At 36.5% G+C, this 62,176-nt stretch overlaps 4 protein-coding genes and 3 pseudogenes across 4 annotated transcripts; 4 read left to right on the forward strand and 3 right to left on the reverse strand.

The window, feature by feature from the left end:
- The first annotated feature begins 5,002 nt into the window (after positions 1-5,002).
- On the forward strand, positions 5,003-6,244 carry LOC125867189 (ras-related protein RABA4d-like; annotated as a pseudogene).
- A 15-nt stretch (positions 6,245-6,259) lies between these two features.
- On the reverse strand, positions 6,260-11,516 carry LOC125867190 (probable disease resistance protein At1g61300). The gene is made up of 4 exons (XM_049547618.1): positions 9,057-11,516; positions 7,074-7,568; positions 6,864-6,912; positions 6,260-6,441 (listed from the first exon to the last, which is right to left on the reverse strand). Exons 1-4 carry the CDS (start codon positions 11,514-11,516, stop codon positions 6,260-6,262), a joined length of 3,186 nt encoding a protein of 1,061 aa, XP_049403575.1.
- Positions 11,517-24,435: 12,919 nt separating this feature from the next.
- LOC125869436 (uncharacterized) lies at positions 24,436-25,812 on the reverse strand (the record flags this gene model as incomplete). The annotated part of the gene is made up of 3 exons (XM_049550019.1): positions 25,522-25,812; positions 25,051-25,239; positions 24,436-24,945 (listed from the first exon to the last, which is right to left on the reverse strand). Coding segments are annotated over exons 1-3 (990 nt in total), but the record flags the coding sequence as incomplete, so codon positions are not given.
- A 2,236-nt stretch (positions 25,813-28,048) lies between these two features.
- LOC125867191 (ras-related protein RABA4d-like) lies at positions 28,049-32,735 on the forward strand (annotated as a pseudogene).
- A 13,643-nt stretch (positions 32,736-46,378) lies between these two features.
- Positions 46,379-48,072, forward strand: LOC125867192 (uncharacterized). Its single transcript, XM_049547620.1, has 3 exons — positions 46,379-46,604; positions 46,805-47,298; positions 47,395-48,072. Exons 1-3 carry the CDS (start codon positions 46,379-46,381, stop codon positions 48,070-48,072), a joined length of 1,398 nt encoding a protein of 465 aa, XP_049403577.1.
- Positions 48,073-50,128: 2,056 nt separating this feature from the next.
- LOC125867193 (F-box protein At5g07610-like) lies at positions 50,129-51,996 on the reverse strand (annotated as a pseudogene).
- An 881-nt stretch (positions 51,997-52,877) lies between these two features.
- On the forward strand, positions 52,878-53,720 carry LOC125867194 (F-box protein At5g07610-like). Its single transcript, XM_049547621.1, has one exon. The coding sequence runs from the start codon at positions 52,878-52,880 to the stop codon at positions 53,718-53,720; it is 843 nt and encodes a 280-aa protein (XP_049403578.1).
- The last annotated feature ends 8,456 nt before the right edge of the window (positions 53,721-62,176 follow it).

Raw genomic sequence — 62,176 nt, forward strand, 5'->3', positions numbered from 1 at the left:
GGAGTCTAAATTACCTTACTATTACTCGGCCTGATATTTCTTTTGCAGTTCAACAAGTTAGTCAATTTATGCAAGCTCCCCGTCATCTCCACTTGGTGGCTGTTCGTCGCATCATTCGGTACCTTCTAGGAACATCTACTCGTGGATTGTTCTTTCCAAGTGGTTCTCCTATTCGTCTTAATGCTTTTAGTGATTCTGATTGGGCGGGATGTCGTGATGCTCGTCGTTCAGTCTCTGGTTGGTGCATGTTTCTTGGAGAGTCATTGATATCTTGGAAGAGTAAAAAGCAAGATCGGGTGTCAAAATCTTCAACAGAGGCTGAATATCGATCCATGTCTATTGCTTTCTCCGAGGTTGTATGGCTTCGTGGATTACTTGCTGAGATTGGATTTCCCCAATCTCATCCTACTCCTCTCCACGCTGACAATACAAGTGCTATTCAGATTGCTACTAATCCAGTTTTTCATGAGAGGACCAAACACATCGAAGTGGATTGTCATTATATACGAGAAGCTGTAGATAAAGGTGTCATTACTCTTCCACATGTGTCCAGTGATCTTCAAATAGCTGATGCGTTTACAAAATCCATGGCACGGCAACGCCATCAGTTTCTAGTAGGCAAATTGATGCTTCTTGATCCACCAACATCAATTTGAGGGGGGATGTTAGCATGATAGACAACTAAATGATTGTACATATTAATGTAATTATATAGTGATATAAATTAGCATGATCATATACATTTGTTGTAGAATCATATGAATAAATATTGTGATAGAATAGCTGATTTGGAGGGATAGCAAGGCAGATTTAGAGGGATTCAATGGCAGATTTGTATAGATAGAATAGCTGATCTTTAGGGATAGGAATGGCGGATCTTTAGGGATGTGTAATCTTTATTTTCTCTATATAATGGAAAGACTGTCACTTTGAGAGGCATTCAGCTGAAAATTGACAAGTACAATATTTACTTGAAAGAAAATGAGGAGTATCTCAAAAGTGACTTACCATAAAAATATGCTTGCACTCAGAAGCAATATATATAGCCACGTCAAGGACCACATCAGGCATTTTGACATAATTTCTGTTTCAACCTTGGGATAACAAGAAGCGATCTTTCAAAGTTTCTAACAGAAGACGCATTCTATTTCTTGCATGTTCAAAATTTTCAATTTCTGAAAAGATGCCAACCCCCATTCCTTTTCTAAGTAATTGTTCAGGCAAAATATCAGTATCTTCCTCGAAGAAGGAACAAAGCAAAAAGAGGTACTTGGCTTCATCACTTTCTAAGTGATTATAGCATACCTTCAGAGGTTGATACACATTTTCAATCACTCACGGAATATTTCTTGGTGCAGTTCTTTGTAATTCATCGATGGTACTTCAAGTTTGGACTAGCAACGATAGAAACAGCCTCTTTCAACCTCAACTCTACGTCGTAATGTAGTAGCCACATCTGCAGTAGTGGTATCAACACTAGTTAACCAAGCCTCAACACTGGGAGAAATGACTTGTATGTTTATTTCTCCGTGCAGCCTCCGCTTCTTGCTGCACCTCATTTCTGATTATCTCCAGCTTATCAGATTCTTTATCCAGAGATTTGATCATGAAATTTGAGCATTTTTCCACAACTATAGATAGGAAATTCATAGCTATGATCTCCTTTGTTACCAGTTGAGCACCTTTTCTCTACTCTGAACTCTGCTACTTGTTTTTATTAGTAACTGGGAAGTAAAGTGAAAGTTTAAAAAGGATATGTGTTGGTGAATTTGGTGTGAAAATGAAAGCTGAAAGAGCAGCAATGTAGATATTGATATGTATATTCACTTAGATTTATAAGCAGTGCATTTAGGTTTAAGAATAAGAAGAGTGGNGCAGCAATGTAGATTTTGATATGTAAATGAAAGATGCAATGGAGAATTTGGTTGTTTTGTTCTAAGTAGTATATTCACTTAGATTTATAAGTTGTGCATTTAGGGTTAAGAATAAGAAGAGTGGGGTCAAAATGATAGCATTTTAAAGTCTTAAAGTAGTGAAGCTCTCATAATTCCATATACTATTATTCTTCTTTGACAGTGTAAAAAGGGAAAAGTAATTGTTGCTTTTTTATCTTTCCTATGAATGTACGAAGCAAATTCTAAATTCCACACATAATTTCAAATTTATGAGAAATTGATCTTGCTCATTTCCATATTTACTAGGGATCTTGATTTATTTGTATCTTTTCCAATACAAATTTCGATCAACACATACCTAATTCTCAACCACTACAAGAAAAGTGTAAATTACATGGAGATTTTCCTGGGGATTAGTATGAAAATCCATGGGAAACTTATTTTCCTGCAAATTTTCATACTAATCTCCAAGAAAATCCCCATGTAATTCACATTTTTCTTGTAGTGAACCATATGCTAAAATCCGGAGATTTGGAAGATACATTCATACAAATTTTGGGTTGAAGGGGAAATTTTTCGGGTTATAGTGTCTTCGAATTTGTATGCAGATCATTATAATCAAAAGATTGATTATGTTTTTAAGATTGTTTTAATTGGAGATTCCGCAGTTGGTAAATCTCAATTATTGGCTAGATTTGCAAGAAGTGAATTTAGTTTAGATTCAAAGGCTACAATTAGGGTTGAGTTTCAAACAAAAACTTTGCTTGTTGATAACAAAACCGTAAAGGCACAAAGTTGGGATACTGCGGGACAAGAAAGGTCAGTTTAATTTTTCAATTTTTCTATGTTTGTTTTTTTTTTCCTCGAATTTTGTCTTTCTTTTTCATTTTTTCGTGCAATCCATGCAAATTTAGCGAAAAAATTGTGTAGGTAATATTAATTAGTTTGGAATTATGTGTTCGGCATGTTAATACGTTTACTTTAGGTCCTATGTTTTTCTGGAAGTCGTTTGGTTATAAGAATATAGAGAATTTCTGGTACTTTTTATTTTTGTGTAATATTGGTTTGAGATGAGCCTAAATGGAATGACCTGGTTAGTGAAGATTTAGATAGCCGACCCTAACTTGCATGGGATTGAGGCGTTCTAGGAGTTAGTACATTTACTATTTCTTCGAATCGTTTAGTTTTGTCAGAGGTATAAAAAAATATAGAGAAATCTTAGTGCTTTTTATATTTTATTTTGTGTTGTATTGGTCCGAGATGAGCCTAAATGAAACAGCATGGTTATTAGTTAGAATTCATATTGCTGATCCCAACTTGTTTGAGATATTTGAGACGACGTTCTTGTTTTTGTGATAAATCTTCTTAAAGAGTAGTTTAAGTCGCGATTTAGACTTCCATATGTATGTTTATTTCTGAGTTTTTGTTTCTATCATTGTACAAGTTAGATACCTGTCTTACAATTCATCTCTTTTGAGTCGAGGGTCTGTTGGAAACAACCTCTCTACCCCACAAAGGTAGGGATAAGGTCTGCATATATCTTACCCTTCCCAGATCCATTTTTGTCGGTAAACATTTACCTTCTGTTAAGCTATGGTGCTCGGACTCTTGAGAAATATGTTGCAGGGATCCTCCAAAATGCTCTACTTTTGAAGGATCCACTTTTGAAGAGTCAGGACAACATAGCGAATTTGATAATTGTTGTAACTCAATGAATCACCTCTAATATCTCTCTCAGGTATAGAGCAGTAACAAGTGCATATTATCAAGGTGCAGTTGGCGTGATGCTAGTCTATGACTTAACAAAACACCAATCATTCGATCATATGGCTAGATGGCTGGAGGAACTAAGAGGTCACGCGGACAAGAACATAGTTATAATGCTCATCGCGAACAAATGTGATCTAGGAAGTCTTTGAGCTGTACCAGTTGAAGATGCTCAAGAATTCGCAGAAAGGGAAAATCTCTTCTGTATGGAAACATCAGCTCTTCTATCTACAAACGTCGAGGGTGCATTCATGACAGTTTTAACAGAAATTTATAAAATCATTAGCAAGAATATGCTCATTGCAGCTCTGGGAGCTGATTATGGGAAGTCACAATCTTTAAAGGGAACCAGGATCATTATTCCTGGCCAGGACTTGGATTCTGGTGGGAATAGTGGTGGTTGCTGCATGTCGTCATGATTTTTTATCGAGGAGGTCTTTTTATTTATCCGAAATCATAATATAACTGGGAATGATTTATGTTTTATGTAGAATAGGAAATTGTTGTTGATGATGAAGTTGATTTAGATAGTTTGTTTAGCTATTTGTGTATACAGTTCATTAAGTTGTTCACTGGGCATCAGGGGCGGAGCTACAACCCTGTCTATGGAATCTGACATGTATTTGTGTTTAAAAATTCACTTAATATGTATAAACAATTTATCCAGAATCTACTATGCTTGCTTTCTAGAATTCAACACTCATAAACTCAAAATTTTAGCTTCGCTAAAGTTAGAAACACACTAGTATGGTGAACGGGAATGATAAAAAGAGACATTATCCGCCAGGGTCAAGGTCTAGGGAGCTCGAGCACATTGATGGTTGATAATAAAATTAGATGGGTGCGATTGTACACCCTGGAAGTAAACAACGTTGAAGGTAATTAGTTACTACGTTATATAATTCGAATACAGAAATTTATACAAGGTAAAAATATATGCAATTATGCCTAACCAACAGAAGAAAGGCAACAGAGTTTTCATTTCAAGANATGCATAACAACTAATTAGGCACTTGCCTTTTAAAAGATTTCTTATTAGCTAATGAAAAAATGATTCTTGAATAATTAAAGCCATGCCCTTCTGGAAATTGAAATTTAAGTCCTTAAAAGATTCTTTTGTTCATATTAGCTTTTCTCCTCCAATGAAATATTCCTTTTGTTTTTGACAAAAAGTCCTTATGGCTAGTTGATCTCAACTACCAATTCAGATATTGAATCAAAAGATTATACACTTTTTCATCAATACTGATGGAAAAAAAGAAGGTAAGAGAATTCTGAGTAGCACAAATTCGAGGTGTAGTTGTTAGAAAAATAATAGGAATTATGAATTGAAGAAGAAGATGGCTTTGAGGCGTGCAATCACTTTCTTTAAAGAGATATTGCCCATATACATATTGGGGTAAATACAAACAATTCTCTTCAATGATGCAACAAAGCCCTTGGATATACTTGCAGAATTTTCTTAGGCTACTTCTAGAGTCTTTATATTTATAGAACTTAAAAGAGAGTCATGTTCTTTCATGAACATATGACTTTTCATAACAGTCATGTATTTTCATGAACAACTGTGTCTGTTCAATATAAGACCTTTATATATTACAAAGTATCCAACAGTAGTCTCCCATTAGTATTCGCGCTTTAGACTTCTACCTTATAAAAGGCCATTTTTCTGTCTGTGTGATGAGTATGATGATGAGAAATCTGAAACTGCGAAACATGTACAAATAGAAGAAGAGAGATGGTGCTTAGTTCATGTGCTCATGCAAGTGTGTTTAGCATTTAAATGGCGAATTCTACATAGGACTTTTACGACTATGTAGTGATTATGTCAAACGGAATATCTCGTCTATTTTATGATGTATCTTGAAACTCGCCTCTTACTTTTGGAGACAATACACGTGATCAATTATATGCAACTCTTGCTGAATTTCAGTTTCAAGTATGCAAACATGTACTCTTCCAACCGGACATTTACCTTCTGTTAAGCTATGTTGCTCGGACTCTTGAGAAAAATGTTGCCAGTATCCTCCAAAATGCTCTACTTCTGATGGGTCTGCTTTTGAAGAGTTAAGAGCAACATAGCCAATTTGATAATTGTTGTAACTCAATGAATCATCTCTCATTTCTCTCTCAGGTATAGAGCAGTAACAAGTGCATATTATCGAGGTGCAGTTGGCGCGATGCTAGTCTATGACTTAACAAAACGCCAATCATTCGATCATATGGCTAGATGGCTGGAGGAACTAAGAGGTCATGTAGACAAGAACATAGTTATAATGCTCATCGCGAACAAATGTGATCTAGGAAGTCTACGAGCTGTACCAGTTGAAGATGCTCAAGAATTTGCAGAAAGGGAGAATCTTTTCTTTATGGAAACATCAGCTTTTCAATCCACAAACGTCAAGGGTGCATTCATGACAGCTTTAACAGAAATTTATAAAATCATTAGCAAGAATATGCTTATTGCAGCTCCGGGAGCTGATTATGGGAAGACACAATCTTTAAAGGGAACCAGGATAATTGCTCCTGGAGAGGACACAGATTCTGGTGGGAATAGTGGTGGCTGATGCATATCCTTTTAAGTACTCGATGCTTATTCAAAAGCTCGAACAGAAATTAGATTGGTTCAATTTTCCTTTCTCCACTGGCACCTCCTCTAACTGAGAATCTCTGATGCAGAGAATTTCCAAATTGACAAGTTTGCCAATAATGGATATGTCATCCAACCATAAATTACTCAGACATAGCGTCCTCGGATTTGACAACCTCTGAATGGATACTGGAAAAGGCGGAATGGTTTACTCGTTCCAACAAAAAAATACTCATGTGATGTGATCAATCTTTCAAAACAACGTAGAATAGAAGACGACATGAGAAAATAAATCTACATATTAGCGGTTAAATATAATGAAAGATGAACTTAGAATCACAGGCGAATCCAAATTTATAGTTTACAGAATTCTGCTGTGAGCCTGTGACCTCAAGTTTATATCACAATCAACTAATTTTTAGATATTACTAATACATATACAAGATCTATGGGCAATAGCTAGTAGGTTGACATGAACTAATAGGTTACAAGAATGTAGATCCGCCTCTGCTTGTTAATTACCTCCATCATGAGCATAGGTATCAGGTGATGTTCAAGGTTTTACTTGCATTGTGTGAAGAATGTAGATCCGCCTCTGCTTGTTAATTAACTTCTGGCATGACTAGATTCAGCTTCGTCGCCATCACTAGCTTTTTTTTTCTGCAGGAAACAGAGAATGCAAAGGAAGAGAGAGAGATGACTAGCTTATTAAGTAAAAGAAAGTTGATGAACTTAAATAAGTATCTAAAACGGAAAGAGAGCAGTAGAGCCTAATTAGAATATGTAGCAATCAGTTATATAACTAGCGGAATAAGACATACCTTGTTATTGAACCTCTGTTGTATCCATTTATTCAGATCATCTACTTTCACCTTTTCATAATTGAAGTTCACCCATTCTAGACTCGGTGTACTCACAAATATTCCCTGTTGGACAAACGTCTTCATTTCAGGGCATCCACGAATAGACACAACTCTGAGTAATGGAAATTCAAGAGCATGCCTTGTCAGAAAGAAATGCCCCAGCTTAGGCAGGTCCCAAAGCTTCAACTCTTGCAATCGGGGAAATAAGGTCATGATTCCTTCTCCTTTTGTGATCACTTCTTCCATTGATTCACAATTTTGTATTCTTAGTTCTCGGAGATTCAAAAGACCTCTGGCCACTGATGGTGACATCAAGTTTCTCAATTTTCCACAATGCAATACTTGCAATGTTTGAAGTTTGGTGAAGTAGTCAGTTGGAAGTTGGTGAGAGCATAAAGCACTTATGCTGTTAGGCCCATAAATATCTAACACTTCCAGGTTGGGACAAGAAACCTGCGAGCTTTGAAGTATCAAACATTGTTGCTGATAGAGTTGGAGCAATTAGAACAAAACTAGGTTACACACATTTATTTATACTAGTCCTTGGAATGTGCGTTGCACACTTGCACGTTTGTCCCCTAATTGACATTAGAAAAGTTAATTAATTTATACAAGTAAATATATCATAGTGGAGTGTACATATATTCATCGCTAAGTTCAAAGCTAAGTCTAAGTTTCTTGAACTATATATTAAAGGATTTGTATATAAAAAATTGAATATGAATTCTAATACAATAAAATTCAATGTAACATTTGCACTAATTTTTACTATACATTATTTTTTATTTTATTTTTACTTGTGCACTAATTTTTGTATCTCTCTATAATAGTTAAGTACATGGATTTTATAAACATTTGAGATTACATATAAAAATGAAAAAGTACAAACATGTTTTAAAAAGATAAATGATTATCAACCAACTAAAAATACATAACTATAAATCTTTATCAAAGACTTACTCTTTTACGGGTCTAGTTGTGAAAATATTATGTGGGATTTAACATGCTTACCCTCAAAACAATTAATTATAAATATAAATTAGGATTACCTTGATTATAAGGATAGAAGAAATGAAGAATATAAAAATATAGTAATCAATTACGAAATTATATTTAAAAACTCAAAAAGATGGAGATATGAAAAATAAAAATTCACTTACAACTTCATATTGGAGGATATTCATCTTGTAACTATGATAATTTACATATTTCTCAACAAAAAGAAGATGAATATGCATGAAATTTTAAAGAATACAAATAAATGAATCAGTAAGAATTCTTACAATTACAAATTAGTAATGAAAATTTTACAAATGATGTAGACTAACCTAATGTAGAATGAAAGATGAGCACAAATTTGGATGAAAGAAGGAAATATAAATAATGTTGTGTGAGTGTCTTTGATAGACTCTTCATTACCCCACTTATCTTACAAATTAAAATTGAAGGTTATTAGACTCTTCATTACCCACATTTAAGATCTTGCATTAAGTCGAGGTACATGAATATATGATTGCATTAAGATCTTGGTTGATGCATGAATTTAAATATAACTATTACTTAATATTTAATTAAATAAATAGATATTAATATTAAATTCATTTTAGGGGTAAGATAAGGGCAAAATGGTAATCCAACTATGAGGTTAAGAGTTTCAGACTAAAAACTGAAATAAGAATATGAAACTCAAATAATGATAAGATAATAGATTTATAAGGGAGATATTTAAAACTTAAATTAACTGCTGAATAAATGAATTCGCAAAAAATCACATCAAATATAGCCTTATATGGATTTTTTAAATAACAAATTATAAAAATTAATTTAAAATTATTTTTTCACTTGTTAGACAAAAAGGATATATCTGAGCAATAGACTTTGTTTAAGTAAATATCTTTAATGCTCAAGTAAAAGATAACATTTTGATGATAAGAAGCTAACCTTTTCATGGAAAAGAGGATTTGAGTCTGTGATGGAGTTGTTTGCCGTAGGACACAAATTTTGCAACTGATGTAACCCAGTGAAGATCATTCTTTTTAACCGAGGGAACTCAATGCCCTCAACAGTGTCACTGCAAAAGTGAGTCAGGCAATCCAGAAATTGAAGCTCCAACTCATATAAATTGGGGAACTTGATTACTTCATGTGTACTCTTCAATAAATGTGTCACTAAATCACATTCAGAGAGGCAGAGACATATCACATTCTGAAATTCATTCAGCTGCAGCGCAGTCAACACATTATTAGAGCCCTTTCCGGTTGACCGCACGACCTCACTCTGCTTCAGCAGGTGGCAGATCCAATCACCCAATGGGGCAGTCTCCGTGACCTCTAACGCAATACTCTTGTCGTAATCATCAGTGTAAATTGCATTCACTTTAAGTGTGTACCGTTTCAACTTGGAGGGAAGGCCAAGGTTACTGTAGATCACATTACTCCAATCTTTTACTCCCACCATATGTAGTTCCTCCAATTGAGCTAGTAATTTTGATAACACCCCTGCTGAAATCCTTTTAAGTGCTCTATACTCATTCCAAAACTCTAACCTAATTAGCTTGGTCAATTTTGCTATCTTCTTTGGTAGCTCATCTAACTCACAATCTCTTATGCTGAGAATTTTTAATTCAACAAGATCCCCAATAAAGAATATGTCACCCAACCTTAAATTACTCAGACACAGCGTCCTCAGACTTGACAACCTCCTAATGGATACTGGAAAACGCAGAATGGAGTCCTCAAATCTGTGTCCCCTCAGGCTCAAGACATTGAGGCTACTCATTTCATAAAAAAACTTGTCCTGTAGTTTGAATGGATCTTCAAAACGGAGTTTCAACATTAAAAGCTTCAGTTTTTTGCAAATTATTCGTCTAGGATGCTTATCAAATTTATTTGCAACAATTGACATGTGACTGAAATGCTCATAAGAAGTTCTACTTGGGAACTGTTCCGAGTTAACATCGTGACTTACCATAAAGTTATGCTCTCCCTCAGACGCAATACTTATAGCCACATCACGGACCACATCATGCATTTTCACATGATTTTTGTCTGAACCTTGGGATAACAAGAAACAATCTGTCAATATTTTTAACAGAAAACACACCCTTTTTCTTGCATCTTCTAAATTTTCGATTCCCGAAAAGATGCGAAGCCCCATTCCATAATTAAGCAATTCTTCAATCCAAATATCACTATCTTCCTGGAACAAAGAACAAAGCAAAAACAGATACTTGACTTCATCACTTCCCAAGTAATTATAGCTTAGCCTCAGAGGTTCATACACCTTTTCGTGCACTCCAGGGATATTTCTTGTTTCTGCACGACGTAATTGTTTAAGGGCATCCTCCCATGAAGGCTTGTCTTTACCCTTTAGTGCTGCAGCAACTGTAATAATTGCAAGTGGCAACCCCTTGCATTCTTCGACTACCTCTTTTGCTATGACAATCAGAGAAGGATCGGTGCCAAAATCACCAACTTTCTGACTGAAAAGGAACCATGCTTCCTCTTCAGATAAGGTTCTGACTTCCATGATCCTCTGAGCTTCCATGTCTGCACAAACATTTCGGAATCGCGTCGTCAATATCACTTTGCACCGATGGCTACCGCTGGGAATTCCATGTGTGTCTAGATCATGAATAGACTCCCAAACATCATCCAAGATTATAAGGTTGCGGCTGTTCTGATCCATTAACCTTGTACGCAGCCGATCTCCACGACTCCACAAATTATCCCCTTGTAATTTCAGCTTGAGTTCTTCTGCGATATCACCCTGAAGTTTTTTCCAGTCTGGTTGTTGACTGACAGTTACCATGACAACATCTTTGAAGAACCCTTGTTGTTTCGCCTTTTGTCTGATTTTCTCAGTGAGTGTTGTTTTGCCAACACCACCCAGACCACATATCCCAATCACAGTAACCTCTTCATCTCTCAAAGCTGCCATGACCTCTTCCTCTTGCGATTTTCTGGAGGCCAACACCTCACCAGTGTTATTATATATAGTTTCAACTTCAGCAGGTAATACAGGATAATCTTTGGCTTCAGTTTGAAGACCAATCACATCCATTACAATTTCCTTAGATCTCTTGCTCAGCAAGTAACGTGACTTCAAGTTTGAACACCAACCATAGAAACCTCTTTCAGCCTCATCTCTACGTCGCAACATAGTATCCACCTCAGCAATAGTGGCATCAGCACGAGTTGACCAGCCCTGGATGTTGGGAGAACTGACTTGTAAGTTTCTCCCAGCAGCCATCACTCCTCGCTGCACTCCACTTTTGATATTCTGCAGCCTCACAAATTCATTATCCAAAGATATGATGTTGCTCTCATAAGTAAACAAATACCAAATTTCATTGATCAAATAATCTTTAACTTTGTTCGCAACTTCAGATAAGCAATTCATAGCTTTAGTAAGTAGCAGTGTTGGAAAATTTGGGATGGAATGAAAGCTGAAAGAGAAAAGAAATGTAAGGAAAATTGAAAACTGATAAACAACTTACAACATGTATATATGCCTTTCACACTAATAATTGTAGTATTCCATTATAACTCTCACCCACCCCCTCCCACAAACTTTTTTTCACAACACATGAAAACACAAATACATCTTTTAATTTGGCTTTAACAAACATTTATGCCCTCCAACCACGTAAGACAAATGTGTTTATTTATTTAATTTTATACAAGTTTAAATATCTACTTGTACACACCCAAAAATTGCAAAAACATATATGTCAGCTAAAGCCTGAAACCAATTAATTGAAGGACATGCTTATGTATTCAAAGTTACTAGTAAAATGGGAGGCCTTATTACTAAAAGTTGTGGTAGAATGGTAATTACTACTTCTTTAACCAATAATATTTCGTGTTTCATTAACATGCCATTAGTAGGAAATATTTTACCCCAAAGTGGAATGTGTGAATTCAAATATCGAATATCAAGCCTGAAACCCAAAAAATATTTACATATCTTTGAGGTACTACTATTAATTAGTTTAAAAAAAAATGACCTATTTCTTTTTTTGGAAACACTTTAATTTCAGTTTTCCACGTGGCATGTTTAAGGCCACAAGATTAAAGGGAAATTTTGTACATTTGATATAACTTTAATTTAGGGCCACAAGATTCAAAAGTCTTCTTTATTTCCTTAAACTCCGTGTCAAGTCAAACTAGGTCATTTTTTTTAAACAAAGAAAGTAATTTAATATTATATACAAAAAATAAGTAATTTTTTGGAAACATTTTCAATAGATTTTTTAGTTACAAGGAAGCAAATATAGAATGAAAATAGGTTGAGAGTAAATGAATAGAAGAGAGAAAGTTGAAAGTTGATAATTGCACGGCTTTGAGTTAGGTACTACTATTAATTCTACCTCACATGGACTAAACAATTTACACATAATAGTACTATTCCATAATAACTCTTACCCACCCCAAATATTTTTTTTTGATGAAAAAATAAAGGTATAATATATAAATATATCATTTTATTTGATTTCAGTAAACTTTTATGTCATTCAATTTTGGATGTGCATAAACAAATATTTAAATTTGTAGTTTCTACATAAAATTAGTTATTTTTTTTCTGATACATTTTTTTTAAAAATTGGTATAATATTATATACGAATGATATTGTTATAAGAAGACTAAATAAAATATTTGGTTGGATGTTGATTATTTAAGTAAAAGATTAGGGATTAATTTCCACTTACTATACTTTTTTTTCTTATTTTTTATTTTAGTGGTGTACTCGTGTTTTAAAATGAAACATCTAGGAACAGGTCTGTCATCAATTGTTGACTTGATTTTTTTTAAAATAGATGATAAAAATAAAAGTTGTAGTAAATCGATATTACTTTTTTTTCTTTAATAAAATGTCTCGAGTTCAAGTAAATTACCTTTGATAGGAAGTGTTTTACCCCTAAAGTGGGACACACAATTTAAATATCGAACATCATGTGTGAAAAAAAATAAAAATATGATGGAGCTTATAAACTGGTTGATGTATCAATCTCTAAGTTGTTGCAACAATCTTTGAACAAAATTATAACCATGTGAATTAACAACAGTTAGTTATTAAATTATAATTTTTTAGCTAACAACGTATAGTTCTTTTTAAAGTAAGACAATTTTAACAATTAAGTTGGCAACTATGTAAGACAAATCTCTAAAGATGAATACGTAATATATACAACCACAAACTTATATAATATATGTTTTTAAAAATATATTATCGGTGTATTTTACTAGCAAGTATAAATCAATGCTACTAGATTTAGTTACAAGTTATTTTAAGGTGCGAAAGTTTTTTTTTACATTGTCAATGTAGAAAAGTTTATGGTTATTGAAGTGAGTTGATAATACTGAAGTATTAGGTTTAAATTTCTTTGAACAAAAGAAATTAATTATGTGATTTCTTTTCATATATTCAAACATTCCATCAACATAATTATTGTACTACTCTCCATTTATTACTCTCAACCATACCCACAACTGTTTTTCAGAACAAATGAAAGAAGAAGATGAAGATACTAGTAGAAGGGGCCAGTAGGCCTTATCACCAAAGGTAGTAGTTGAATGTTAAGTTCTCATTCTTTAACCAGATGTCTCGTGTTCGAGTAAGTTGTCTTTGGCAAAGAAGGGGAGATCCTATCATCAAAATTTTTGATGAAATGATAAGTAGAAGTTCTCACTTTCTTTAATCAGATGTTTAGAGTTCAAGTAAGTTCCCTTTAGTAGGAAGTGTTTTACGCGCCCCAAATTGGAATGCGCAAATTCAAATACATATTCTGGTGCACACATACATATATTGCTACCAGCAATTAAAGGAATTAATAAAAACTTTAAACCTAATGTTATCAAGTTTCTGCTATTAAACAGAGAAAACTGTAGAGCACTTGATGTTCACAACAACCTAAACAAAGTTTATGTCCTTGTTTTGATCAACAACTATGATGTTTTATGGTGATTTAGTATCTACTATTGGCACTAGTGTTTATGCATCTTCTGCATATTAATCAAACACACAAAAGCCAACAAATTCCAGAATAAGAGAACTCGTAAACTGAAGGAAATGATAGAATCTCACACGTCTGTGCGTCATTTCAAATAAGAATTTAACTTGTATATACCGACAGTGTAAACAACTCCTACATTATTAGTGTCTTTTATTGTCAAGTACAAATCAATGCTATTGATATAGTAATGTGGATGCTTAACACTCTCCGCACGCCAAAAGTTTGGCATCTCAAGCATTGGTAACACAACATCGTATCCCTATTATGTTTTTATCTCAATATTAAAGAGCTTCCGGACTCAATATTGAGCCAAAATACAATATAACATTCGCATCACAAGCAATAAGATAACTTTTATAGGCTTTCTTCTGATGGTATATCTATGCTTTGATTAAATATGGATGAACAAGCATCTACAAAAAAGTGTTCATTAAAATCTTTCAGAACGACAAAGAATGCAAGACGTCATGAGAAAATAAAGCTACATATTAGCTATTAAATAGGGAGAATGCATAAGTACCCCCAGCCTATGCCCAAAATCCCTGAGACACACCTAACCTTTACTAAGGTCCTATTACCCCCCCAAAATTATTTTATATATAATTTTCTACCCCTTTTTGGCCTACGTGGCACTATCTGGGGGACACTTATGCATTTTCCCGTATTAAATAAAATGAAAGAAGAATTTAGAACCACTTGTGGATTCAAAAAATTTACTGTTTATAGAATCCTACAGTGGCCTTAAGTCTATATATAATTATCATAAGTGTGTTCACAATCAACTATTTTCTAGAAATTACTAATACATATACAAAGTCTCTTGGAAAAAATTGTTATTACCTCCATCACGAGCATCTTACTCTAATGGGGCACTAGTGCTTGACTAATAAGATATCAAAGGGGCCTGACGACATGTAATACGCTGCTACTCTCGGCTCCCGCCCCTTCTTTCAAAAATCAACAAACCACGCTGTAGGTTTCAGGTCAGAGGCGTATCTAGAGGGGTTCCGTGGGTTCACATGAACCCATGCTCCCCTCTCTAGATTATATATAGTAGTATTATATTTTTTTTTAAATATTTAAATATAGAGGTGTGAACCCACATTAAAAGTAACATATAATAATACGATGAAGATTGGGTGCACCTCTTTAAGCAAATATAGAAATTTAAATCTTATATCTATTTTATTTTTGTTATTAACACCCCTCCAAGTGGTTATCGGTAGCACTTTTGGCGTTTCAATCAATTTTTCTTTTATTTTTTTGCTTTTATCTTTCAAAATTTTCAAATATGTAACATTGAAAATTCCTAAATAAAATTAGCTTGGTATAATTTTTATATTATTAAATCAAATGTGTTTATTAAAATTTAAAACTAGTAGTTTTATATATGTTGGACCTATAATTTTTAAAGTTTAACGGTTAGTGTTAAGAACGTAAAGGTTAAACCGATCAAATTTATATCTTAGATGTATCTTTTCGTAATAATGCACCCATCCTTATGAAATCCTGAATGCGCCTCTGTTTCAGGTGATGTTCGATCTAACTTAGACATTACTAGCTTCTGTCATCACTAGGTTCCAAAATCATGTTCACTCTTTCGAGTCATCGGCAGCTTCAGATTGGTCACCAACAGGAGCTTCAGATTGGTCACCATCTGTAGTGCCTTGACTAGCTTTTTGTTTGTCGGAACAGAGAATAGTGATGCTTCAGATTTCTAACTGAAAATATTGTACAAGGAACTTGAAAAACATAAATAAGTATGTGAATATTACTATTACTATTAAGGTAAAACGGAAAGAGAGCACTAGAGTTAATTAGTTATACAAGACAAACGTAAGAAGTGAACCTCTATCGTGTCCATTATTCAAATCATCTTCTTTCACCTCATCATCATTGTTCACACTTTCAAGACTCGGTGTACTCACATATATTCCATGTTGGACAAACGCCTTCATTTCCAGGCAGTCATCAAGTTGCACTTCCTTCAGAAATGAAAATTTAAGAGCATGCTCCATCAGAAAGTGTAGTATTTCAGTGTTTTGATGATTCTTAAAAGCGCTGGGACCTGGTCCAAAGTAGAATAACTTTCCTCTAAGCTTAAATGGTGAACAACTGTAAAACTGTCTTTTTCAGTGGTTGGTGAGCATAGTAAACGAGGAAAGTGTACTTCTCCAATGAGAAAGTGTACTCCTCCAATGAGAACGCACGAGGTTGTTTGTTCAACGGATAATATATCCTTGGTTGATTGATATATTCAACAAACAACAACGAAGAGATTTATTCATTCAAAAAGGTGAAATTTGTCTTCAACAAACTCAATCTTTCAAACATACACCTCAAGGGACCTGATAGAGCTATCAAGTGCATTGTTGAAGTGTTGTTAAGAAAATGCCTGTAATCTGTTGAAATTGTAACATTCGTTTCTAATCTTTAAAGAAACACATTGAGTCTTTTTGTGAAGAAAACACATAACACAATTAGAGTTAATTGTGTGTCCCGTGATTGGAGTCTAAACTAATTAGAGTTAGTTAACATAGTGGGCAATAGAGGCATTGCTTTGGCTCTTCTTGTAATAGAGTTATAACTTGTAGTGAGATTAAGAGGTTAATCTCATGTGGTGTAGTTCAAGTCTGTATTCACTCATTGCTTAATAATAGTGAAAACAGTTGAAAATCCTGTGTGACAGGTCATGGTTTTACTCCCCTGACTAGCACATCTCAACCTGGTACTATAGCACAGTGGACTAGCACATCTCAACAGAAAGAAATGCCCCAGCTTAGGCAGCTTGCAAAGCTTCAGCTTTTCCAACAGGGGAAATGCGATCATGATTCCTTCTCCTTTTCTGATCACTTCTTCCATTGATTGACAATCTATTATCCATAGTCTATTGAGATTCAGAGCACCTCTGGCCACTGATGGCCAAATCAAAATAGGTTAAGCAAATTGAAAAAAAAAAAAACTAAATGTCTAATCACTAATTGATGCGTTCTAGGAGTTAAAATGTTTAGTTTAGATCCTATGTGTTCTTTGTCACACCCCGAGCCTACACCCTGGGCGGGACCGGCACTCGGAGACCATTGCTGGTCCAAAGCGAACCCTTGGCCTGGCTTTCTTAACTTAGCGGAACTTAACTCAACAGCATAACTCAATGTAAAGAAAGGTTATAAACAACCAACTGATAAAAACTAGCCAAAAAGGCAACTCGAGTCTCAAAATAGAATAATTATGCATATACACAAAAGAGAGACTCAAACTAACTGACTGACTGTCTATGAAGCCTCTAAAATACTGAGATGGATGTTGGGACAGACCCCGCAACTTCCTAACAAAATAAAACTAAAAGAACAGAACAACCGAGTCCTCCGGAAAGCAAGGAGGCTCACCACTGACTCTGGAGTGCTCAACTGGATCAACGGTGTGCTAGATGCTGATCTTGGGTACCTGCGTCTGCATCATAAGACGATGCAGGCCAATTGGCATCAGTACATGTAATGTAATGTATGAGTATGCGAGCTGGACCGCTAAACAACAACTTAAGCTTGAAAGGGATACAAAAGAGAACTTACCTTGGCTCTGTTCAACTCATGAATAACTGAACTCAATATAAAGCAATAAGACACATGCAATATATATAAAGCTTTGCAAAACTAATTAAAGCATGACGTAAAAATCATATTTATAATATCATGAAAATACCATACTTTCTCTCAAAGTCTACTTGTGCAATGCATGAATGAAGTTCCATACCCCCATCCATACTAAGCAGAACTTATCGAGGAACCAAGCTCTTTCTACTGTGGGAGTTCTCTAACCGACAGCCACCACTACATGTATAAGTAGTGACACAACGTTTTACCTCACGTTGCCCAAGGACCATCGTATACCTTGCCATCGATATAGGACCTTACTTTAACTTTTGCTTAATGGATCCACTAGCTTAACTTTCGTGATCATCTAAAATGTATGATCCGAGAAATCCCATGTTTGGCTACATGGTTCTTATGGAGAGTTGAGTTAATATGAACTCGTGTCCCCAATTCGGTGCTCAAGACTACTCCCAAAAATACTTTAGCTCATAAGTGTTTTAAACACATCTTTCTTTAGTTGAGATAATTACTCAAAACTTAGCCCGAAGGCACTTGAAAACTCTTTTTAAAAAGAACAAATCAAAACCATATTTTTAATATGATCATTGATGACTCGGATATTCATACTGCTTAAACATTGATGGTATATCTAGAGACCATACTGTTTAAACATTGATGACATACTCTATTTGTCATACTAATCATATTTTAGAAACTCTTTTTCAAAAAACTCATCTTTTCTTTTAAAAGAGATAGTGCTCAAACTTCTCAAAACTCTTTTGGAAATCTCAGTTTCCTCTCAACTTAAATGTGAAAACACTTATAAACTTTTTTGGGAAATACTTAGTTCCCTAATTACTTTTGAGAAATGAACTCAACTCTTGACTCTTGACTTAACTCGAAACTCTTGACTTGACTGGAAACTCGATACTCTTTACTCGACTTGAAACTTGAGACTCTTTACTTAGCTTGAAACTCTATACTCTTTGCTTGACTTGAAACTCTATACTTAACTTGGAACTCTATACATAACTTGGAACTCTTAGACTTAACTTGGAACTCTTATACTTAACTTGGAACTTGAGCATTAGAATAAAGTTAAAACGTTCAATGAAGACTCTTGAAAAGCTTTAAAGACTTGCTTTGACTTGCTTAACTTCTAAGCTTGGCTCTAACTTCACTTGACTTCTAACTTCACTTGACTTTGATCTTAACTCACCTTGAATTGGATTATGGATTCAAGGGTAATGATCTCATGTTTACGACACTTCTCATTTTCTTACTCACTTGCTCGAGTCTTGAAACAAGTTACTAGAAATTGTAGCCGACTCCTCAAAAAGACTCAAAGGGATTTCCTTAGAATATTCGAAAGAATTCTCAAAACATAACTCTCAACTCTACCTTGAATTTGAATTATGAATTCAATATTATGATCATGTTAGGAATGACTTTTAGGTGTTTAGAAGTAGCTTAGAGTAGTTAGAATCGAAAGGGAGTGAATGCACACTTTAAATGAACTCAAATGGGGCAACCGACGACAACTGGATGGGGAAGGTGACCCTGGAGCCATGGGTGGCACAGGGAGCCAGCCCCTAAACTTCAGAGGTGAGTTTGGGGCGCTCTGGCAGGCGCGTCGCGCCAGGCCTCCAACCCAGAAATTTCAGCAAGATCATTTTCTCGTTTTCTCACCTAATTTCACCTAAAATCGAATGGTTTCTTCCCCAAATCACTTAGAATCATTAAAACCCTCAATATACCATAGATTCAACTCAAAAACACAACCCAAATCATGTCTCAAATCAACAAGAATTTCAACCACACAATCAACAACATCAACACCACAACCAACAACTTCAACAACACAACCAACAACATCAACACCACAACCAACAACTTTTACAACACAACCAATCTTTTCTCAATAATAAAAATGAATTTGGTGTGTGGGGGAAAGGATCAACCCATCACTAAAAGCTCACATACCTTAATAGGGATCACCCCCGACGATACCACGAGGATCTTCTTGCTTGATCTTCTCTTCTTCTCTTGTTCTTCTCTTCTTCACTCAAAACCCTCACTCTCACTCTTTTAAAATGGAACAAAAATGATCCACAAATCAGCCTAACACAATAATATAACCAAAGGAATTGGTTAGTGAAAAGACCAAAATGCCCTTAAAATTTCCGGACGGCTTCCCTGCCAACTGTCCAACTTCCAAAGGCCATAACTCACTCCTACGAACTCGGAATCGAGAAAACTCGGTGGCGTTGGAAAGATCATTCCACAATATTCGTAACCATAACTGGAACTACTCCTAACTCATTCTGATCTAGGAGTTACGACTGCTCAAAGTTGGCCAAAAATTCACTGATTTCCATAGCCAAATTTTCAAAACTTTAAAATTCTTTCCAAAAAATGAAAATTTCCAATTCTAAGCCTCTTCAATTATTTCACACTAGTATACGTACCCGTGCGTTACACGGATAATATATTAAAAAAAGTGCCTATGTTATACATTATGTTCGAATATATATTATACACAGTAATATCTCTCTTTCATCAGTTAGAGATTCAATGTACAATTTAAAATTAAAATTTGAAATAATAAGGGGCACTAAACCACTCTTCAAAATTCTCGATTGAACTAATGTGAGGCATATTATTTTTATTTTATATTTTAATTTAATTTTTGTAACTCAATGATTAATACTTTTTTTTGTGTGGTAAGTGACGGTCAAATTACAGTGGTAAAACCTATTTCTAGTTCTAATTAATTACTAGGTCAAAGAAATAATCAAATCGAGAATATGTATCGACTTAATACTTAACCACCTAAGTACTAATATGATTTTCTCAAAAATATAAAAAATCTCACATCATAAGTTACTAAATGATCAACTTTCACTATTTGGCATAAGAGACGACATTCTATGGGGTGCTTAATTATCAAATCCGATCCTTTTCACAATAATCCTCTTAAGAAAAAAATTCATTATTACAAAATCACGACAGAAGTAATAGATACTAAATGTTTGCATTTTTTTTCATATTTTGAAATTAGTTTTGCTAATTTAATATAAATTAATTTCTTAAAAAGACTCCATCATTCATTGTGTCAATTTTTTTATTTTTTGTTTCAAATAAATTAATTTGATTTTTTTGTAAATTATTTTTAAAATAAATACAGGTTGTCAATATTTTGACTTATTAAAAGTCAATTCTTTTATTGTTAGAGAAATGTCAATTTATTTAGTTTAGTTTTTATGTTATTTTCTTTAAAGATTATTTGTTAAAAACATTTGAAAGACTCCAAATCCTTTTTTTTGTACGCTATTTCAATTTTTTTAATAATTTAATGTGTGAGTTTTCTCTTTTCATAGAGTGTCATAATTTTAAAATGATTGGTGAATTGAAACTCAAAAATCCAATAACATATCATAAAAATGCGCTAATTATTTTTCAATAATTTACTGTGTGAGTTTTCTCTTTTTGATAGAGTGTCATAATTTTAGAATAATTGGTGAACTGAAACTCAAAAATTCAATAACGTGTGAAGCACGAGTTACACCTGTCATCGTAAAAATATGATAAAAATCTTCAATCTTTTCCGTGGATTAGAAAACTAATTAAATAATTAAACTAATTTTAATTTTGATTAAACTAATCTGGTTATATTTTATGTTTTAGTTTAAATGAAGTATTATTACATTGACGGCTTATTAAATACCATTATTAGGTTTTATGACAAAATTAAACATGTACATGTACATGTTTCTTCTCATTTTATGACTTCCACATATTTAGAAGAAAGAATGACCTAATAAAAAAAAATCATCAGATGATTTAATGTACTAAATAAAAACTTTTAAGGTTAATCAAAGAACTCTATACCTTCCCAATGCACTTAGATTGATGACGACATTAATTGAGTTTAAATGGAGAAACATTTTTTATAAGAATTCTTGTAGCAAATCTCATAATTTTGATTTTATTTATAATAAAAAATATATAATAAAAAGGGAAATAAAGACACTCAAGTTTTGAGTTTTACCTAGTGGAGAATTCTTCAATATGTGATAAAGTGTACTTCAACCCTGCAAAATCATAGTTCTAATTTTATAATGTAGATAAAAATAATACAAATTCAGAAAGAAAACAAAAAAATGAATCAATTGAAAACGCATTTCGAATTCATTTCGTAACAACACAAATATGAAACTGAGAACAAATATATGATCTGAATTCTTCTTCTTTTTTGGTAAAACTTAAAAGATCTTGTTTCATTCATAATTTTTTTTCCCTAAAAGTTTTTCAAGAAAATCAATAAATGCAAAATAATACAGAGATTGTGGAAAAGAATGAAAATCTATCTATATGACTACACAGCGGGTGGAAATTACACTACTTTTGAATTGGCAGTTTTGTTTTTTAAAATTATTGACAGTTTTTTTGTGATTTAAAATTTAAAATATTGTGAGTTAAAATTTAAAATTTAAAATTTACATTTTAATTGTGATTTAAAAATTATTTTTAGGAAATATATAAAGAAACATGATAATATTTAGTTAGTTATTCACAATTATAGTCACAAATACATGGGATAAAACTATATATTCGAATGCTAATTCTAATTACAAAAAATAATAAGTAATTTTTTTTTTAACATTATTCACGTGTAGAATAAGTTATTTTTAAAAATTACCAACTAATGCATATTTAAAGTATTTTAAAATTTAAAATTTTAATTTTTAATACAAAAAGATGGAGAAATTTTGTAGTGTGCTGACATGTGGCACTTTTTACTTCTCCTTTTATATATAGATAGATTAAAAATGATCCCATTATTTTTTTTTAAAAAAATTAGGCAGTTAGCTTTGAATTAGGAATAAACACATTCAAATTATTATTATTATTTTTTAAAAAAAAGGAGATCAAAACATCAGTTTTTTTACGTAAACAAATTTTAAAAACTGTTTTTTATTTATGTTTTTTAAATGTAGATTATTGACATGTGTCTATATTTATTTATTTAAGTATTGATTATTTAAATTTAAAAAAATTATTGTGCTGACATGTGTCGTTTTAATTCTAATTATTGACATGTGTCTATATTTATTTATTTAATTATTAATTATTAATTATTTAAAATTTATTTAAAATATTGAAAATTTGTGGTGTTGACATGTGTCATTTTTCTTCTCCTTTTATATATAGATAGATTGCCGGATGTTACAATATCTCCCCCTTGGGAACATTCGTCCTCGAATGAGATGACTCTTACTAGGCTAAGGGTGTAAATCAAACTCAAACACCCAACAAGCAACCATGCAAACGACAACAACATGCTCACTATAACTTAAAGAACACCAAGAAGGAAATTAGTACCTTGATCTACACTTCCTCCGAATTCAAAGAGATATGGATATCTCTTCTTCAACAAACTGGTTCCTCCAAAGGACCTTTGACTGATGCTACATCTTTCGTTGTCAATCTACAAACTTGGCGGTCAAAAATCTGAACAGGTTTCTCCTCATGACTCATTTCATGGTTAAAACTTTCAAACATACCCAATCCTCTACTTCAAACTCTAACGCCCTTCTTCTAACATCAATGTAGGATTCTTGACGACTTTGTGCCATTTTCAACCTCTCTTGAATCACTTTCGCCTTCTCTATAGCTTGATGAACTAACTCTGGATCTATCAACCCTGCTTTACTAACTTCAAACCATCCAAAAAGAGACCTACATCTCCTCTCATAAAGAGCCTCATAACTAGTCATATGGATGCTAAAATGGTAACTATCGTTGTAAGCAACTCCATGCAAGATAGGTAATCATCTCAATTATCTTTGAAATCAATTCCACAATCCACCTTGATACCTCAAAACACCATCTCCCCCTTGTTCTAAAGCCATCACTGCTTATGAACATTTCACCTGTAATCCCAGCAGGATAGGGTCTGAGTCTTTCTCACCTTCTACTTCTGACACTACTGATAACTCGGCCTTGCTCGTCACTTCTATTCCTCCTTCTGCGGAATCTACAAGTCCGACTCCCAAGTGTGCAAGTCTATGCACATCTTTTGCTAACTCTCTCTTTGTCTGAGATTAATCTCATTCTAAGTGAACACACCCACATAAACATCATACAACAATGACGCCATATCTTCGAAGCAAAAATTGCAACAGCCAACTCTAGCTCATCACATTACACCCCGATTTGCCTAAACTCGACTATTATTCTCAAATCCATTTTAGATTCAGATACCCAGTATGTACTCAAGAACCAAATATCCTAACTGGGCGGTACTCAACTTCTCTTTCCATTCTTGAAAGTCTTCCTCACAAGGTTTGGACCGTTGAAATTTCGTTGTCCTTCCGAGTCAACTTGGTTAAATAAAACTCTTATCTAACAAATCCCTTTAACTGCTCCTTTAACTCTTTTAACTCTGCTGGTGCCATTCCATATGGCGGAAAGGAGATAGGACGAGTATCTGGAATAAGGTCTATGCCGAAATCTATTTCTCTCACAAGAGGAATTTCGGGTAGATCATCAGGAAAAACTTCTGGAAACTCTCTTACTATAGGTACTGACTGAAAAGAAGGTATCTCAACACTAGAGTCATTAACTCAGACTAAGTGATAGATACAACCCTTTGAAACTAACTTTCTCGCATTGAGGTACGAAAATGAAACGACCCTTAGGCACTGCTGAACTACTACTCCACTCTATGACTGGCTCACTAGGTTGATCAGGTATAACATCAAAGTTCATAGCAACAAAAGGAATTACAAAAGATAAACTCGCTCTGGGGTCTAGCAAAGCAGAAACAGCAAAGTCGAAGACTCGAATCATACCAGTGACAACATCTGGTGAATCTTCTTGCTCTTGGCGATTGTTGATTGCATAGAGGCAGTTTGCTCCTCTGTCCATACTAGAAGTATCTCCTCTAGGTACCATTCTGTCTGGTGGGACAACTGAAGAAGATTGGGCCTTATTGCTCAGATTTCCACTACCTTGCTTGTTCTTTGGGCACTCCTTCATGAAATGTCCCTCTTGTCCACACTTAAAGCAACCTGTCTGGCCATCACGACACTTACCTGGGTGGGTTCTACCACACCTAGCACATGAAGGAGCCTTACTACCCCTTGGTACTATACTTCCTTGAGGATAGGCAGGTCTAGCCCTGAAATTATAGGAATTTCTATTGTACCCATCTTTGTTCTCAAGTGCAGGCACACTAGCAGATGGTGGAGCAGGTCCCTTCTGTTTCTGTGGGAGAGATGACTGATTAGCATCATTCTTTTGCTGCCTGAACTCGTCCCCTACTATCTTAGCCCTTTTATCCTTAAACTCTTCTCTATCCTTCAACTTATCCTTCTCAACTTGTAGTAAATGGACCATAAATCTTGCTAGATCAATATCCCCTATCAGCATAGCTGCCTTGCCTTCCTTGCTTGACTGACGAGACAACCCAGCAACATATAAACTCATCCTGCTCCTCATGTCAGCAACCATCTCCGGAGCATAGCGGGAAAGTTGAGTGAACTTCATACTGTACTCATGAACACTCATAGACTCCGGATTAAGGGTGAGAAACTCTTTAATCTTTGCCTCTCGCAATTCATGAGGAAAGAAACGCCCCATGAGACCACCCTCAAACACAACCCAACTCACTGCTGGCGCATCCTCAGCCCTATTCTTTTTCCATTGGTCAAACCAGATTCTAACGACACCTTTTAATTGGTATGCAGCTAGTTCCACCCTCTTTGACTCAGCAACATGCATCACATCAAATACCCTTTTGAGCTCCTCAATGAAGTTCTCCGGATTCTCGCTAATACTTGAACCTGTGAAGCTTGGTGGGTTCATCCTTAAGAGTTCACGGATCCTTGAAGCATCAACCACTTCGTGTCGATTATCTCCCTGCCCAATATGATAGGTCGCAACTTGACTTAACATTCGGATAGTTTCACGAAAATCCACATATTTGATCTCTTCTTGGGTTTGCATTTCTAGGGCATTTGGTAACTGTTGTTCCTCAACACCCTTCATAGCTGGACGAACTCTGACTGCTCTTCGTGGAGGCATGATCCTCTGAAACACGCACAAGCATAAATTAGAAAGAAACTCTTTAGAGATAAACTCTAACGCACGAGATGAGTGTGAAAGAAGTGAGAAATCTTCCTAAATGTTGTAGCTTCCCAATTATAGATATGGCGCGCTTCACACTGATAACTAGGACTCTACAGACACGGCTTCATAGACTCCCTAGGACTCTGGAACTTGCTCTGATACCAAGTTTGTCACGCCCCGAGCCTACACCCTGGGCGAGACCGGCACTCGGAGACCATTGCTGGCCCCAAGCGAACCCTTGGCCTAGCTTTCTTAACTCAGCGAAACTTAAATCAACAACATAACTAAATGTAAAGAAAGGTTATAAACAACCAACTGATAAAAACTAGCCAAAAAGGCAACTCGAGTCTCAAAATAGAATAATTATGCATATACACAAAAGAGAGACTCAAACTAACTGACTGACTGTCTATGAAACCTCTAAAATACTGAGATGGATGTTGGGACAGACCCCGCCACATCCTAACAAAACAAAACTAAAAGAACAGAACAACCGAGTCCTCCGAAAAGAAAGGAGGCTCACCACTGACTCTGTAGTGCTCAACTGGATCAACGGTGTGCTGGATGCTGATCTTGGGTACCTGTGTCTGCATCATAAGACGATGCAGGCCAATTGGCATCAGTACATGTAATGTACGAGTATGCGACTGGACCGCTAAACAACAACTTAAGCTTGAAAGGGATATAAAAGAGAACTTACCTTGGCTCTGTTCAACTCATGAATAACTGAACTCAATATAAAGCAATAAGACACATGCAATATATATAAAGCTTTGCAAAACTATTTAAAACATGACGTAAAAATCATATTTATAATATCATGAAAATACCATGCTTCCTCTCAAAGTTTACTTGTGCAATGCATGAATGAAGTTCCATACCCCCATCCATACTAAGCAGAACTTATCGAGGAACCAAGCTCTTTCTACTGTGGGAGTTCTCTAACCGACAGCCACCACTACATATATAAGTAGTGACACAACGTTTTACCTCACGTTGCCCAAGGACCATCGTATACCTTGCCATCGATATAGGACATTACTTTAACTTTTGCTTAATGGATCCACTAGCTTAACTTTCGTGATCATCTAAAATGTATGATCCGAGAAATCCCATGTTTGGCTACATGGTTCTTATGGAGAGTTGAGTTAATATGAACTCGTGTCCCCAATTCGGTGCTCAAGACTACTCCCAAAAATACTTTAGCTCATAAGTGTTTTAAACACATCTTTCTTTAGTTGAGATAATTACTCAAAACTTAGCCCGAAGGCACTTGAAAACTCTTTTTAAAAAGAACAAATCAAAACCATATTTTTAATATGATCATTGATGACTCGGGATATTCATACTGCTTAAACAATGATCGTATATCTAGAGACCATACTGTTTAAACATTGATGACATACTCTATTTGTCATACTAATCATATTTTAGAAACTCTTTTTCAAAAACTCATCTTTTCTTTTAAAAGAGATAGTGCTCAAACTTCTCAAAACTCTTTCGGAAATCTCAGTTTCCTCTCAACTTAAATGTGAAAACACTTATAAACTTTTTTGGGAAATACTTAGTTCCCTAATTACTTTTGAGAAATGAACTCAACTCTTGACTCTTGACTTAACTCGAAACTCTTGACTTGACTGGAAACTCGATACTCTTTACTCGACTTGAAACTTGAGACTCTTTACTTAGCTTGAAACTCTATACTCTTTGCTTGACTTGAAACTCTATACTTAACTTGGAACTCTTAGACTTAACTTGGAACTCTTATACTTAACTTGGAACTTGAGCCTTAGAATGAAGTTAAAACGTTCAATGAAGACTCTTGAAAAGCTTTAAAGACTTGCTTAACTTCTAAGCTTGGCTCTAACTTCACTTGACTTCTAACATCACTTGACTTTGATCCTAACTCACCTTGAATTGGATTATGGATTCAAGGGTAATGATCTCATGTTTACGACACTTCTCATTTTCTTACTCACTTGCTCGAGTCTTGAAACAAGTTACTAGAAATTATAGCCGACTCCTCAAACAGACTCAAAGGGATTTCCTTAGAATATTCGAAAGAATTCTCAAAACATAACTCTCAACTCTACCTTGAATTTGAATTATGAATCCAATATTATGATCATGTTAGGAATGACTTTTAGGTGTTTAGAAGTAGCTTAGAGTAGTTAGAATCGAAAGGGAGTGAATGCGCACTTTAAATGAACTCAAATGGGGCAACCAACGACAACTGGATGGGGCAGGTGACCCTGGAGCCATGGGTGGCACGGGGCGCCAGCCCCTTAACTTCAGAGATGAGTTTGGGGCGCTCTGGCAGGCGCGTCGCGCCAGGCCCCCAACCCAGATATTTCAGCAAGCTCATTTTCCCGTTTTCTCACCTAATTTCACCTAAAATCGAATGGTTTCTTCCCCAAATCACTTAGAATCATTAAAACCCTCAATATACCATAGATTCAACTCAAAAGCACAACCCAAATCATGTCTCAAATCAAAAAGAACTTCAACCACACAATCAACAACATCAACACCACAACCAACAACTTCAACAACACAACCAACAACATCAACACCACAACCAACAACTTTTACAACACAACCAATCTTTTCTCAATAATAAAAATGAATTTGGTGTGTGGGGGGAAAGGATCAACCCATCACTAAAAGCTCACACACCTTAATAGGGATCACCCCCGACGATACCACGAGGATCTTCTTGCTTGATCTTCTCTTCTTCTCTTGTTCTTCTCTATTTCACTCAAAACCCTCACTCTCACTCTTTTAAAATGGAACAAAAATGATCCATAAATCAGCCTAACACAATAATATAACCAAAGGAATTGGTTAGTGAAAAGACCAAAATGCCCTTAAAATTTTCGGACGGCTTCCCTTCCAACTGTCCAACTTCCAAAGGCCATAACTCACTCCTACGAACTCGGAATCGAGGAAACTCGGTGGTGTTGGAAAGATCATTCCACAATATTCGCAACCATAACTGGAACTACTACTAACTCATTCTGAGCTAGGAGTTACGACTGCTCAAAGTTGGCCAAAAATTCACTGATTTCCATACTCAGCCAAATTTTCAAAACTTTAAAATTCTTTCCAAAAAATGAAAATTTCCAAGTCTAAGCCTCTTCAATTATTTCACATTGCCAGATGTTACATTCTTGGAGTCGTCTAGTTCTGTCAGAGGTATAAAAAATATAGAGAAATCCTAGTACTTGGTTTGAGATGACCTTAAATCAGGGACATGGTTATTAGTAAGAATTCATATTGCTGATCCCAACTTGTTTGAGATATTTGAGACGTTCTTGTTTTTGTGATAAATCTCCTTAAAGATTGTTTTAATTTATATCGCGATTCAGACTTTCATATGTATGTTTCTTCTCGAATTTTCGTTTCTATCATTGTACGTATCTACCTGTCTTACAATTCATCTCTTTTGAGTTGAGGGCCAATCGAAACAACCTCTCTATGACTGTACCCCGCAAAGGTAGAGGTAAGGTTTGCATACATATTAACATTTTCATTTTGTTAAGCTATGCTTCTTGGACTCTCGAGAAAAATATTGCCGCACCCGTGTCGGATCTTCCAAATGCTTCACTTTCAAAGGATCCTCTTTTGAAGAGTCAGAGCAACATAGCCAATTTGGTAATTGTTGTAACTCAGTGAATCATCTCTCATATCTCTCGCAGGTATAGAGCAGTAACAAGTGCATATTATCGAGGTGCAGCTGGTGCGATGCTAGTCTATGACTTGACAAAATGCCAATCATTCGATCATATGGCTAGATGGCTGGAGGAACTAAGAGGTCACGTGGACAAGAACATAGTTATAGTGCTCATCGCGAACAAATGTGATCTAGGAAGTCTTCGAGCTGTACCAGTTGAAGATGCTCAAGAATTTGCAGAAAGGGAAAATCTCTTCTTTATGGAAACATCAGCTCTTCAATCCACAAACGTCGAGGGTGCATTCATGACAGTTTTAACAGAAATTTAGAAAATCATTAGCTAGAATACGCTCATTGCAGCTCCAGGAGCAGATTATAGGAAGTCACAATCTTTAAAGGGAACCAGGACTTGGATTCTGGTGGGAATACTGGTGGTTGCTGCATGTCGTCATGATTTTTATTGAGTTCTGAAGGTCTTTTTATTTATCCGAAATCATAATATTACTGGGAATGTTTTATGTTTTAGGTAGAATTAGGAATTGTTGTTGATGATGAAGTTGATTTAGATAGTTTGTTTAGCTATTTGTGTATACAGTTCATTAAGTTGTTCACTGGGGCATCAGGGGCGGAGCTACAACCCTATCTATGGGTTCTGTCCTGTATTTGTGTTCAAAATTTCACTTAATACGTATAATAGCAATTTATCCAGAATCTACTATGCTTGCTTTTCTAAAATACAACACTGATAAACTCAAAATCCTAACTCCGTTAAAGTTACAAACACACTAGTATGGTAACGGGAATAATAAAAAGAGCTTGTAACAGACTATCTGCCAGGGTCAAGGTCTTGGGGAACTCAAGCACAACGATGGTTGATAATAAAATTAGATGGGGTGCGATTGTACTCCCTGGAAGTAAACAACATTGAAGGTAATTAGTTACTACGTTATATAATTCGAATGCAGAAATTTAAACAAGGTAAAAATCTATACAATTATGCCTAACCAACAGAAGAAAGACAACAGAGTTTTCATTTCAAGATTACACACACTGAACACCTTTTACAAACTACAATGTCAGTGCAGTCGACCACGATAAGGATTTCAGATCCCTCGAGGTGGAGTAACTACAATGTTCTACTCCCATGATATGTACTTCCTCCAATCGAACTATTCTTGATATGACCACTGGTGAAATCCTTTTAAGTACTCGATGCTTATTCAAAAACTCTTAACAAAATTAGATTGGTTCAATTTTCCTTTCTCCACTGGAACCTCCTCTAACTGAGAATCTCTGATGCTGAGAATTTCCAAATTGACAAGTTTGCCAATAATGGATATGTCATCCAACCAAAAATTACTCAGACATAGCGTCCTCAGATTTGACAACCTCTGAATGGATGCTGGAAAAGGCGGAATGGTTTACTCATTCCAACAAAAAAATCATGATGTGATGTGATCAATCTTTCAAAACAATGTAGAATGCAAGATGACATGAGAAAATAAATCTACATAGTAGTTGTTAAATATAATGAAAGATGAAGTTAGAATCACAGGGCAGATCAAATTTATAGTTTACAGAATTCTGCAGTGGCCTCATGTTTATATCACAATCAACTATTTTTTAGATATTACTAATACATATACAAGATCTATAGCCAATAGCTAGTAGGTTGACATGAACCGATAGATTACAATAATGTAGATCCGCCTCTGCTTGTTACCTCCATCGCGAACATATGTTTCAGGTGATGTTCGAGGTTTTACTTGCATTATTTCATTGAGATTTTCCTACCTTCCTAACTTCTGGCATGACTAGGTTCAACTTCGTCGCCATCACTAGCTTCTTGTTCCCGCAGGAAACAGAGAATGCTAAAGAAGAGAGAGATGATTAGCTTAGTAGCTTATTAAGTAAAAGAAAGTTGATGAAGTATCTAAAATGGAAAGAGAGCAGTAGAACCTAATTAGAATATCATGTAGTAATGAATAAGACATACCTTGTTATTGAAACTCTGCTGTATCCATTTATTCAGATCATCTTCTTTCATGTCCACATGATCAATGTTCACACTTTTGAGACTCGGTGTACTCACAGATATTCCCTGTTTGACAAACGTCTTCATTTCAGGGCAGTTGTAAATATACACTTCTCTGAGAAATGGAAATTCAAGAGCATGCTCTGTCAGAAAGAAATTCCCCAGCTTAGGCAGATCAACAAGATACAGCCGTTCCAGTCGGGGAAATAAGGTCATTATTCCTTCTCCTTTTGTGATCACTTCTTCCATTGATTCACAATTTGTTATGTGTAACTCTTGGAGATTCAGAAGACCTTTGGCCACTGATGGAGACATCAAGTTTATCAATTTTCCACAATTTGTTACATTCAAGGTTTGGAGTTTGGTGAAGTAGTCAGTTGGAAGTTGGTGAGAGCATATAACACTTATGCTGGTAGGCCCTAAGATGAATAGCTCTTCCAGGTTGGGACAAGAAACCTGCGAGCTTTCAAGTATCAAACTTTGTTGCAGGTACAGTTGGAGCTATTGAGTGGAGAAGCCAAAAGTTCTTACACACATTTATGGGAAAATGCATAAGTATCCCCCCAGCCTATGCCCGAAATCCCAGAGACACACCTAACCTTTACTAAGGTCCTATTACCCCCCGAACTTATTTTATATGTAATATTCTACCCCTTTTTGGCCTATGTGGCACTATCTTGTGGGCCCAACACATGCTGACAAAATTTTCAAGGATAGTGCCACGTAGGCCAAAAAGGGGTAGAATATTATAGATAAATTAAGTTCGGGGAGATAATAGGACCTTAGTAAAGGTTAGGTGTGTCTCTGGGATTTCGGGTATAGGCTGGGGGGTACTTATGCATTTTCCCCACATTTATTTATATATTTTTAAAAACCCAAATATATATAAAAAAAATTGTATATGATCTCGTTTCATATTTTAAAAAAAGTTTTTTCGTATCTCAAATACATTAGTATTTTTTTAATACGCTTATTGCAGCTCCGGGAGCTGATTATGGGAAGCCACAATCTTTAAAGGGAACCAGGATAATTGCTCCTGGACAGGACACAGATTCTGGTGGGTATAGTGGTGTCTGCTGCATATCGACATGATTTTTTTATTGAATTCTGGAGGTCTTTTTATTTATCCGAAATCATAATATAACTGGAATGATTTATGTTTTATGTAGAATAGGGAATTGTTGATGATGATAAAGGCGATTTAGATAGTTTGTTTAGCTATTTGTGTATACAGTTCATTAAGTTGTTCACTGGGGCATCAGGGGCAGAGCTATAACCCTGTCTACGGGTTTTTTCATGTATTTGTGTTTCACTTAATATCTATAAAAATTTATCCAGAATCTACTATGCTTGCTTTTCTAGAATACAACACTGATAAACTCAAAATCCTAGCTCCGTTAAAGTTACAAACACACTAGTATGGTGAACGGGAATAATAAAAAGAGCTTGTAACAGACTCTGCCAGGGTCAAGGTCTTGGGAACTCGGGCACATCAATGGTTGATAATAAAATTAGATGGGATACGATTGTACTCCTTGGAAGTAAATAACATTGAAGGTAATTAGTTACTACGTTATATAATTTGAATACAGAAATTTATACAAGGTAAAAATCTATAATATTATGCCTAACCAACAGAAGAAAGGCAACAGAGTTTTCATTTCAAGATTACACACACTGAACACCTTTTACAAACTACAATGTCAGTGCAGTCGACCACGATAAGGATTTCAGATCTCTCGAGGTGGAGTATTAAATTTTTTATTTGAAGTTGAAAATACTGAAGTATTAGGTTTAAATTTCTTTGAACAAAAGAAAGTAATTAGGTGATTTTTTTTCATATATTTAAACATTGATAGCCAAAGTTATCTGATACCTATGTTTGTGGAAGATAAAAAGTACCGTGTAGAATTAGTTGATCAAGTGTTGACTCACGGGGCAGTACTATGACTTGGTTCCATCAACATAATTATTGTATTACTCTCCATTTATTACTTTCAACCATAGCCACATCTGTTTTTCAGAACAAATGAAAGACGAAGATGACGGTACTAGCTAGTAGAAGGGGCCAGTAGGCCTTATCACCAAAGGTAGTAGTTGAATGTTAAGTTCTCATTATTTAATCAGATGTCTCGTGTTCGAGTAAGTTTGTCCTTGGCAAAGAAGGGGAGATCCTATCATCAAAGATTTTGATGAAATGATAAGTAGAAGTTCTCGCTTTCTTTAATCAGATGTTTCGAGTTCAAGTAAGTTTCCTTTAGTAGGAAGTGTTTTACGCGCCCCAAATTGGAATGCGCAAATTCAAATACATATTCTGGTGCACACATACATATATTGCTACCAGCAATTAAAGGAATTAATAAAAACTTTAAACCTTAATGTTATCAAGTTTCTGCTATTAAACAGAGAAAACTGTAGAGCACATGATGTTCACAACAACCTAAACAAAGTTTATGTCCTTGTTTTGATCAACAACTATGTTGTTTTATGGTGATTTAATATCTACTATTGGCACTTGTGTTTATGCATCTTCTGCATATTAATCAAACACACAAAAGCCAACAAATTCCAGAGTAAGAGAAGTCGTAAATTGAAGGAAAGGATAGAATCTCACACGTTTGTGTGGCATTTCAAATAAGAATTTAACTTGTATATATCGACAGTGTAAACAACTCCTACATTATCAGTGTCTTTTATTGTCAAGTACAAATCAATGATAATGATATAGTAATGTGGATGCTTAACACTCTCCACACGCCAAAAGTTTTGCTTCTCAAGCATTGGTAACACAACATTGTATCCCTATTATGTTTTTATCTCAATATTAAAGAGCTTTCGGACCCAATATTGAGCAAAAATACAATATAACATTCGCATCACAAGAAATAAGATAGCTTTTATAGGCTTTCTTCTGATGCTATATATATGTGCTTCGTTTAAATACGGATGAACAAGCATCTCCAAAAAAGTGTTCATTAAAATCTTTCAGAACGACAAAGAATGCAAGATGTCATGGGAAAATAAAGCTACATATGAGCTATTGTTGACACCCAATTTTGACCCTCCCCGATAGCGATTTATCATCGAGCTTCCTAAATTCTAAATGATTTAATATAATTGGCTTTATAAAACTCAAAATAATTTTCAAGTCATTTTAAGTAGTTTGGTCATTTTTATAAATTTTAAAATAATAAATATGATATTTTATATAATTATGTGTCTAGTTGGTATATTTTATGAGATGTTCGAAAATTGTCTCAAAAGGATTTTAGTTTTATTTAAATATTTGGTTATTTAGTTTAAATAAATTAATAGCTTATATTTTGAGGTAATTAGTTTATAATTAAGTTAATTATTGTATAATTATGTGTCTCATTAGTATATTTTACGAATGTTCGAAAATTGTCTCAAGAAGATTTTAGTTTTATTTAAATATTTGGTTATTTAGTCGTTTATATTGTTAAATTAATTAGTTTATAATTAAGTTAATTATTTTATTTTGTTAAGATTAAGAAGCTCGTTAATTAATTAATATCAATTTGTCTTGTTTAATTACTAGCCGAATCTATCTTAACTAAATTGAATTGGCTAAGTTCTTCTAATTCCCTTTCAACCGACCCCACCCCTATTTACTTTTTTTACAATTAATACCGTACCCATACAGTTACAATACATACTCTACTCCACCAGCAGCCCAAAATCCCACCTCAGCCGACCCATTTCCCCAAATAACCCAGTAAAATAATAACAATAACAACATATACCAACCGACCCCAAGCCCATTATTCCATCAGCCTACAATCATTCCCAGCGGCCCACTTCCCATTTCCCCTTCTATTTTTAGTAGTCCAATTCATAGACCGACCCGGTCCAATTTCGATCAGTAGAAAAGACCCATTAACATCTCCTTCAACGTTAACAGTGAAGCGAGTTCACAGAGCAATACACGGCGTGAACATGGAGAATACACGAAAAAGCAACAAGGAACAGAGAGTACACTACGAAATTCGTCTTCTTCCTCAACGTCTCTCTCCATAGTACTGTTGCAGCAACACCTGCCAGCCCGCGTTTGTCCTTGCCAGCGTGAGATGAAGACACGACGAGCAGTGGGTACAAGGGAGTCGATTCACCCCTTCCTCTTTTGGAATGGGTCAAAATCACAGAAAGAGGGTGTTTGTCCAAAATGGTGAAAGATTTTGATTTTGAATTTGGAATTGGGCTCACTCCTATGGAATTTCATCTGTTTCCCCCCATTTCGGAACCCTAATTTTCCTTCTATATATGTGGCATATTATTCACTGTTAAGGGAGGGGGAAAAAGATTGAAGAAAAGTTTTTTTGGAAAGAAATATAAATACAAGAATACACACATAATAAGAGAAAATCAGTAGTTAGACTCAAGCGAGAATCGATAAAAGATTTTTCTTCTGTACTCGCCGCTTGCAAAGCTCATCGAAATCTCGTTGTAGTAGTGAAGTTGTCGTTCCTCTGCTCGTTCTGTCTCAGTGCCGCTGCCCTCGAAAAGGAGATACTCATTTTGATTTATGTCTCTTTTATTTTAACGTGACAGCTGTTTGGATCTTGGACTGCATATAGTGCTCGAAATATTAAAGTTTGAGAGTATGTTTGACTCATCGTTGACTGCAAATCAATGTTGTAACTCGTTTTGTTATTCGTTTTGTTGTAGTTTGTTTAGTCTGCTTGGAAGATTTGATGACTCCATTTGTTTGCGATTCCTTTTCTCTTTACCGACTGTCTCGTTTGGGATGATTGAGATAGTGGGAGATTTAGTTGTGAAGTTTGAAACCACCTTCTATGAGTGATTTCGTCTTTCGTAATCTGATACACAACTTGTTCCCATTCTTTGCTTATTCCGATTTAGCGTAAATCCATGGGTTGTTTAGCTCCCTCTTCATGTTTGCTTATAAATGATTTTTTTTACATGAAGCTTGCCAACTAATGTGGTTTGTTTGCATTTTCTTTTATTCTTTGGTTAATCACTCTAGTTTATTAACTTTTCTTTTGCTTCTTGTTTTCATGAGTATGGTCATTAGCTTATTTGGCATATCTATTCTTTGATTTTGGTCGAGTCCACCTTCTTTACTGTCAAAGATTTCTATGAGTTACATGCCCATCGTTAATTAGTTCCAATAGATTGCGAGAATATGCAAGCCTTAGTGTATAGTGGTGCATCCCACCCTTTCCCTTGTTTTTTTTAAGCTTTCTATCGTAGTTAGCTTTGTCTAAGTTAATTACTTTATTTTATTATGAGTTTCCTGTCGTGCTTACATATGGACTATCATGTTTCATCTAGTATAATTCATGATATAATATACCTAGTTGATTTTAGTTTTATATGATTTTTTTGCTAAATTTTGTTTTTTTGGCTGATCTTTTTTTGTTTGTTTGTCTTTACTGTCAAGTTGTCGTATAGATGCACTATATTTAATACAATGTGTTTGTTTATTAATCAAGGTGCAGTGACTCCTTTTATTTGTAAACTATATGTTGCCAACTGTTCGCTACTTTATTTAATCTCAATTGATTGGTTTTGCTTGCTCAAAATGTGTTTAGTTGGTTTCCTTTGGATACGTTATTGTTTTTCCCTAGATTGGTAAATCTTGTTATCATTTGGAGCTATGGTTTGTAATGTGATTCTTTTTGAGTTCTAATCTTTTTTTTCTTTTGTTTCATGTGATACTATCCGAGTCCTCTTGGACTCCTATCTTCTACCCCATATTCCGGATGGGCCATAAAGGCCCGCATCCACTTATTTCTTTATCGAGTCCAAACAGTTGGTGTACAGGTTGAAAGCAACAGATAGAGTCTGAAATTCGAATTTTCAAGCTCCGAAAAGCCTGAAAAGGGGGCTGTATACACTGGTATACCTGATGTATACAGTGGCATACAATAAAAAATACAAGTGATATACAGGTTAAATTTGGAGTCGCAGGCTGAAACACGCAAGAATGCAGGCATACAGCTTTAAATACGGATATACGTCAACAAATGCAAGGATTCAGGCTCCAATTCATTTCATATACATTGGTATACACTCAGTGTATATGGCTTTCTTAAGGTTTTAAAAAATAGGCCCAAGGAAATTGTCAACAGTCAAACAGCGAAAATGGGCCCAAGAGGTCAAAGGGAAAGTCCAGCAGAAGAATTGGGATTTAAATAGGCCCAAACCCTTGATTGGGTATTTTTAGTATTAGGACAGGTTCATGAATTTGGGTCAAAATCCCGAATTTGATTTTTTGTCTCCCTTATATTTATTTATATTTGTGTCGACTAACTCTTTTGTATTTGGTTATTATTTAATTAAATTCCCCGAGAGAAGTCATTTCTTCTTTTCTTATACTTAGTTTAAATATATTTATATTTTTTACTTACCACTTAGTTTTACTTATACTCTTTTAGTTTGACTTGCACTTTATAAGCTATTTCCCTTTAGAATGACCCCCTTTTTATTTATTTCCCCTTAAATCATTAATTAAAATAATAATTAAAAAAAAGAGTGATAAATAAACAAATAAAATAAAAAATTTCTTTTTACGTAGGTAATATTTCCTAAAACTAGTCAAAGTCATTTTAGTCAAATCGCCAGTCAACCACAAGTTAGCGGGCATTCTGGGGGTCTAACACCTTCTCGGAATGTGCATTGAACTCGAACCCTTTTCAATTGATTTATCTGTTTAAGTCTTTTGAAAACCTCAAGTTTTTTCTTGATTTTTACTAAAAAATTAAGTGGCGACTCTGTTCTTCTGGAAATTCGATTTTTCTTAAACCATAAGTTTAATCGATTTTTCGAACACTCAGTCATTTTTCGTTTATCTATATTTTCCTAATAAAACAGAAATGACGACTCTGCTGGGACTTAATTAAGTTCTAACCATAAGATTTGACTTATTTGATTAATTGTTATTAATTGTTGAAATTGTTTATTTGTGCTTAACGTGTTTAAAGTGCTATAACTGTCATTGCATTTCATGGCATCTTCTCTTGTATGAATAGCATATTAAAGAACGGTTTTACGGAACCGCAACCGGACTTTCTTATACTCGACCCTTTTTCGGAAAGATCGGCAATTTATTGGTTCGTCATGCGTCCAATGGTTGTCGTGAATTCCAGCCTAAGTTGTCCACTTGGGTTCCCGGTCTTTCAAAAGCCACTCTTAGTCATCTAACGTAGAGTGAAACCAAATCCCTAATTTAGCGCATTTTGAATTAAGTTGACCTAACACCCAAGGCGTGTTGGGCCCTTTAGAAGCCCACCTGTCTATTTGACCCATTTTCCAATAAAATGACAATCATGCTTATGTGTATAATTGAAGGATGTATATGTATTTTAAAACAAATCAATTATCTATGGGGGCGGGGGTAACTTACCTTTGTTTGTCTTTCTTGTAGGATGAATCCAACACATGAGCCTCTGAGAACCCAAATGATGACCATACCTGATCCTTACCTCCACGTTTGGTGGAAATTCATGAACAATGGAGACAAGATGAAAGTTCAAAGACACATAGGCAATCTCCCGTCACTGATGGAAATGGTGGCTTGGCCTAGTTTAATTGGAACGATGGTAAAGTTTTCGGACAACGACAATATGGTATTTCGGTTTAAGGAAGTGGAAATGACGCCGACTATTGAAGAAGTCCTTGCAAGTTATGAGAGTGTCGACATGTGTAACAAGAGGAAGCGCCAACCCGATACAGATCTACTTCTCCCCAAAACATGGGATTTCAACAAAATTAAAGAAAAACTGTCACTCGTCAAAGCCGAATGGATGGACAAGCTTCCCAGACCAAACATTCCACTTAGAAAGCTCTATTATCGATTTAGACATGCAAGAGCTTATGAGAAATTTAAAGAAGAGTTTCTCTCAGTAGAAAAATAGAAGGAGACACGGCCTCTTGCCTTTGCAATATGTCTACTTGGGACAATGGTATTCCCACATGGACCAAACTACACTATACATTCAAGTGCAATAATGGTCGCTCATGCTATCTTTTATAGAGTAGGCTACGGGTTGGCAACCAAGTACTACACTTTGGCGCCCATTATTTTGGCCGACATTTATAGGGCTTTGGACAAGTGTCAAAGCGGAGAACGTTTCTTTCAAGAATGCAACATGATACTTCAGTGGTGGATGATGAGACACTTGATCAAAGCCCACAATCCAGAAGAACCATATCCGTTAAGACGATCAGACGAACTTGCAGGTCACGATTGGTGGATGTACCATAATCATTGCAACAAAACTAGAGGTCTAAAATTCTGGTATCCACTACTTCGAGGGCTAAGAGAAGAAAATGTGCAGTGGTCGATAGAAAGTCTGGTGGTGACGAAACAAATGGTGGTTCGAGCAGAAAACGTCCCTTACTTAATATTTATCGGATTAATGGGGACTAGACCATATGCTCCCGGCCGAGTCCTTAGACAACTAGGAGGGAAACAGGAGATTCCCCAAATCGCGAACATGAGGAAATTTGCAACCGATCATGAAAATGGACGAATCTATTATGCTGAAGACATACGTAGAACATGGAGGATTTGAAGGGTGTTGGGTGAACCGGTACCAAACAGGTTCCATCCCGAATGTTCTAATGATTACAAGGAATGGTTAAAGAAGAGCCTCGCTAGAACTATCGAGCCTGGTCCAAATGTTCCCCATGTTATTGCAGATGTTGGGGCCAAGCATCAAATTCGACTTCATCGACTCCAAGAGAAGTATGACAAAAATGAGTTGGATCATCAGCGCCGACATTCAGAAGACGCTAAAGTCATAGCTCAGTTGAAGCAAGAGCTACAAAAATCCAGGCAATGTATGTCAGAACTAGATGATAGCATGGAACAACAGATTCCGTCGGTCGAGAGGTTTAGACATCAAGAGGGGGCTCGGTTGGCAAGAGATCACCTATGGGCGAACATATATGCTATGTGGAAAGAGGTCAACTTAGCCAAGAGGACTAGACTTGGTGAAGGATCAGGATGAGCGTGAAGTTTGTTATTATCCCCTGCATGGGATTGCTTTATTTGTACTTTATTTTGTAATTTATTTTCCGAACTCTTTACCCTGATTTTATGTTTGTTGGGTGTTTTTGAATGTTATTAATGAAATATTTTGGGGATAATGAATTGGCTTAAAAAGACATATGCATCCTTCAATTCGCTAGGCCTACCGTTGGCACAAAAGGGTCACATGCATGTCTAGGATGCGATTTTGTCTGTTTACTTGTGTGCTTTAACTGTTTATGTGGTACGTTGCTTTGAATGAAGACATTTTAGCCCACTCCTTGTAAAAAAATTTCCGAAAAATAAAATCTCTACAATGCCAAATACAAGTCACTACCAAAATGTCCGACCAAAATTCCACGAGTCTTGAGTTTCTCAGCCTGAAATAAAATCCTACTACCAAATCCTAAAATGTTACTCTGTCATCTCAGGAAAGGTAAAATTGCTGCTAAGATGGAAAAGGGCAAGATGTCGAGGTGGAGACGACTGAGGAGACTTTAAGGATGAAGTTGTGCCGATTCAAACAAGAGATTCGAGAAATGGGAGAAAGAAGAATGACAGTAGAATTAGCCACCGCAGGTGCGCAAGCCAAAAGTGCAGCACTAGACGCAGAGTTAGTGACTACGATGGCAAGATATGCTATCATGAATGAGGAGACGATTGCTATACGGAAGGAACATGCTGTCTTCAACAATGATATAAACATGAGGCTTCAAAAGATACGCAGAAAATGCTCTTTCTTCAATCAAGAAGCCAATAGTGGTCCCGAAGACACTCACCTTGGAGCTACTGAAGAAGATATTGATGAGGAAATCATCTATATACCTCCCTTCCTAGGACGTCTGAAAGAAGGAGACAAAAAGATCACTCTCCCAGCTTATGAACGGACACATAGCGTAGGGGTAAGAGTCGTACCGTGTGCTCTCATTTACGAGCACCTTAAGGCTTCACACATACTGAAGCCTCTCGAAGAAACCACTTTTGGGTTTGGGCATGAAAGCACTCGAAAGACGTGTGCCTACCACCCAAACCAAAGATGACACACTATAGAAGAATGAGTGGAGCTTAAGGCAGCAATCCGCAACCTGATCAACGTTAGGGAGATCCCGTATATGTGGGGTGAGAACACTGTTCTTACCTGTGACCAACCGGAGCCCAGTATGCCGGTCACTGAGCACACCTTGTTTTATTGTCATTAATTCACACCTTTTAAGAAAATGTTGTTGGGTATCTATAGTTTGTTGGTTCGAAAGAAAGTCTTGGCCTCTATCAAAAAGGATGACGAAGCGGTCGATCCCGTTGGGATTGAAATCTGGAAACCCTGCCCTTATCATGACGCCATAGATCATAACATTGGAAGGTGCCTCGGGTTTCGCTATGCGTGGAATCCCTCATCAACATGGGAAAGATTCAAGTTGAGTTTACCCCCCGTGATTAATGCAGCAGTCAGAAGAAGAAGTCTTTCCGAAGGAACAACCTTTGTGTTAGGAGCTTTATTGCATGTTTTTTCACTTTCCTTGTAATCAATCAAATGAATGAATGAAAATGAGAATTTCCTTTTGTATTCGAACTACTTAGGGCCTGAATTCTCCTTGGGAGATACGTAGGCAGCCTTTCAAGTCCCGACCCCTATCTTTTAAAAAAATTTATTCTCCCCCTTTCATTTTACAAGGAAACATTGAGTTCAGATCAACAGATACCGGAAGATGCAGTAAGAAGGCCTTAGCTCAGAGCAATTTAACCTTTCTAAGTCAATGATCCCAAAATAATACGAGCAAATTCCTGCTTGTTCAAAATCAGTCCCCGTTATTCTTGGGTTAACATGTTCTCAAACGAAGCAACTTTTATGTGTTTACATGCTTTCTATGTGATATTTTGTATTATTTGTCCTGAATCAAAACTAACAGATTCCCCTTTGAGTTGTTTTCCTCTACAGGTAGTTAGAACAGATATGTGTTCATAAGCTGGCTGAACACCCCTATTTTTCAAGATCAAAAGGGCCTACAGATTCTTTCCCTAGTCAAAGTTCTCGGAAGGGCAAGTCAATAATGGGTGATAACAATGAAGAGATTGACTTTACCGATATTGTGGCTCAGCCTATTGTCGCCGATCAGAACTAGTTAATTATACAGTTGATGCAACAGATCACTGAGATGCGGGTCGAAATGCAGAGAAGGCAGGATCTGCCTAATCCGGTTTTTGCTCCGGCAGATGGAAGACCTCCACTCAACTTTCCTCCTTCACGTGCAAAATAGACTCAAAACCCACCCTCCAGTCTTGCTCAAAACCCTTCAATCATCGACCTAACCAACAAAAATCCCCATTATGCCTCCGCCCTTATCAAACACCACCCTCTCCTCAAAATACCAACATCCAAGTGCCACTTCCTCCCCAAAATGCCAACCTCCGAACTGTCCCACCCCCTCAAAACCAACACGTTAACAACCCACAAACTTCCCTCTGTCACTAGCATCAACATACCAACCCCCAGACTTTCCCGCAAAACTACCAAGCCACTCAAAATGCCCAAAGTCCCTCCATTGCTCCACCCCTACCTAAAAAAGCCACTTTTCAAATCCCGATCCCCCATGAGCATGATGCCAATGGTTCTGAGTTTGACTACTATGAAAAGCGAGAGAGAGAGTGGAGGTCGAAGGAAGAGGCCACCAAGCTGGATATGAAGGAAGAGATCTAAAAAGCCATGAAAGAGTTGCAGTGTATTCCTGAAGTCACCGGTTTGAATTATGAGGATCTATGCATTCACCCGAATTTGGACCTCCCAGAAGGGTTCAAGGTCCCAAATTTTGACATTTTTGGAGGAATAGGGAACCCTTTAGTGCACCTAAGGGCCTACTGTTACCAGCTCGTGGGAGTTGGAAGGGATGAAGCCCTACTGATGCGGCTTTTTAGACAAAGTTTGAGTGGAGAAGCTGTCACGCCCCAAGCCTACACCCAGGGCGAGACCGGCACGCGGAGACCATTACTGGCCCCAAGCGAACCCTTGGTCTGGCTTTCTTAACTCAGCGGAAACCTAAATCATCAGAATAACTCAATACAATAAAAGTTCATAAAAATAATTCAACTGATAAAATCTGGCCATAAAGGCAACTCGAATCTCAAAATAGAATATTTATATATACATAGATGAGAGACTCAATACTAGCTGACTGATTATCTATGAAGCCTCTATACCACTGAGATGGATGTTGGGATAGACCCTACAACATCCTAATAAAACAAAACTAGGAACACAAAATAACAGAGTCCTCCGGAAAGCAAGGAGGCTCACCACTGACTCTGGAGTGCTTAGCTGGATCAACGGCGTGCTGGATGCTGATCTCCGGTACCTGTGTCTGCATCATCATAAGATGTAGGCTAACTGGCATCAATACATTGAATGTACGAGTATGCGAGCTGGAAAGCTAAACAACAACTTAAGCTTGAAGGAGTACAAAGGAACTCTTACCTTGGCTCTGTTCGACTCATGAATAACTGAACTCAAAATATAAAGCAGTAAGACACATGCAATATATAAAGCTTGTAAAATAGTGTAAACAACTTAGTTCGTTAAAGATAAAGCAATAACAAACTCAACTTTACTTATATAAAAGTAATATAACTTTAGTGAGAGATTCTTTAACCGACAACCATCATTATAAGCCCTAGTGATGATACAGCGTTTTACCTCACGTTGCCTAAGGACCATCCTATACCTTGCCGTGATATAGGACCTTACTTTAACTTAGTGGATCCACTAGCTTAATCTTACGTGATCATCTAAGAAGAATGACCCATTAATTCCCATGTTTGGCTAAATGGTTCTTATGGAGAGTTGAGTTAATATGAACTCACTTCCCTAATTCGGTGCTCAATACTACTCCCAAAAATACTTTGGCTCATAAGTGTTTTAAACACATCTTTCTTTTGTTTGAGATAATTGCTCAAAATCTAGCCCAAAGGCTCACTTGGAATCGATGTTCCCTTTTCTTGGAAACTAGCCCAAAGGCTCTTTTGGAATCATAGTTCCTCTCTTACTCAAATGTGAAAACATTCATAAACTTCTTTTGGAATACTTAGTTCCCTAATACTTTTGAGAAATGAACTCAACTCTATACTCTCAACTTAACTTGGAACTCTATACTTTTTACTCAACTTGAAACTTGAGCCTTAAAATGAAGTTAAAATGTTCAACAAAGACTCTTGAAAAACTTTGAAGACTTGCTTTGGCTTACTTCTTAACTTCTAGACTTGACTCTAACTTCACTTGACTTTGATCCGAACCTTCCTCGAATTGGATTATGAATTCAAGGGTAATGATCTCATGTTTATGGATGAGTTCTTGATGTTTAGATGTATCTTAGAGAGTTGAAAACAACTATAAAACATAGGTACATTACCAAGGAACATGTATGAAAAAGTGGGCAAGGAATGGGAAAGATTGGTGTCCTTGGCGCTCTGAGAGGCACGGAGCGCCAACCTTCAGACCTCAGAGGGGCCTGCTGGGCGCTTTGCTATGCGCGCCACCCTAAGAGCTAGACGTCAAAGTCCCTTTGGGGCGCGCTGATTGGCACGATGCCCCAGCCCTTTTCCCAAAAAATTCGACTTTTCTCCTTCATTTTTCCAACTCTAAACCTTCTAAACTTTAAAGTTTCCAGCCCCAAACACTTAATATCATCAAACCCCTCAACATACACTAGATTCAACTAGAAATCACAACCGAAAACACTTACCAAGACAACAAGGAACTTCAACAACACAACCAACAATTTCAACAACATAACCAATTTTTTTCTCAACATTAAAACGAGTTTGGCGTGTGGAGGAAAGAACCAACCCAACACTATGATCTCACATACCTAGTAGGGATCACCCCCGACGATATCCATGACTATCTTTGACGAATCCTTGCTTGATCTTCCCTTTTTCCTCTTCTTCTCCTCCTCTTCACTCACAAACCCTCATTCTCACTCTTTTAAAAAGGGAAAACTGATCTAAAAATCAGTATAAATCCCTAATATAACCAAAAGAATTGGTTAGGGAAAAGACCAAAATACCCTTACAATTTCGGGTGAACTGTCCTGTGCCAACAACCCAACTTCCAAAGGGCATAACTCACTCATATGAACTCGGAATCAAGCAAACTAGGCGGTGTTGGAAAGATCATTCTACGAGCTTCGCAACCATAATAGGAAACACACCTAAATCATCCTGAGCTGGGAGTTATGACTGTTCAAAGTTGGCCAAAAACTCACTTTTTCCATAGCTAAATTTCCAGATTTTTAAAATTCCTTCCAAAATGACGATTTCCAATTCTAAGCCTCTTCATCGTTATTTCAAATTGCCGGATGTTACAGAAGCTCTGGAATGGTGTACATCGCATGAAACAAGGCAGTGGCCTAGTTGGAATGCTCTGGCTAAGGACTTCATCGAACGATTCGCCCACAATGTAGAGATCGTTCCTGATCGTTTCTCCTTGGAAAAAATGAAGCAGAAATCCAACGAAAGTTACAGAGAATTTGCATACGGACTTGGTTTACTTGACCGAAGGGTGCAGTAGAACTTGAAGGAGAGGAATAAATACCTGTTCTATAATTTTGACAAAAGAAGGACCGCTATTGGGAAATATCTTCTTGGTCATCATTAAAGAAGTTGACGTCCGGGGTTTCCTCTTTCCCTTTAAAATAAAAGCGGTGAAGTCCATCCTAAAGTTCCAAATCTACATCCAACACCAGAGGTTCCTGATGAGAACAAATTGTAAGGCGTTGAAAAAAAAGAGGCTACAAGAGTTCGGCCTCCTATGTATGAGAAGGAAATTGTCGAAGTATTTGTGCGGGTTCAAGATCCCGAATATTATGACAGAATCATGTTGCTCGTTGGAGCAAAGTTTGCTGAAATAGTCAAGGTAGGTGGGACTATCGATGATGGATTGAGAACCGAAAAGATCGCCCGTGTTGCTGCCTCGACCGGATCCTTGGGTTTGTTGAAGAAGAAAATAGAAGATGTGTCTTTTATCTCTTATGAAGGTAAGAAGACCCCAAGGAAATCATCGTCATACCAAGGTCGCTCTCGACCTTCACAAAGTTCGTACTCGGCTTGTCATACCCATGCTGATTACCAAAACACCCCTTCCCCTAGTTATCAAAATACCCCTCCCCCAATTATCAAAATACTCCCCCTCCTGTCTACCAAACTCTCCCTCATATCTACCAAACTTCCCCTCCAGTTTACCAAACTCCACCTCATCACTACCGGAATGTCACCCCCAACTATGCTAACGTTCAAGCAAATTACCAAACTCCTCCCCGAATGTACCAAACCCCAACTCCACTTTACCAAAATACCCCCTCGAATTATCAAGCTCCACAACCAAACTACCAAACCAACTCATATCCCAGATATCAAATCCCCCGTCCAAACACTCTAAATTATCGTCAAATGCCTCCTCCTCAACAAGGCAATTACGATCACTCCCGTCCTAGATTTGAGAAGAAGCCTGCTAGAAATTTCACACCGCTCATTGAAAGTCGAACAAAGTTGTTCAAGCGATTAACTGCGGCAGGATATATTCATCCTGTAGGGCCTAAACCGATTGACACTAGCTCAAAGTTTTACAGACCTGACCAGAGGTGCGTATATCACTCCAACAGTGTTGGACATGATACCGAGGACTGTATTAACCTGAAACATAAGATTCAAGACCTGATTGACCAGAACGTGGTCTCTCTTCAGACGGTCGCGCCCAATGTCAACAGTAATCCTTTGCCAAATCATGGAGGCGTCACTATCAATATGATAGAGACGAATGATGATTAGTGCGTGACAAAGACAATAGTTCCGATTGTTCCTGATGAACTAGAAAGGGTTGTAGCCTCGTTGAGCATTAGAGAGAAGAAAAACTTTATGATTCTGACACCTGAGAAGGCTGTTGCCTTGGTGCCACGAGAAATTCTTACCCGACCAAAGTTTGTGATTGAAACGGCTGCTACCCAGGGTATGACCAGATCAGGCAGGTGCTACACACCGAAAGAGTTGGCTCAAGGAAGGCAGAAAAAGGACCAAACAAAAAGGTTGATCAGTGAAGCCGAGGCCAAGGAGTTCTGGAGAAAAATGCAGCCGAAAGATTATTCAATTGTGAAGCATTTGGAGAAGACGCTAGCTCAGATTTCTGTATGGGCTTTGTTGATGAGTTCACAACTACATAGGCAAGCGTTGATGAAGGCTCTGGATGATACTTATGTGCCCGTGGGTACAAACAGTGACAATCTAGCAGCCATGATAAACCAGGTCATTCGAGGACACCGAATCAGTTTTTGTGACGAAGAGCTTCCATTTGAAGGCAGGATGCACAACAAAGCTCTGCATGTCACCATCAAATGCCGAGACAAAATTATAAATCATGTCTTGGTCGACGATGGGTCCGGTCTCAACATCTGCCCGCTTTCGACTCTCAAGCAGCTGAAATTCGACTTGGGAAAGGTTCAACAAAACTAGGTCAGTACGGTTGCTTGACAAGTGGATCCTCCTGGAAACCAAGTGCAGCCACCTCTTAGCTTCTGGTGACCAGTTAATACTGGTGATGGCCTTAGTAGTAGCCCAGTAAACTCAGCCCTGACGCCTAGCCTCAACCACTGTATCCTTCAGCCTTCCCAGATCCATCTCCCACAAATTTTCTTCGTACTCTACATTAGGTGCCTCTAGCACCTTGAGCGAGGGTATTTATGAACCATTTCTGAAAGGATAGGGGTATTTTTGGCCCTTTTCCATTCATTATATATACAAGTGTTTGAATAGCTATGAGCATCATACAAACATATTAACATGTCTTATACTGCTGGAAAAATTGAAGGTAGTGATGATTTTTTAACCACGATTTTACTACTCCTTCCTGCAAGGCCTCTTTTCAAGTTCAAACTTGTTTCGAAACGTTGGATGTCTCTCGTCTCCGATCCCCATTTGTCTTACCTCTGGAAGCCTAAATCTTTCCCAACTGCACTCATTCTACAGTTGCGTTCTCTTGATTACCCTTGTTATTACATTCCTGATAAAACAAAATCTAACGCTTGTATTACATTCTTTGATTTTATAATGAAAGATGATCCCTTTGACAATGTTGTAATTTTGAATTGTTGTGGTGGTTTACTTCTTCTTTGTCGTAAGAGGTTCTTCGATTACATTGTGTGTAATCCAACTACAAAGGAATTCCATACTCTTTCAAGACCAAATGTGGAGTCATTAAACATGAGTTTGGCTTTTGATCATTCGATATCGCCTCATTACAGAGTTATAAATGTTGGGTTACATTTCTTGATTCATAAAGATAGTGTTTGGCATTGTCTCCCTATTGAAATATACTCTTCAGATACCAACTCATGGGGGCGATCATGAGTCCAGTTTCCAAAAGAATTTTTGAACTATTTGGGACAATGTAAAGGAGTTTTCTTCAATGGAGCTATCTTTTGGATGTTTAAAGGGGTAAATAGCTTTTGTTATTTTGATACTGATAAGGAAATTATCCACTCTTATCAATTGCCTAAAATAGATGAACAATATTACTGTGGATGCGTACACGCGGGAATTTACATCTGGTTGGCTCTTCGGTCAGTAATCCACATCATATTAATGTCTTTGTATTGGAAAATGACTACTCCTCTTGGAGCCTAAAGTATTGCATTGATCGACGTGAACCAACTTCATGTGCAATTCGGGAAATGATATGTAGTTGTCCGGGAGTTGGTTCTCTTGAGTTTAGGTTTACTGTGCTTTCTCTTATGACAAGTGAAGGGAATAATCAGTTACCATATTTGGTTCTTTACATGCCTTGTAAAGCTAAGTTAACGGTAAAAAGTAGGACTTGTACTGTCAGTTGATCATATGTTCGACATCCATTCTGGATTCGAAGCAAATTAAACTGAGTAACATAGGCATAAAAATCTTTGTTTTGGAGTCTGTTTTTCATTCTTCTTCTACAGAATATTAGCTTTGACTCAAATTAACTTCCATTAGTTGGTTGTTGCCTTTTTTTATCATCTTGAGGATAAGTTGGTCAGGATTATTTACTTTGTTGATGATAGTTGTTACCCGATGAACGATATGTTTGCTATGTATCACTGTTTCTGCTTATTTCATTGATAAGATTCTATTTTCTGCAAAAAAGTGATATATATCAGAACGGATACTAGTAGACTTTTCGTTAGTCCTAGTGCTGTATTCTGCACTTTTACAACTCAAAATTGGTGAGTCCAAAAGGAAAAATCTTCATATTCTCAAACAATGCACCTCTAGTAGTATACTTTGGAATTTCTGTAGAGAAAACTTCTGCTTGTCAATATCCCATCCCCTTAAGTTTGGAGCCTTAGCTGCTACGTGGTTTCTGACTAAGAGTAACACTTTGATTGTACAAGTCGTTTTATACCTATTGCATAACTCGAGTTGCTTGTTAACTTAAATGTTGTCTGGCTTCATCTGTAAACAATCAAACTCCTCACTCAAATTTAATTTAATTTTATAACTTTACTGATACAAGGGTAAAGTTTAGCAACCATACACGAAACTATAGGCAACATGAAGATGCACTATACTCAAAAAACAAATATAACATATGAAAACAAACAATTTTATGAGTTCACTAATACAAGAGGAATGCAAATACAAATGCAAATGATTCAAACACAACACAAAGACTCAATATACTCAAAAGCACCAATTGTACTACAATAAAAAACTTGTTCATCTTCAACATCATAATCACAGAATTTCTCAAAGGTCTTGTTTATAAGATTGTACTTCATTACCTTATCATCATTAACAACTGCCAGAACCAAAAATGCATCCTCTTCTCGTTTACCTCGAACCAGAGATAATATCGTAAAATTACAATAAGTCAACTCATGCTCAGGATGTTCAAAATCAACCTTGTACTTAACAAACCATTCAAAATCATCCCTTCTCATCTCGTATACATCAAATCGAATTGTGTAGAATGAAATTTTTGTGAGGTGCAAATGGCCACAAGATTCACCAAAATATGTTATAGTTGTTCCTTGATCATCTGGAAAATGCGGCATTGGCATTACCCCTAACCTCTCAAAATCAAGATTGTAATATAAACAAGTCAAGTTTCCAATAGTACTAATCCAGTAAATTGATCCATTCCAATAAACCCCTTTGGAGAAATTAACATCAGCAATGAATGGATCACCTGATAGTCTCCATGTCCCTGTTTCGAGTTAATTTCACGTGTAGTCATTAAACTTTATCCGCTATAACAAAAAAAAAAAAACACAACTACTTTTTGTCATATGCTTCGCGTAATTAAATATTAAATTAGTAAAAACACATCTTACATTCTAGTCTGTGACAAAAAGGTAGAGTTTAGTTAGTTACTTTACTGTGACAAAAATAATTTTGTAACTTTTTTATATTTTAGTGAATACTTATGAAATTCACAAACCTGTTTGAGATGAGTAGATTTCAATCTGATAATGTTGAGGAGACGAAACAGAATCGCGAACACATATTACTTTGTAATGAGGAGACTTGGCAGGATCAAAAGCTAAGCTTATACCATGAATTTTAGAATTTTCAGTTTCAAGAACTGATTTTGGAAGTGCTGTGTAATGTTTCGTAGTGGGGTTGCAAACATAGTAATTTGTTTTAGCTAGACGCGAAGGGGAGTTGGAACAGAGCATTAGTCCATTGCAAGATTGCAGAATACTAATACCAGAAGAGTCTTTAATGAATTTGAGATTCTTAAATGGTGGTTTTGGGGGATTTTTCTTATCAAAATGAACATAATCGAACTGGGGTTTTGCTGGAAGAGAATAAGGACAGGTCAAGAAAAGGCCTATTGCGTGATTTGGATTGGGTTGACAGAGGACAGAAAAAATGTGGATGAGTAATGCTTGAAAGCCAACGTTTGGATACGGTTTTGAAACAGAGAAGGGATCTTATAGGTACGCGTAAAAGAATTTCAATCAATAGATCATCAATCGAAACAACTATTCGAGCTGATGATGGCTGCTCTAAATCTGAAAATTTCGGGATCTTGAGTTTAATGCCTTGCATTTTTAGTAGTAAGTTTTCTTTGTGTTGTGCAAGAATTGCAGATGATGGATGCATATTTAATATGTCAACATATAGGTAAAGATTGCTTAGGAAGTTTCATTATTTGATTAAGTTGACAAGGTCAATGATGTGAACAGATGATCAGAATTCAGAAGGGCTACTGTTCCACCTTTAACTTTGGGTCTGCCTGTGGGATTACACTGAGTTTGTTGTTGTTGTCGGGGACGGAACCAGCATATTGTTAGGGGGTTTGGTGGAAAATATTACTATTTATACATGGTTAAAGTTACTCCCTCTGTCCCTAATTACTTGTTCACTTCCTTTTATAGGTGTCCCTAATTACTTGTCCATTTTGACAAGTTAAGAAAGGACCAAAAAATTTTACCTATTATACCCTCAATTAAATGACTAATTATTTTGAAAAATGTAGAACTTTTCATCCACTTCATAATTAATAGGGGTAAAATGGTAAACTCACTATGTCATTAATTATTTTCTTAATAGGTGTGCCAATTCAAAAGTAGACAAGTAATTAGGGACAGAGGGAGTATTTTTTAATGTATATATAGTAGATGTCGAATCCCCTTCAACTTGTTCGTGTGTTTACTTCTTCAAATTTTGAACCTCTTATTGAAAATTTTGGCTCCATCACTGGCCTTCTTGTTGTTTGTGAATCTTCATAAAACAACTCTGTATTTTTAGGGTATTGGATGCATTAAAAAAGTGCTCTACATTGTTTTGTCGCAACTTGAAAAAGTAATGACAAAATGAATTGTGTTTTGTGCACATTAATGATTCTGCTTGAAACACAACATGGACTCTTCATTTTTTGTAATCCATTAAATGTTGTGATGAGAATATTGAAACACAACATGGACTCTTGTTGGAGACTGAACTCATACTTCCCATTTCATTATATATATGTAAGTGTTTGAATAGATATGTTCTTTATAAAAACATATCAACATGTCTTATAGTGCTGAAAAATTGAAGGTAGTGATGATGTTGTAACCAAGATTTTACTACTCCTTCCTGCAAGGCCTCTTTTCAGGTTCAAACTTGTTTCGAAATGTTGGAGGTCTCTCATCTCCAATCCCCGTTTTTCTTCTCTCTGGAAGCCTCAATCTTTCCCAACTCTACTCATTCTACAGTCGCCTTTTCTCGATTAGCCTTGTTATTACATTCCTGATAAAACAAAATTTAAAGCTTCTATTAGATTCTTTGATTTTATAATGAAAGATGATCCCTTTGATGATGTTGTAATTTTGAATTGTTGTGGTGGTTTACTTCTTTGTCGTAAGAGGCTATTCGATGAGTACATTGTGTGTAATCCAACTACAAAGGAATTCCATACTCTTCCGAGTCCAAATGTGGGGTCACTAGACATGAGTTTGGCCTTTGATCATTCGATATCGCCTCATTACAGAGTTATAAATGTTGGGATCCAATTCTCGCGTAATTCCAAATATAGTTTATGTTATTGTCTCCCTATTGAAATATACTCTTCAGATACCAACTCATGGAGGCGATCACGAGTCCAGTTCCCAAAAGCATTTTTGAGCTATTTGGGACAATGTAAGGGAGTTTTCTTCAATGGAGCTATCTTTTGGATCTTTAGAGGGGTAAATAGCTTTTGTTATTTTGATATTGATAAGGAAATTATCCACTCTTATCAATTACCTAAAATGAATGAACAGTATTATTGTGGATGCGTCCACGGGAATTTACATCTGGTTGGCTCTTCAGTCAGTGATCCACATCATATTGATGTCTTTGTATTGGAAAATGACTACTCTTCTTGGAGCGCAAAGTATTGCATTGATCAACATGAACCAACTTCATGTGCAATTCGAGAAATGATTTGTAGTTCACCGGGACTTACTTCTCTTGAGTTTACATTTAGTGTGCTTTCTCTTATGACAAGTGAAGGAAATAACAAGCTACCATATTTGATTCTTTACATGCCTTGCAAAGTTGAGTTAACAGTAAAAGGTAGGAGTTGTGAGAAGTTGCCATTACCATCAGTTGATCATTTCTTCGACAATCCATTCTGGATAGGAAGCAAATTGAACTGAGTAATGTAGGCCAGTAGATGTATAAGGATGTGTCTATCACTTTAGTTGCTCAATCTTAGTGGTAGTCAGCTTCCTTCTGTGCTGCTTCACATTTTAACTTCTCTTGCTCTGCCAATTCTTTCGCTTCCTCCTCTTTAAGGTTTATCTGCTTAAGTTTATTTGCTTCCTCTACTCGAAGCTTCTGAAATTCATTCAACTGAGAGAGAGCACAGTATAAGCAAATTATCCAATATGTGCATGAAAGAGGCAAGAATGCTTATTGATTTCATCCTTCTAATAAAAAGAGTAATAGCATTTGGCAGTACTATTTGCCACAAATTCAGTTTTAAATGAAAATGACCTTCCGAGAAGCATCTATCGCCTCAGTTTGGGCTATTGCATACATTCCTTGAATATGTCTGAGCTCAATTCTCAGTTTTTCTAGGTCATAATTGATGTTAACCTGCACATATACAAAGACTTTAGTAGCAATTCACGAAACTATGGCAAGTGTAACTTGAGCTGTGAAGTTAGATTTCATGTAATTTCTACAGTCACAAAATTAAAAAATAGTTAAAGTCTAGTCGAAGTGTCACTATTCGTTCCTGGATAAACCTCTCATAGTTCCTTCTGTAAACAGGAGGTTTGCTGTAGCCTGTAAGATTTCTACTAACTTTTAGGACTATACATAAAACTGCGGAACCAAGAAGCTCCTCTTATAAGCAAAGTGAATGTATGGCACTGTATGTTAAATGAAAGAAAAATATGATCACCTGACTTCCAGATGAAGAATCTGTTGGAACATCTGACCATGATTGGTTGTCGACTTTCGCTTTTTTGAAACTTGAAGCACGATTGTAGAGATCAGTAATTCCCGAGCTACTAAAATAGCAACTTTTTTCATCATCAGCTTCTCCAATAGCAACAGATAGAGCTCTAGGATGGATGACTTCATCCAAAATTGCTCTTTTATGCAAAGGAGTATTGCTTTTAATTGAAAGAGCTTGAAATGCTTCTCCAATATCGACAGATGAACTTCTAGATTGGATGTTTTTGCTGAAATTTGTTCTTTTATGGAGAAGTGTCTGGAGGGTCTGGTGCACTGGGGACTTAGCCTGATAACATTGCGGTTGATGAGAAGGAGAGTACAAATGAGAGTATGAAGCAGGTGAAGTTGAGCTATGGTCCGTCCTCTCTGAGAATTAAAGAACAAGATATTACAATTGTGGCAATGAAACAAGGAGGATATCCGGTCCTATATACTTGTAGGTAATCATTTTCAATTGCTTCTCGTTTCATCATGTGATCGCCTTGTTTTAATGAAGTTCATTGTATCCTTCGTTAACGTCTAGGAAAATGAAGAAATATGTGAATAAGAAATTTATACCTGCTTGTGAGCTAAAGCTGTGGCCTGTAGAGTTGTTAGATGAACTACTTGTATCACTGCTATCATCTATAAGGAATCTGTTGTTTTCTGTACTCGAGGCCCGCACTGACGACAGTTTTCCCTTTGACACAGCATAAACTGTGCAAAAGGTTGGAGCTGTTTCTGATATACTTGCAGATAAGTTTCTTCCCCTGTGAATCATTCAGTAAGTTATCACATCATCGCGTCACCTAATAGTATGCTAATCGCAACAAAGAAATGTCAATCAAGACATATTGATTTCGAGTTATTGGTACCAATACTCAAGAAACTGATTTGAAGAATAAAAATAGAGTGAACTTATGAAATTCCAACTATGTATTAATTTGCATTAGATCTGAATTTATACAAGGAAAAACCTAACCATTTCCTATCTAGTAGCCACTTACAAAGTGGATGTTAAAACTAAATAAGAACATGTGCCACTAACAACCATAAAAGGGGCCACTAATAGCCATTAAAAGGGCCACTAACTTCAGAAAGTTGAGCAACTAAAGTTGACTAAGTCTAGCTAGAAAATAGGAAGCACTAAACTGAAATAAGTAAAAATAAAAATAAAAATAATAAGCTGGAAAAAATGCCGATTGTCTAACACTCCTCCTTGTCATTTTTGTGGCAAACACCAATTCATTGCCTCAGATCTTCAAACCTTTCCTTTGGCAATGACTTAGTGAAAATGTCAGCTAGCTGGTTCTCAGATGAACAATGAACAAGCAACACTTCATTAGATTGTTGGACTTCTCTAATAAAATGAAACTTGATCTTGATATGTTTAGTTTGACCATGAAACACTGGATTTTTTGAGATTGAAACTGTTGAATTGTTGTCACACATGATCTTGGTAGCTTTTGTTTGTTCATGGCCCAAGTCCTTCAACATCTTCCTTAGACAAATAGCTTGATTCACAGCAGATGCAACAGCTATGTACTCAGCTTCTGTTGTTGATTGAGCTGTAGTTTCTTGTTTCCTAGAGCTCCAACTAAAAAAACTTGTTCCCAAACAAAAAAGATATCTAGAGGTGCTTCTGGAATCATCAACTCCGCCACCCCAATCACTATCAGAGTACTCGATCAGGTTCATAGTTACTTCGGCAGATGTTGGGAAAAAAGTTCCAAACTTGATGGTGCCTTTAATATACCTTAACACTCTTTTAGCCGTTGTGAAGTGTGTGTCTCTAGGCGAATGCATGAACCTAGAGAGCAAACTTACAACAAATAGAATGGTAGGTCTGCTTGCGGTTAGATATAGAAGACTGCCAATTAAGCTTCTATTCATACTATCATCCACTTTTTCGGAATCCTCATCCTTGCCAAGCTTCACACCAGTAGAGATTGGAGTACTCACAGGTTTACAATCTTGCATTTTGAACCTATTTAGAATATCTGAAATGTATTTCTGCTGGCATATGAAAATTTCATCACTGGACTGCAACACTTCCATGCCAAGAAAGTACTTCATGACTCCAAGATCAGTCATTTCAAAGATTTTCTCCATTTCATCCTTGAACCTTTGGATTAGTTCAATTTTGCTTCCTGTCACAAGCATGTCATCCATATAAATTGGGACAATTAACGACTCACCTGCAGTGACTTTCTGTCACGCCCCGATCCTACACCCTGGGCGGGACCGGCACCCGGAGACCATTTCTGGCCCCAAGCGAACCCTTGGCCTGGCTTTCTTAACTCAGCGGAAACCTAACTCAAAAGAATAATTCAATGCAAATGCAAGGTTACAAAACAACTTAACTTATAAAATCTGGCCACAAAGGCAACTCGAATCTCAAAATAGGATATTTACATATATAAATAGATGAGAGACTCAAAAACTAACTGACTGACTGTCTATGAAGCCTCTAAAATACTGAGATGGGTGTTGGGACAGAACCCGCAACATCCTAACAAAACAATAATCGAGTCCTCCGGAAAGCAAGGAGGCTCACCACTAACTCTGGAGTGCTCAGCTGGATCAACGACGTGCAGGATGCTGATCCAGGGGGTACCTGTATCTGCATCGTCATAAGATGCAGGCCAACTGGCATCAGTACATTGAATGTACGAGTATGCGAGATGGAAAGCTAAGCCGCAACTTAAGCTTGAAAAGAGTACAAGAGAACACTTACCTTGGCTCTGTTCGACTTATGAATAACTGAACTCAATATATAAAGCAATAAGACACATGCAATATATAAAGCTTGCAAAATAGTGTAAACAACTTAGCTCGTTAATGATAAAACAATAGCAAACTCAACTTTACTTATATAAAAGTAATATAACTTTAGTGGGAGATTCTTTGACCGACAACCACCACTATGAGCCCTAATGATGGTACAACGTTTTACCTCACGTTGCCCAAGGACCATCCTATACCTGACCGTGATATAGGAAGCTATCTTTACTAAGTGGATGCACTAGCTTAACTTTTGTGATCATCTAAAAAGTATGACCCGAGAAAATCCCATGTTGGCCGCATGGTTCTTATGGAGAGTTAAGTTAATATGAACTCGTGTCCCCAACTCGGTGCTCAAGACAACTCCCAAAAATATACTTTAGCTCATAAGTGTTTTAAACACATCTTTCTTTAGTTTGAGATAATTGCTCAAAATCTAGCCCAAAGGCTCACTTGGAATTGAAGTTCCTTTCTTACTCAAATGTAAAAACATTTAGAAACTTCTTCGGGAAATACATAGTTCCCTAATACTTTTGAGAAATGGACTCGACTTTATGCTCTTGACTTAACTTGAAACTTGAGACTCTTCACTTGGCTTGAACTCTATACTCTTTACTCGACTTGAAACTTGAACCTTAAGATGAAGGTAAAACGTTTAATAACGGCTCTTGAAAAGCTTTAGAGACTTGCTTGAACTTATCTCTTAACTTTGCTTGACTTGACTCTAACTTCACTTTAACTTCATACTAACTCGCCTTGAATTGGATTATGGATTCAAGGTGTATGATCACACGTTTTTGGATGAGTTCTTGACGTTTAGAAGTACCTTGGAGTGTTGGAAACAACTAGGAAACATAGGTACAATACCTAGGAACATGCATGAGAAAGTATGAAAAGAATGGGGGAACTTGGCGTCCTTGGCGCTCTACAAGGCGCGGAGCACCAGCCCTTGAAGCTCATAAGGGACCTGCTGGCACTCTGCTAGGCGCAACGCCCCAAGGGAGAAAGCTCAGAAGCTCTCTTGGGGCGCGCTGGCAGGCGCGACGCGCCACCCCTTTCCCCAAAAAACTCGACTTTTCTCCTTCCTTTTTCCAACTCTAAACCACCCTAACTTCAAGGGTTTTAACTCCAAACACTAAGGATCATAAAATCCCTCAACATACAAGAGATTCAACTCAAAAACACAATCAAATCATGTACTAAACCAATAAGAACTTCCAACAACACACCCAACAACTTCAACAACACAAACCAACAATTTCAACAACCCAACCAAGCTTTTCTCGGAAATAAAACGAGTTTGGTGTGTGGGGGAAAAGATCAACCCAACACTATGAACTCACATACCTAGTAGGGATCACCCCCGACGATATCCACGACGGAAACTTGCTTGATCTCCTCATTCTCCTCTTCTTCTCCTCTTCTTCTCTTCTTCTTCTCTTCTTCACTCAAAACCCTCACTCTCACTCTTTTAAAATGGGACAAAATGATCCAAAAATCAGCCTAACACAACCATATAACCCCAAAAGAAATAGCTAGGGAAAAGACCAAAATGCCCTTAAAATTTCCTGATGAATTCCCTGCCAACTGCCCAACTTTCAAAGGGAATAACTCGCTCATACGAACTCGGAATCGAGCAAACTCGGTGGCATTGGAAATATCATTCCACAAGCTTCACAATCATAACTGGAACTACTCCTAAATCATCCTGATCTAGGAGTTATAACTGCTCAAAGTTGTCCAAAACTCACTGATTTCTACACTTAACCAATTTTCCAGATTTTTGAATTTCTTCCAAAAATGACTATTTCCGATTTTTAAGCCTCTTCATAGTTATTTCAACTTACCGGATGTTACGCTTTCACATACAGAGTAGCTTCACTTTGACTTCTACTAAAGCCAAGTTGGATGAGATGATTGTCCATCCTCTCATACCATGCCCTTGGGGCTTGTTTTAGGCCATACAAGGCCTTCGTTAAGAGATAGACTTGATCCTCTTTTCCAGGAATTGAGAAACCATAAGGTTGCTCAACATAGATCTCTTCAGCAATTAAACCATTCAAAAAAGCCGATTTGACATAAAGTTGATGAATCTGCCAGGAACTATGAGATGCAAATGCAAGAATAAGCTTGATTGTATCATACCTTGCTACAGGAGCAAATGTTTCCTGGTAATCCATACCATATTGTTGTGTGTATCCCTTCACCACCAATCTAGCCTTATGTTTGCAAATTGTTCCATCAGGATTGAGTTTTGTCTTGAAAATCCATTTTACACCAATCACCTTGCTATTTCTAGATCTGTCAACAAGTTGCCAGGTTCCGTTCTTCTCGATCATGTCTAGTTCATGTTGCATAGCTCTCGTTCATGCCTGAGAGTCTTGTGCTTCAGCATAGTTTGTTGGTTCAGAGGTAACCAAGTTACACCGCTGATAGACAGCTGTTAAGGATCGAGTTCCCCTCACTGGTACATCATCCACTAGTTCATCTTTTGAAAGTTGAGGCTGCTCTTTTGAAAATAAATCAGAATAAGAGGTCTTTTGATTTTTCCAATCCCAACCAGCTGCTTCATCAAACTTCACTTCTCGGCTGAGAATTAGTTTTTCTGATTTCAAACAGAAAATCATGTAACCTTTGGATGAACTATAACCCATAAATATGCCTTTATGAGCCTTGTTGTCTAGCTTAGTCCTCTTTGTTTCTGGAACTCGATAATAACATATACACCCAAAGATTCTGAGATGGTGTACTGATGGTTTGTTCCCACACCAAGCTTCATATGGAGTCATGTCCTGCAAGGCCTTAGTAGGCAATCTGTTCAGCAAATATACAGAGGTATTGACTGCCTCCGCCCAAAATTGATTTGGGATCTTTCTTTCGAGCAAAGAATATCTGGCCATCTCCATTACTGTCATGTTATTCCTTTCAGACACGCCATTTTGTTATGGAGTGTATGGTAATGCCAATTGGCGTTCAATACCTGTGCTATTACAAAACTCCACAAACTGAGAAGAAGTATATTCTCCTCTATTGTCAGACCTTAAAGCCTTAATACTAAGATTACATTGATTTTCTACTAAAGCTTTAAATTGTTTAAAAACATCAAAGACTTCACTCTTCAGTCTAGTGAAATAAACCCAACACATTCTGGTGTAGTCATCAATAAAGAGGAGAAAGTATTTGTTACCACTCAATGATTTTGTTTTCATTAGGCCGCAAACATTAGTATGAATGACCTAAAGTTTCTGGCTAGCTATACGTACTTGATTTGCTTGAAATGGCAATTTTGTTTGCTTTCCCTATTGGCAAGTTTCACAAACTTGAGCATTAGAAAGAAATTCAGGCATATTTTCCACTAGCTCCTTCTTTTTCATCTCTGCGATGCTTCTCAGATTGAAGTGACCAAACCTTTTGTGCCATAGGTTTGTACATGTTTGTGAGGTAATAGTGTATGCCTGCTCAGTTATTTTCTCCCAATCAACTGAAAACATTTTGTTTGTCATCTTGACATAAAATAATTCTACTCCAGAAGGGTCAGAAACAACGCATTCACGATTCTTAAAATGCAGAGAATAATTATTTTCAAGCATTTGTCCAACACTCAACAAATTTTGACTCATATCAGGTGTGTACAAAACATCAGGAATAGTTTTGATACCTAATATTGTTGAGATAGACATTGTACCTCTGCCTTTGACTTCTACTGCCTCACCGTTTCCCACTTTTACTTTAGATTTGTATGTATCATCGAGGAATTTGAACATTTCAGCATCATTGCACAAGTGATGTGTGCAACCACTATCAAGAAGCCATGAATCAGAGGATTCATTTATTGAAAAGTATGAAACTGCAAAGAGTTGCTCCTCATGTGCATCTGCAGCTTTTGCTACTTGTGCTTGCAAAGCACTAGAGGCCTTTGCTCTTGATTTGTAGACCTTGGATATGTGCCCCGTCTGCTTATAGTTGCCACATATAGCATCGACTCTCCACCAACAGTATTTCTCCAGATGTGTAGTTCTTTTACAATGTTTGCACAGAGGGAACTTCTGCTTCACATCTCCACTATTATTTCCTTCATCATGCTTACCCTTATTCTTTTGGTTGACCTGTTGTTTTCCTTTACCAAATATTTGTTTTTGTACAGAGAAAGCTCCTTCAGTGAACTTGTCCCATCTCATAGTCCTCTTTTGCTCTTGTGCTTGAAGAGCACTCATTAGTTCACCTAATGAAAGTTTGCCCAGATCCTTGGATTCTTCAAGAGAGGAATCTTAGATTCAAACCTCTTAGGAAAAGTCATAAGAACTTTCTCCACAATTCGTTTGTCTATAAATTCTTCACCAAGAAGTCTAATGTTATTAACAATTAAGGAGATTCGATCAGCATACTTACTGATTGTTTCATCGTCTTGCAAATTCAAGCACTCGAACTCTCTTTTCAGGTTCAACACTTGCATTTGACGTGTTCTATCGCTGCCTTGATATTCTTCTTTCAACCTATCCCAAGCCTCTTTTGTTGTTTTGCAAGCCATAATTCTCTAAAACACAGAATCTGCCACAGCATTCTGCATAAGCGACTTGGCTTTAGATTTCTTTGCCTTCTCGTCATTGCTGGATTTGATTTGAGCCAACGTAGGATTTGCTGGTAGAGCAGCAAGTGGTTTATCTTCCGTCACAGTTTTCTAAAGTTCATGTAACATCCGACAATTTAAAATGAATATGAAGAAGCTTGAAATTTGGAAATAGTCATTTTTTGGAAAAATTTAAAATCTGGAAATTTGGCAGTCCAGAATCTGGAAAATTTGGCTAAGTTCAAAAATCTGGAAATTTGGCTAAGTGTGGAAATCAGTGAGTTTTTGGCCAACTTTGAGCAGTCATAACTCCTAGCT

The sequence above is a fragment of the Solanum stenotomum genome, chromosome 6, assembly GCF_019186545.1.
Source record: "Solanum stenotomum isolate F172 chromosome 6, ASM1918654v1, whole genome shotgun sequence".
NCBI classification, from domain to species: Eukaryota; Viridiplantae; Streptophyta; class Magnoliopsida; order Solanales; family Solanaceae; genus Solanum; species Solanum stenotomum.

Bases quoted from the DNA above. Each gene is read 5' to 3' on its own strand.
- LOC125867194 (XM_049547621.1), top strand. From the start codon at position 52,878: ATGAAAGATGATCCCTTTGATGATGTTGTAATTTTGAATTGTTGTGGT.
- LOC125867190 (XM_049547618.1), bottom strand. From the start codon at position 11,516: ATGAATTGCTTATCTGAAGTTGCGAACAAAGTTAAAGATTATTTGATC. The intron at 7,569-9,056 runs GTTAGCTTCTTA...CAAAGCTCGCAG, and splicing joins ATCCTCTTTTCCATGAAAAG to GTTTCTTGTCCCAACCTGGA. The intron at 6,913-7,073 runs GTATGTCTTATT...TGTTTCCTGCAG, and splicing joins AACAGAGGTTCAATAACAAG to AAAAAAAAAGCTAGTGATGG.
- LOC125867192 (XM_049547620.1), top strand. From the start codon at position 46,379: ATGTATGAGAAGGAAATTGTCGAAGTATTTGTGCGGGTTCAAGATCCC. The intron at 46,605-46,804 runs GTAAGAAGACCC...CTTCCCCTCCAG, and splicing joins GTCTTTTATCTCTTATGAAG to TTTACCAAACTCCACCTCAT. The intron at 47,299-47,394 runs GTCTCTCTTCAG...AATGATGATTAG, and splicing joins ACCTGATTGACCAGAACGTG to TGCGTGACAAAGACAATAGT.